This window comes from Vigna angularis, chromosome 4 (genome assembly GCF_016808095.1).
Source record: "Vigna angularis cultivar LongXiaoDou No.4 chromosome 4, ASM1680809v1, whole genome shotgun sequence".
Lineage (NCBI taxonomy): Eukaryota > Viridiplantae > Streptophyta > Magnoliopsida > Fabales > Fabaceae > Vigna > Vigna angularis.
Window position 1 is genome coordinate 33,097,372 of NC_068973.1, and position 60,948 is coordinate 33,158,319.

The following is a 60,948-nucleotide window of genomic DNA, read 5'->3' on the forward strand; positions in this document are numbered from 1 at the left end:
GTAGAGTAAATTAGGGGTCTTAGAAGTTGGGGAAGAGGTCTAGAACGAATTTCGGGGTGTTGAGTTGTCAAAATCTGCATAATTTAGCTTCCTCTGCAGACAAAAATTCGCTTAGCGCACAGGGGGGTGCGCTGAGCGAATTATGTGTGGCAGATTGAGTGTTTTTGATGTTTGTGGGGTTCCGGATGTCCGTTTTGGACGTTCTTTAGGTCGTTTTTGGGGGTTTTGACCCTTCCGGAGCCATTGGTGAGGGTCTCCAAGCTGTTTTAATTACTTAAGTATTGATAATTAAAAGTCTTAAAGAAATTTGTGTTAATAAGTGATGGTTTTGTGAAAGTATGTAATGTATGAGTTATTTTTATGACATGGTTGATGTTGTATGATGGTGTATGGGTTTGATATGAGACAATATAGTAATAATGCACTTGAATGACTATGAAATTTTATGTTTGATGAATCAAAGTGGTTTATGAGGTACATTATTGATCCAAGAGGAATATCATGTGATTTAAAGTGGTCGGATTGAATATGAAATTAAGATCTCTCGGTGGGATCAATTAGTGTATTGAATGAATGTGAGAGGCTTCCATATGGGGGTTTATCCCTAACACTCCAACGGTCTTTCATTCTCACTTAGAGAGGATTGACGCGTGTGGTGGGAGTAGTGGGAGGTTCTAGGGTAGGCGCTATCACTGAAGGTCTATTCCGCAGTAACGGACTAGCCTTGTGTATGGTCGGGTGGAACCCCTCGGCAATGGCTTTGCAAAGCAGTAGGGGTCATCACAAGTGCACAACCCGCCCCAGCTCTAGATACATTCTATGTCCGGACGTGTCTAGGAGTCTTAACATGATAGGATGCTTGCTTTAATGAGTTTTGTGAAATAAATATTTATGTTTATGATGACTTACATGTTTATGTGTGTATGGACGTTCTTGGAAATGCTAGATTGAATTGAAATTATTTGTATGTTTGTTTGAGACCTAGCTCACCCTTGCATTGTATGTGTTGCATGTGTTTGTCTTCTCCCTTGCGATGATCATCCAATCCTTTGGATGTGAGCAGTAGGTGATGATGTACCATTGGAGCAAGCTTTGGAGGTTGAAGAAGACCCAGCCCCTAGTACTTAGGCCTTCTACTAGCTCTTAGTTGATTAGCTTGTTATTTTGAAAAACTCCTAGCTTTTATTTTATATAGTTCGACACTTTTGGAAAACTTTTTAGGTCTCTTTAAAATTTCAATAGCCTTGTATTTTGGAGAACTTTGGAAACTTGTACTCAAGTTTGATTTCGTTTTAATTCCCTCTGTCTTTTGGATGACTGTATACATATTTAAATACTATTATCTTTATCTTTCAACTGCTTTTACATATTATAATAGCTGAATCCTATTATATTATATGTGTATATGATATTTTGAGATGTCACATAATATAATTTAAATAATGCATATTTGTAAACTAAATTTCAGCTATTGATTGGAAATAACTGTGTTTATTTTTTTCAAAGTGATTGATGAAACTCGTTTTATTAAGTATTATAACTTATACTATTTGGATGGTTTGGAGAATTATAAATTACGACACATTTTATCAAAGTGTTTTATTGTAAACTATTGTGCACAATATTAAATGATATAATTCTTTTATGAAGTATATGGAAAATTATATGCATAATTTTCTTATTCTAAAATATTTTTATATAACCATTAGAGTATGGAAAATACTTTTCATATACAAGTTTTTTTTGACAGTTTTTTTAGATTAATTAGAATAAAATGGTGCAACTTGGGAAAGTCTTAGTCTTACTATTTGTGTTAACTTTTTTTAGAGGTAATATGATATAATAAATTAATTGCTTATCTCGAGATTTTTTGTGTGTAAATTTTTTTATATACTAAAATCACCAGAGTTATTAGTGACAATTATTGTGATGTTGATTTTAAATGTGTTTGGTGAGATAGTGACGTTGTATTATTATCTAAGATTTTTTTCTATTTCTCAATTTGTTTCTTAGTTTTTGTAGAAGGAGGTGGTGAAAATGTTTGGAAATATGTAAAATAATGAACTTTAATTGTTCTTATAACTTTTTCTGGGAGAAAAATCGTTATGAAAATAGGTTTATTTATTTAGGATCAGAAAATAAAATTGATTATAATTGATATTATTGAATATAGTGAAAATTATATATGTAATTAATTTTTTTGTATTAAATATACACATAAAATATTTTATTTATAATAAAATATAAATAAATTAAATTCAAAATACAAATAAATTAATAAAAAATAAAGAAAAATAAAAATAATATATCTATATTATGACGTCTAGAATGCTCTTTGATTTTTTTTATTCTAATAATAGGTATAGACTTCGAATGTTAAAAGTTTTTTTTACACCTTTTTGAGCAAGTCCGCTTTGTATTTTTTTGGATGAGTTTGGTTTGGTCCACATATTTTTTTTTGTTTTATTTTTCAATAATATTTTTTCATATAATGATAAGTAATTGATGTGTTTCTGAATATCACATTACATAATGATATCTAAGATCAATTTAGAAAAAAAATGGAACTTTTTCTCAAATCTATCCATTAACTTTTCAGCTGAATACTAGAACCAGGTGTTAATTGGGAAGTCCTTTTATAGTATAATATATGCTCCAATTTTTAATCTAATTATGATTTAAGAGATAATTCATTTCTTTTGTAGTATTCATCTCTATTTTATATGGTTAGAGAAAACATGTTGATATATATTGATATGAATGTTAGGTCAACAAACTTGTAATGCAAAAAATATTAATTTGTTAACTAATGTATTCTAGTTCTTTAATGAAAAAGATTGCAGTGCTAATTACAAATAATGAGTTTGGTTAATTTGATCTCTCCACTGTTTAAATTAATACTTTCAAGTTTATTTTTTGTGCACAAGAAATAAAACAAAGAAGACGATGACAAATATAATGTAAAATAATATTAAATAAAAATAATATATAAATATTCTTTTCAATTTAATCAATATATTATATTTAATTTTGTTTTATATTAAAAGAATTTAAATTAGTTTCCTAATAGCTAGTTGATGCAATGACCTAATATTAATATTAGTGTTGTGAGTTCTAACCAGTTTATATGGGATTTGAGTCGGGTTAGATTTAAAAATTTTAATTTTTTTATGCAAGTTTTCAACTCGACTTACTTAGAACCTAGGATTGAATTTATGGTGAGCCGATAATTTAATTTAATTATTTATTATTTTTTGTTTCAATATTATTATTTAGCACTTTTTATTATATTATAGATGGTGATAAAAAAATGGATTGTGTGATATTTTTTTATTATTTTGAATTGTCTTTGGCTTTAACATCATTTTATTATCAAAATTTAATTAAATTTGAATTAAAAAAATTGTAATTTATTTTAAATCTTACAATGAACCAATGAGTCAACTCGTTTAATCCACCAACCCGTGATAAATCGGATCGAGTTCGAATTTTTTCAACTCGTTAATAAATGAATCGGATTGAGTTAACTTACTAAATAATCAACTTGTGATGGACTGAATCGGGTCAAACCGGATTACTACAACTCTACCTAATATATTGTAGAAACTCAAGTTTTTGAGACTCAGTAACAGTGACGTAGATTTAAGACAGATATGAAATATTTTACCAAATCATTTTGAAAGTTCGTTTGCGTATTTACTATTAAAATTAACTTATTCGATTTTCTTACTGTATTACTTTACTATTTTATGGTTGTTACCTAATTGTAATGATCTTATCTCAGCATACAACAAAACCACATTACCTTATCTAACTTATCTAAATGTATTAAGTAGGATTATGAATCATGCAATCCTTACACGTCTCCAAGCACCATTATCTTAAGATGTTTTTTTTACCTGTATAAGATAATTTGTTTCTAAATTATATATATATATATATATATATATAAAATATATTTTTAGTTTCTAAATTTAGATATAAAATTAAAATTTTGTATATCTCAAATTTTAATATATTTTAATATTAAAAAAATAAATAAATGAATGTTGTCGTTTTAACTTAATGACATGTGTTAAATGATTTTTTAATTTGACATTGTATTAAAATGTGTTAAATAATGTTAAATTTTAAATATTCTAAAACACAATTTAATACATAAAAAAACTTTGATGTAGTTTAGTTAAAAATACTGTATCTATTCATTTTTTTAAATTTAAGACTAAATTGTATTAAAATTTAAGGACTATAAATATATCAAGTTTTTACAGAAACAATACAACTTTTTAAAAAAATTTGAGATTGAGTAAGTCATGTCATGTTAAACAATTTCAAATCAAATATAACAAAATAGTTTGAAACTTTGGAATCATGTCAACACGATAATGTTTTATCCAATTTTTTTTTAAGTTACACAATTCTCATTGTTTTAAAAGTAAATTACCTCGTATTAGGGTATTAAAATGGGATAGGCTTGATGGGCTGACCCGTCAACCGGCCCAAAAAAAGGGAGTTACTCCCTCCATCACCACGGTTTTTAGTCTGCACCTCCCCAACATGTTTTTTATTTCAAAACTAACCTTAAGTAACTTTTTTTTTACTTTTATCTTATTTAATATAAATCCCTAATCCTATTCTCTCCCTTTTTTCCATTGCCGCCGCTGGCATACCTTACAACCCCACAAAGAACTTCTCTTTTCACTCTCTTCTTCTTACTCTTCTCTTTCCCTTTTATTTCTCATTTATTCTTCTCACTTTTATTTTCTACCTCCATTATTTCATTGCTTCTATTGTGTTGCGTCGTTGCTTTCATTGCGTTGTTCCTTCCATTTTATTTGCTGCTGATATGTTATATGTGCTGTGAAATGATATGTTGTTGTATGAAATGATGGAAGGAAACGAGAAGACCAAAACGGATATGAAAAATATGTTTGACCTTCACGGACATTGACATCCATTGAAGACAGAACGGATCTCAAATTTCCGTTAAGGTCTTTAACTATTTTTTAACCATAATAAATACATTTTTACTTAAGGACAATTAGGGAATGGAGTGGTGGAGGAAGAAGTTGGGGTGGTGTAGGGGGAAATTCTCCCAAAAAAGTGGGATTGGATTAGAGTTTTGAGTTCTTAAACCCAATCTTGTCTGGTCTGCCCATCTTGTTTTGTTAAAAAAAAGTTAGAGTATCATGTGCTTGTTGGCTACGTAGACAGACAGAGACTTTCTTAGTTTTCTCATTTCAATTTCATTTCTTACTCTTAGATGCTTAATTCACTTATCTCATATCTTGTCCCAAATCAACTTTTGTTTCTTCTGGTACTATTATCATTTTCCATCTCACATTCATTGAATGACACTCACTCCCACCACCGCGACGAATGAACCACTCCACAATGAGAGACACATGGTCTGTAAATCATGTTAACTTGTTGGGCCAGCCCATGAGTCAAGTCAGAACCATCCATGATTCCTTTTGTTTAAAAAAAATGGAAGATCATATACTTGTTGGCTAAACAGACAAATGCTCTCTCACTTTTCTCATTTCATTTTCATTTTTTATTCTTGGACACTCACTTTACTTATCTCATATCCTTTCCCAAATCAACTTTTTTTCTTCTCATATTGTCATTATTTTTCATCACACATTTATTCACTCACACCTACTCCCACCATCACCGTGAATGAACCACTTCACAATGTGAGCCACAACCACCAGTTAGACGCCAGACACAATACGAAGGAAAACAAAAGTCACCCGGAATTAAACGTGAGCTACCACCACAAACAAGTCGATTTATTTAACCCTCTATTTCATGTTTTTCTCATAATTTCAAGCAATTTTCCTTTTACAATTTTATCCTAATTTGAAGCATTTTGTCACAATTTGTGTCATAGCAATTCCATATTGTGTTGAGATATTTTTAATTTGTTGTTTTTGTCAGATTTTTTTATTTAATGTTTTTTGCGAACTGGAAATTTGTAATAGAAATTCTGATTACTATTTTTATTTATTACTAATTGTAATATGAATTTTGAATTGGATTTGTATTCATTTTGTGATAATGTTATTATGTTATCTATTAGGATTTGAATTCATTTTAATTTGGCTATGATTTAGTAAATTATTGTTCTGAATTTTCATTGATATAGATACTTATATCTTCAGCTAAGTTTTTCTCTTTTTAAATGCATTAGATGATGGTTGACAAGTCAAATTTTTGAATCTTTAATTTCAATTCAATTTAAACACTATATATACTACACTAGATCGTGAAGGAATTTGAGTCTGCACATACAACAAAGAAAATCTTAAATTGGACTTCAGCTATCAAATCACTAAAAAGAAAATTCAAACCAACCCGCCAATCCTCCTTATGCGGAACGGATTCTAAGTTTTAACCCGTTTTATGACAGACCTAATCCGTTTTCAACTTCTTATGAACTATAATCGCGACCCATAAAAAGGAAGGGTTCATCTGACACGATCCCAAGGTTAGAGTTTCGGAAAGTCTATGTCTCTCTGTACAGACCGACATCTATTTATTGGGAATGCACATGAATTGGAATCTAATGTTGTGGGTCCGAGTTTGGTATATAAACCGTGTTTAAAGGCACTTCTCAATCTCTGACCAAATTTGCCACACAATAAAGAAGGGGGTTACCATACCGATTACTTCTGCTGACTCCCAACACTTTTCTGGGTGAACAAGAAACTGGAAAAAAGAGCATTTCTAACCAATCGTATTCAAGCCATTAAAACAAAACTAATAATACATTATTATTTGGTTTTGTCTACGTATTTGTTTTCCTAGTTGATTGAGAAAATGTTTGAGACAGGAATGAAAGTTCAAGAAAAAGAAAATAATGATGATTGGAAAATTATTTGGTAAAAAAGAAAGTGAATTTTTTTTGTTAAAGTGTAAATCCTTAAAACCTTATTTTGTAAGATCCTTCACAAAGTTACTCAGAAAATGATGTTGACACAACAGTCAAACCTGGCTCTTCTCTCATTAAGATTTGAATCAGACGCTGAAGGTGTTTGGTTAAATGCCCAAGACAAGGGTGTCAGCGAGGTAGTCTTGAAAGGTGTGGAAGTTGATAGCGTTGGAAGTGTCAATAAAAGTGCCAATAAAATTGCATTCCATGTGGACAGATAATAGTGATTATGAGGGGAGAAGAAGGTCAATAACATATATGAAGAAGATAATAAGAATTAGTAACTTTGATTTGAAAAATAATTATTCTGGATACATTGTATCAATATTAATAATTTTAGTATTTTTTAATGTAAAGAGGTAATATTTCTTTACATTATATTCTATTACAAAGAAGAAAACTGAACTGCCAATAAAGGTTGGATAATATTTGAATGTCGTAAGTACATTACCCTATCTACTAAGGTTGGAGAATACAATTCAAAGTTGTTGGAAAAGTAACAAACCATAAATTAATGGTAAAAAACATATTAAAAATTAACTATCACATCGTTTAAAAATAAACATAAATAAATGAATATTGCTATTTTTTAAATATTTTTCATTACATGCATGAATTCTTTTATAGTAATTTTATAAATGAAGATATACTTCTTCTTAATTTCTACCAAGAATAGTTTGGTAATACAATTAATTTTCTGGTTTCTTTTTTCGTATTATAAATTTTCTATTCATCTCTTCTCAATAAAGAACCTTACTCTTACTTCACTTTCTTTTCTCTTCTCTTTCACTCCTACCCTAGTCCAATCAAACAAAAACGGATGTATAAGAACGAAATAATTAATTGACGTGCATATAATAAACTCGTGTAATAATAGTAAAAGCCAGAAAGTACGGTATAAATGATACAAAAATAATTGTAAAATTTTGCATTTGCGCTATTTGTGTTGCTGATTTATTTTCTCGCGAGATGTTTAAAGATAAATTAACAGTAAAAGCAAGGAGGGGAAAGAAACACAAAAGGAGCTTTTGGGGGTAGTTGTCAAAGCGGCGCCGCGATATCTCGCGCTTTAATTATCAGTATCGTTTGGCAAAGTTGCAAATTCCCACAAACTGAAAAGTAAACCCATTGACGTCGATTGAAAGTGGCCCAAGGTTTCTGGTTTAGCTCTCCCTGGGTCCTTTCCTCTCTCTTCTTCCCACCACTGCACCCAGCCCTCCCTCTCTCTCTCTCCTCGAGTTTTTCAACTACAACTACCGTTGCCTGTTAGGTTTCTCTTGTTGCTGGTTTAGCTCTCACGCGATCACGCGATCACGCAGGCGCTCGTTACTCTCTCCTTCACCTCCCGCACTGTACTCCGAATTTGATTGACTTGTGGACTCGATGGCTTCCAATTCCGATTTGGTGCGCGCCGTTGAGTCGTTCCTTGGCGTTTCTCTCGGAGATTCCGTTTCGGATTCGCTGCTTCTCATCGCTACCACCTCCGCCGCGGTCGTAATCGGTCTTCTCGTGGTTTTATGGAAGAAATCTTCGGATCGGAGCAAGGAGGTGAAGCCGGTGGTTTTGCCGAGGGGGTTATTGATGGAGGAGGAGGAGGAAGTTGACGTTTCCGCCGGCAAGACTAAGGTCACCATTTTCTTCGGTACTCAGACCGGTACTGCTGAAGGCTTTGCTAAGGTTATATTTCTCTTTTCATTGCTTTGTTTTTTATTTCAATCTGCTGGATCAAGGCGAATTGAATCGAATGTTATGGATCTTTAAAATAGAATAAGAATATTCTTCGTGTAAAGCATGATTGTGATTTTCTCGTGCTGCGAATTTAAGTTTGGTGAATGGAGTAGATATCGTAGTTTTGACTTGTGCGATGACTTGGTTAATCACAGGTTATGATAATGATGATATTTGTGGTGGCGCGGATTGTTTGGCTTGATTTTGGTTAGATGTGATTGTGTTCTTTTTGTTACTGAAAACGCCAAGGAGCGAGGAATGATGTGTTCTTGTTACATTTTAGTGTCAATTTGAAATTAGTTCGCCTTGATAGTTAAAAGGCGTGCCTACGGTGATGAGCTGACAGTGCTTCTTGCTGCATGTCGTGCCTTTCTATTTATTAATACCTGTGGAAAACCCTAAATCGTGCCGCAATTTTATGACGTTGGATGGCGTGAAGTTGTTAAAAGCTATGAATTTTGTGCATTGTAGTAATTAGTATGGGAATATTCTAACATGTCTTCATACCTCTTTCTTGGCTAGCTTTTCCTGTGACTGTAACAACATGTCTTCATAGGTGTCTTATTGTGAATATTCTAAATTAGCTTGGAAATGGTTGTAGATTTTGCAAGTATACTTTTGTAGAGATGATGCCTACTTCCTCTTTTCTATAATGCTTGAAATGATTACCCCTGGTACAACTGCAGCTTTAAATCTGAAGAAAGTTATGTGCCAGTTTTGTATGATTACTGCGTTTTTTATATTTATTTTTAATTACAGGCGCTGGCAGAGGAGATCAAGGCAAGGTATGAAAAAGCGGCTGTCAAAGTTGTTGACCTGGTATGTGGGATTGAAATGAAGTTTTGGCAATGCCTACACTCTGGTTATAGATATATGGGTCAAACATCTTATTTTAAATGTTTGATTTCTTACTAGGAGAGTTATAGAAAACTTTTGGTAAAATTTTACAGAAAGTTAAGAATTTCAATTTTAAAGTTTAAGTTTGGTTAATGTCTGATGTCTATTTAATTTGAACTAGGATGACTATGCAGCTGATGATGATCTATATGAGGAGAAGCTGAAGAAAGAGAGTCTTGTATTTTTCATGCTGGCAACGTAAGATTGATGTACATAAAAATGGTTGAAATGTATTTATGTATTTATTTATTGATTTATTGAAATGTGTGGTGAATATGATGCATTTTGACTTGACATGACAGTTATGGGGATGGAGAACCAACAGACAATGCTGCAAGATTCTACAAATGGTTTACTGAGGTTTGTATTTACATCACTTTTAAGTAAATCCTACATCTTAGACCTTGCTCTCTCCTTTGCATTTTCATTATTCATATGGCTTACTTAAAATGATTCTAAGTTTCATTGGACATTAATTTTAGGCGAAAGATGAGAGGGGAATCTGGCTTCAAAAACTCACCTATGGAGTTTTCGGCCTAGGTAACAGGCAATACGAACATTTTAATAAGGTATAATCAGATGATTTTATTTTTATTTAACAAAAAATTCATCATTTGATTCTAATGTGTTCTTTTGATACAGATAGGTAAAGTTGTGGATGAAGAACTTGCTGAACAAGGTGTGTAATTCCATCTCCTGTATTTTCGAAAGTATTAAATTGGTTATTTGCCTTGTCATGATTGCATAGAATCATTGTCGTTGATCAAAGCTAAGTTGCCTTATACATCTTTCATTTCTGTCATTTGTGCTTTTGGATTTTGTTTCCTTAATTTTGTCCTCCTTAGCTGCAAAGTTAATCTACTAGTGCTACTTTCTTTTTCTCTTTGCGTAGTGGAATGGTGCCTTACATTGTTAGATTCAATGTATTTGATAAGCCTTTCAAAAAGTCTAATGGGTGTATAATGTTTGAATCAAACTTTCAGAAAGTACTATAAGTCATTTATTAGGCAATCTTGTTACAATTTCTTGATTCTAAATATATGTAACATAGACTCCAGCCTGCACTGCTGGAATTATATTACTCTATTGTAATTTGTTTAAAATCTAGGAAAACACTGTCATTAAGTTATTTATTTCTGCAGATTTGTATTATTCCTTTGAAGTGAGATGTATATTAATAAAACCCCGTTCTAATAAAGTTCTGAAGTTTGTAAATTAGACTTGAGAATGGTATTAAAGTAGTTTTTTCATAGATATCTTCTTACATAGTTGTGTTCGCTGCAGGTGCAAAGCGTCTAGTTGCAGTTGGATTAGGTGACGATGATCAATCCATTGAAGATGATTTTTCTGCCTGGTAACGATAGTCCTCTGATTCTTCTCAGCCCTGCTATCTAGCTATTAATTATATTGTTGCTACACATAAAATTGTGAAAAATATGTCTACTACCTTTTGGGCATTTCAAACACCATGAGTTGTCTTGGGTTTACAGGAAAGAAAGTTTATGGTCTGAGTTGGATCAGTTGCTCAGAGATGAGGATGATGCTAATACTGTCTCTACCCCCTATACAGCTGCTATTCTTGAATACCGAGTGGTGATTCATGATCCCACTGCAACATCAACCTATGATAATCACTCAACCGTGGCAAATGGGAATACTGTGTTTGATATTCATCATCCTTGCAGGTGCTAGGAATTGTATATATCGATTATGTTTTTCTTACTATTTCAGTTTATTAAACAAACTTATTGTTTCCTTTCTTGAAGGGTGAATGTTGCTGTACAAAAGGAGCTTCACAAACCTGAGTCTGATCGTTCTTGCATACATTTGGAATTTGATATATCAGGGACGAGCATAACGTAAGTTAGATATACTTCCTGGTGAATAACCATATCATGTTTTCTTGGTAAATAAGAAAATGTAGAACAATTGCATCGGTCAATAATTATTAATTTGTTTTATATAGGCTTCAAATACGTTATGCTAGTAAATATTTTTATAGATCTTTAAACTTTTATCTAATTATTATTCAAAATAATCTAGTCCTGCTGGATTATATTATGTTATTGAGTTTTGGTATAAGGTTTTGGAAATATTAAATGTTTTTCTGATGGGTAAATAGAGATATAAAATAATGAAAGACTGTGAAATTGAGGGTGAGATTTCCTGATGAAATTATTGTTAATGATTTTAATCTGTGCAAATATGTCTGATGTGAAATGCATGAAGTTTCTCATAAATATTAGCTGAGTTATCATGAAATCTCTAGCATACTCCTCTCAAAACTCTCATTTGATTACATTTGTTGAAACCTACAAAATCACAAGGGAGGTTCATTAAATATGGAACGAGTTTCACATGATTTTGTTATTTCTAAGAAATTTCAGCCAATAGGGAAAAATGTGTTGGAAAGTGTGGTTGTCAACATTTCTCTTTATGGATGAGGTTTTCTCATGCCTAACTAGATGGCAAATTGAATATCCTGTTCCAATTACCTTATAGTAATCAATAAATCTGTTGATGGCGTTTACCTGATATTTCCCAGATATGATACTGGAGACCATGTGGGTGTTTATGCTGAGAACTGCAATGAAACTGTCGAAGAAACTGGGAAGTTGTTGGGTCAGAATTTGGATTTATTTTTTTCTCTTCACACAGACAAGGATGATGGCACTTCCCTAGGTGGTTCTCTCCTACCTCCCTTCCCTGGCCCTTGTTCACTGCGAACTGCATTGGCACGTTATGCTGATCTCTTGAACCCCCCACGAAAGGTTTTAATATTATCTTCACTTGTTATTTCTGTATCATATACTTGTATGGTTTACTGCTTATAAGAGTGTGATCCAATAGAAATTTGTACTTGTTTGGTTTAACTGCTTGTAAGAGTGTGATTCAATAGGGTTTTGTGCTTCTTTGGTTTTATGGCTTATAACACTGTGATTTGATGGGGATTTGTGCTTGTTTTATATAAATGAAAATAAAGAAATAATTTCACGTGCTTCTATTCCAGGCTGCTTTAGTTGCATTGGCTGCTTATGCCTCTGAACCCAGCGAAGCAGAAAGATTAAAGTTCCTTTCATCTCCTCAGGGAAAGGTAAAAATTCTGTACTCCTGTCTGACTTTTTTATTTTTTTTACAAACACAAAAATTTCTTTTTTCCCCTTCCTTTTCTAATGATGATTTTCAATTTTTGGTTTCTAGGATGAGTATTCCAAATGGGTGGTTGGAAGCCAGAGGAGTCTCGTTGAGGTGATGGCTGAGTTTCCATCAGCAAAACCTCCTCTTGGTGTGTTTTTTGCTGCAATAGCCCCTCGTTTACAGCCTCGTTATTATTCTATTTCATCCTCTCCAAGGTAGTTATCATATCTCATTTAAAGTATCAAATGGACCCTTATAAGATAATTGGTGAACAAATAATACTGTATTACTTGATTGTCCAGGTTTGCTCCTCAAAGGGTACATGTAACTTGTGCTTTGGTATATGGTCCAACTCCCACTGGTAGAATTCACAAAGGTGTATGTTCAACTTGGATGAAGGTACCAACATGCAATTTATACACTTCTTGTGCAATCACATGGTCCTCTTTTTTAACTTCTTGGACTCGCTGCTCTCAACTATTGTGTTTGTGATTCTCATTTCTTTCCTGAGGGGTGCATTACCTAATTATTTCATTTTGTTTCTAATATAAATCTCTTATGAATTATCAGAATGCTATTCCCTCAGAAAAAAGTCAAGACTGTAGCTCGGCTCCTATTTTTATTAGGCCATCAAATTTCAAGCTTCCAGTTGATCATTCAATACCTATTATTATGGTTGGACCTGGTACCGGTCTTGCACCTTTCAGGGGATTTTTACAGGTATGTGAATATGTTATGTATGTGTGTATTTTTACAATTATTATAAAAGTAAGCTTGCTGGAAAACAACTATATAGAATGAAGAAGGGATGGTGATTGAACCGTTGAATATAAAAAGAAACATAGGTATCAAATAAGGAAATATGTAATAATCAACTACGAGTATGAACTAAAATTCAAGGCACCTTATTCTTTATTTTGTTACAACTGGAAAGCTCTACTATTCTGTCTTTTTGATCACTTTTACTGTGTTGTGGAATTAACTAAAGTGATAAGCACTAAAAAATGAAATTATTTTAGTTTCTTCAAGATACATGGCTAAATTGCTTTCAAGTAGCTGAAGGTGAAAATCTGCTTTTAGCAAGAGGCAAGAAAGTCGTGCTTGTCAAATGAAACAAAAGTGGAAGCAGATTGTTTTTTCGGAATCCAAATTGTTCATTTCTTTTCGTAGTGCTCTTTTAAGGTTTTTTTTTTTTTTTAAAACAGAAATTTCACATCATTGGCAAACAGGTATCTAGTTTGTTGTAAAAATATAGTTTACCCTTGTTAAAATAAGAGAGAGACGTAGGTTGAATCCCTAATGTGTATAGAACACGTAGGGATATGCATTTATAAATAAGAAAATACAAAAAGATGGGCCTAAGCCCGTTACATCTAACAACCCTAAACCAAAAATTTAAAAGATGTCCAATCCATTTAAAAATTGAAAGTTCAGGTGACTGAGTTTTTACAGACATATACTTCTAAATTCTTACTTTATATTTGATTTACCAGGAAAGATATGCTCTCAAAGAGGATGGTGTTCAACTTGGCCCTGCATTACTCTTCTTCGGATGTAGAAATCGTCAAATGGTAAATTAATTTCTTTGTGCTTTTTAAATGGGTTTTCAGAACAATTTTTTATTTTCCAATTATGTTGTTTATATAGGATTTCATTTATGAGGATGAGCTAAAGAATTTTGTGGAACAAGGTTCTCTTTCAGAATTGATAGTTGCATTCTCTAGAGAGGGGGCTGAAAAGGAATATGTTCAACACAAGATGATGGACAAAGTAAGTGCGAATAGTAGCTTAGTAGGTATCAACTGCAACTGGACAAATTATTACCTGCATTAATTTTTATATGTGCAGGCTGCGCACCTGTGGAGTTTGATTTCTCAAGTAGGTTATCTTTACGTCTGTGGTGATGCCAAGGGCATGGCCAGAGATGTTCATCGAACTCTTCATTCCATTGTCCAGGAGCAGGTGCTGATTGTCCTTCATCATCCCTCCCTTTTACATAATACTTAAGCATTGATTTTCAAAGAACTTAGCCAAACTAGTATGAGAATTAAAGGAAGCTTTTCTATCTATTGCTTTTGTCTCTTCACCACGAACGGATGCCAATAATTATATTGCTAACCAGTGAGTATAATAATATATTTGTGATAGGAGAGGTGTGACTAATTTTAAGCCTTTTCGTTTTTGTATTCCAAACACAGAATTTGGTTGGGTTTTAGAAAAATTTGGTGCTAAATTAGCGTATTTGAATTTTTCATTGGAGCCAAAGCTATTTTTTACATTGACTTCGTTTTTTCTTTGTTCTGTTCTTTTCTTCTATTGGGTTTATTATAGTATTGCTCGGGTGTTTAGTACTTCAAATGTGGGGAATTTGAACATTCTTGTGTTTGTGAGGATGTGAACTTGTGTGCCTTGCTTGTGATTAAAAAACTTATAGTAAGTTCTCCTTACCACATCCAATGATAGAGATAAAATTATGGACTATTTTTTTTGTGCAATATTATTGAAGAAATTGGTTGACAAATAAATAGTGACGTTGCTAATTTTTTTTACAAAGGTTATTATTTGGAAAAAATATTGTTTAGCTTCTTTTAAAACGGGTTGACTCCACTACTTAATGCGTCAATTTTGTTTTTCAGTGCAATTTGGAGGAATTCTCTCTTCCAACCTGGAAGGGTTTTAAAATATCAATTTGGAAAATCGTTATCAACTTCATTCTAACCTTTATGAATGTGTGGATATCATTAGTTTTTTCCTTCTTTCCTATTTTTAGACTCTACTTTACATTTCACAACTTGAGTGGGTGTGAGAGAGCCATAATCGTATGCCGATTCTTGCATGCTTGGTTACGCTCTGTCTATATTTATGTTGTGTTTAGTGTATATGAAGGGACTCAACAATGTAAATTTTCATCTCTAAATTATTTCGATTTAAATCTTTTGCAGAGCTTTTATTTTATTTTATTTATAAGACTCATGCTAGGCATCACTATCATCCTTGGTATCTCAGTTAGGCTGACATTCCAAACACATCTATCATTTGTCATCACATAAAAATATCATTAAAAATAAAAAGAAAGATACAAAGGACTCATGGGGGATTTGCAGAGCTTTTATTTAACAATGCTATAGTTCTGATGATTTTTTTGTTTCACTAGCATATACACTACATACCTATGGAATGAAACTTTCTTAAAAACTTTGTTTCTGTATTGAATTACAGGAAAACGTGGACTCAACAAAAGCCGAAGCTATAGTGAAAAAACTCCAGATGGACGGACGTTACCTTAGAGATGTATGGTGATTTTTCTTGTTGTTCATCTGTTTTGACTGTGGTATCCTTGCTATTTGGTATGCTAAATTCAAGATTGGCTGAAGGATATTTTTGAGATTAGTAGCTGTCTTTACGGAAATTTAGGAACCGACAGTGGAGGCTTATCAGGTTTCCCTGAGAAGAAATGTTTTTCTGGACATTTGGCCTTTTCTTTTATTTTCAATTGTCTTTATATTATCTTATGATAGGTTGGATCCCTCTAAACTAGGATTAATTATAGGGGGCCTCTGATGGTTAGTCTCAGAAATCGGTCAACACATAGAGGTTACAGTGGATGATTATGTATCATTAAATGTAGAAATTGGTAACGAATAATTATTTTTTATTAATGAAACTTGTTTTTTTAATACAGAGGATATTATATTCTTGTGTTGAACACAATTTATTTAAATAGGCTGAATGTAATATATCAAAATCTTGATCTTACTGGTGCATAATATTCTAATAATGTTATAGGTTTGCTGGGTGTTGGGAAATTTCAAAAACTAAGACCGGATCTCTCAACATGTAGTTAAACTTTTAGGGTTTTTTAATACAAGGGATGATCCAATGGTTGGAGAATAATTTAAAGTCTCATAAGATTGAAAGATAATAAAAGTAGAAACTAACATTTTCCTTCTTTTTTCTAAATTTAAGCATTTGACGTGTAGTTATGTGAGATACATATAATTTCTGCATATAAATGAAAACAATTGGTCTTAAAAATTACGTTACAGTTTTAATTTTTCAATTAATAACGTTAAAACTTAATAGCATTTTTTCAAGGAGTTGCATTTCTTTAAACAAACTTTTACCTAGATCCGGAATTACTAGGTCATGCATTTACCTTTATGAATGGCGGTTATAAGTGTGTTCAAATTTAAGTAAGTGTACATGAAAAAGTTGTATTATCAATCAAATATCGATTACTTTTGTATAACTTTTAAATTATTGTAGGAATCATAAAAATTACTACTATTCAATCAATTAAATTATCAAATTTATTATAAAATAATTAAAATAAGTTTAAGAAACTTACTTCTTGTTTTAACTTTTCTTAATCTGATTATTAAAATTGAATTATTTATTATAACTGTTTATTTATGTATAGAATAATATCTAACAGTCTTATTTTGTTGTTGTGGTAAATACATGAGTCATATGTGTTCATTTTCTCTTAATGATAACAAAACAACAATAAAATTATACTGGTGAAAGTTCTTTTTTTATACTTTTATTGAAGATAGTTTCTGTTTATTTTTTAAGTGATATTTTATTATAAATAGTTATTTTAGTTAAAAAATGTTTAAATTTAAAAAATAGTAAAAATTGGTAAATGATCATAAAAGGTAAACTTAAAAGAAAAAAATGTGTACATAAAAAAGAAAATCGTCTCTATATAATACTAACATAAAGGTTGAAGTTAACTCTGTACATAATTTTTAAATATTTATAGTATTATATTTAATATATAATAATATAGAAGTTTGTAACTATGCATTAAATATATTTACTATTACTAAAAGTGATAAGAAATATATAATGAAGCTCATTTAATACGGATTATTATATCATACTTAATTATATATAACATTTAAGTTTTAACCATATACCTAAAATCAGTTTCTTATAAAATAATAATTTTAAAAATTTGATTTTAAAATACGGTATTTTTATTCTTTTTACTGAGTTACTTCTCATTTATTCTTAAAATAAAAATGATTAACATCATCTCACAATTTTAATTGTTGTCATGTAAGGAGTATGTGTAACACACATTGTTCCCAGTTTTTTGTGTGTGTCTTGTAACATCCCAAAAATATAGCTTTAAACTATATTTAAGGGTCCTTACATTTACAATAAAATAGAACAGTTACTAGTAAAATAAAGTTAGTTTACAATTATTCTGAAATAACTATAAATTTAAAAACTTTATGGAAAAACCTATATTGATACTATTACAAGTACAAACTGAACGTTCATACAAGCATCGTATTAGACCAAACGGTCTTAAACTATTACATAAATAGGTACAAGACCGAACGGTTTTACTCTAATAGAAACCATCCTCTTCTGCCAGCGCCTGTTCCAGAATACCTTCTGCACACTCTGCTCACACCCACAGGATGATCATTGCAAGGGCAAAACGATCGAACGGACAACATAACAAGACAAGAAAATAAGGGTAAACTAGTGTAATTTAATTAATCATAATATTATAGACAATCATATTAAATCAAGCATTTAAATAATCATAATCCAACATTTCAGGCAAAAAAAAAAAAAACGAACATATCATGCATGCAAACACCGACCACTTGACTTGACCATCCGGATTGTATGAATATGTAGCTTGAGGCCGTTCTTGCACCAGGTGATGTAGTAACTGGAAACCCCTCAGCTGCCACCCGAGGTTAGTCCGTCATACCTCACCCAGATCCCCTCTGGACTAGGACCTCCTGCCATTCTCACCACATGACTTACCCATCTCTACTTGAAAACTGGTAATCATTAGAATTTCAGGATGAACGCCGTGAATTTCACCATATTCATACTTTACCACCACCTTGATAACCAATCACTGAGACATTCCTCCTTGGAATTCTCTTTCACATTACATGAAACATATACCTTATTTGAATAACAATATAATTTCTCATACCCAATAGATCCATACAACTATCTCAAGCAATCAGAATCAAATAGTGAAATTAGCATTTAAAGACTAAATAATCATTCACAGAAGAAGACCGAACGGTTACAACACAATCCCTGAATATGACCGAATGAAAACTCACTAACTGCGACAAAATCGAACACTTAGAGCTTAGACCGAATACTTATAATTTAAACTGAACACTTAGTGTAAGACCGAGCGGTCTTTCACTGTCCATAGAACAAGACTGAACGGTCCATACTAGGTAAGACTGAGGAAATGACTGAACACTATTAAGAACCGACCACTAGGGAAAGACCAAACGCGAATACGAGTACGAGCGTCAAGACAATTACCCACCTAAAACCGAACACTCTAGACTTAGACAGGATACTCTAGTAGGACTGAACACTAAAGCATGACCGAACACTATTAACAGGTAAGGCCCATTAGAGGTCGAACACAGTTAAGACCGAACACCAATACCATACCGAGTACTAGTGCAAGATCGTTTGGTCATTAACTGAAAACTCCACAGAAGCAGAACTCAGTTAAGACCGAACACAAAAGCCACACCTAATACGAACGGTCATGAATTGGTAAGACTCTAAAGAGACCGAAACCAGTTAATGACAAAGTACCTGAATATGACCGAACGACCAATCAGCGCACGACCGCGCGGTCAACAGCGCATGTTCCACATTCTGCATAATTCTGGAGAAATATCTGCAGAATTATGAAAAACTCCTAACTTTACCAAAACTGAATATTTTTCCCAACTTCTAATTCCCCATACTTGAATCATATACCAATTTACATTATTCCAAGGATGTCTAAACCTTTATAAACACTTTTTAAAGAGTCTGTTACCAAATTCATGATCCAAAACTGCATAATCATCATACTAAGGACTCAAATTCAATTCTACTGGTTTTTGGCACAGTTTGGTTGACTTAGGGATTCTAACAAGTCCTAAATAACTCATCTAAGGTTTCCCCAATGACCAATTGAACTCCTAACCCCAATTCCCCATTTTTGCTACTCCACTTCCTTAAACACACTCAATAACAACACCAACAACTCAAAACAGAATAGTTCAACAAGGTCACAGGTTATATTATCTCATACCACTATACAATTCACACATTCACTCAATTACATACCCAAGCAAACTTCCAAACAACATTATACAACAGTACATCTCCACAACACATCAACCAATTAAATTAACTAGCTTCCCTTACCTCTTAGCCGAAACCGAACAACTCAACAACTTCAAAAATTTTGCTCTCAACACCAAAACCTTATAAGAATACCTATAGATTACCGATTAGTGATAAGAGACCACCCAAAGAACCAAAATGAAGTTAGAAAGAGAAAAGGAAAGCTGCTGAACACATGCAAACAGAGATGTTCTTGCATGTGCCAGAATTTGAAGAAACCAACAGAAATCAAGGAAATCGAAACTTACCAGCTCTAACCACAAAAATGATCGGTGAAAAGGAAAACTCTAGACATCAGGATTGCTTAGGTACAACCATTTTGTTGAAAAGATAAACTTATATGAATAAATTTTAGAAAAAAGGAGGAGAAAGAAGAGAGTAGGAGTTTTGGAGAGATAACTGTATCCAAAAATGAGACAAAGCTTTTGAATTTTCAATTTATATAATAGTATTATTTTAATATTAAATTACTCGATCCCATTATTTGCATACACTTATCTACTCCAATGTTTAATATACAAAATATTAATAAACTTAAAGAAAAGATTATAGGATTCAGTTTAAATATTATACATTTTTAAAATTTGAATATAAAAATAATACTAAAACAGTAACTAGCAAGGATAAAATTTGAAATAGAGATGTGTATGCCACATTTTTTTCATCAACTTTATATATTGTTATAGATTATTATTATTATTATCTCTATAAAATTAATCATAAATAATTTAATAATTTTATTCTAAATAACTTTTATATATTTTTAGGTCATTTTTTAGTTAAAAAATTAATAAAATTTTAAAATTGGTTAACTTGAAAAAATAATTAAACTTAAAAAATTCATTTAAAGTTTAAAATTAGTAACATAATTATTTACTTAAAAAATATATATATAAAAAGATAAAATTGAAAAACAAACGTAGACAAAAAAAAAAAAGAAAATTTCTCTCTCTCTCTCTCTATTATATTAAAATAGTGTTTAATTATTTCAATTTCTTTATGTTTTAATAACCATCCATATTAATTATTGAAAAGAAAATCTTAATTTATTACTCTCATCTTTAAAGTCTTCCTGACTTGACTGGCTGACTAACTTAATATATATATATATATATATATATATATATATATATATATATATATATATATATATATATATATATATATATATTAAAATTACTAATTTATCATTATATAAATACAAATTATTGGATTAAGTTAATGACAAATATTGAAAGGTAAACACTTTAAAATATTAATTATCAATTGACTTTACTATTTTTTATGATTTTAATATGTGGGGATTTCATTTATAATGAAAACTGAATATGTCCAATATGAGTTAGAATAAACATGTTAAAACATGCCAAATAAAGAAAGAAGGTTTTCATTTTTGGATAATATTAAGTAATGCCAATTTAGTATTGTAAAAACTTGAAACTGTAGATTTGATAATAGAGTTTGTATATAAAATTAAAAAATATTTAATAGTCATGTTAACATTTTAAAATCACATATTTTTCTAATCATAACGATTTATACATATTTATATAATATTTCCATATTCCGTGTTAAGATTTCAATGATAATTTACATTTATTAAAGAACACAAATTTCTTTTAATTTTTAAAATTAATTTTGGCTTTAGTATTTTAAAACTATATTTTTTTTAAAATTTTGATAAATGTATTTGATCAATTAAAAATATGATTAGATTTGTTTGCTTGAAACTTATTTTCAAACCAACGAGAGTCATAAAACTCACACGAGAAATATAGTGCAACGTTTTTATGAATAAATTTTCTCTCGAACATAAAATGTGTGTGTTTTTTTTATTAATTTTCATATACCATTAAATAGATTATTCAGTAAGTATTAAAAAAGTTAAAAAATTGAAAATAGTAACAATTTTGAAAGGATTGTTTTCATTTTCATTTAATCTAAAATGTAAATAACCAAAATTATTATTTTGAAATATTAAAGATAAAAATGAATCTTAACAAATACTTATCAACAACTTAAGAACCTTATTAAAGAGTAACAAATAACATTTTTAATGTAATAATATATTTTTATTAATTCCCATCTAAGTCTGTTTTCCATAACATACATAGTATTATATACCTATTATTATTATTATTATTAATGAATAAGATTAATTTTGTTTTTGTATACCATCTCAATAAAGTACTCAGACAAGCTGGGAAATAATTAGTTTTCGTCAAAGAATATTGCTAATAAGTAATAATTGAAGCATTTTTTATAGTAAATTTTTGCTAATATCCTTCCATAAATAAAGTAACACCAATGATTTTGTATTCTTGTTTTGTCTTCTTTTCCACCTCTTAATTTCTTACTATCTGTCTCCATGATTCCAGTCAAGAAGGGAATAATCTCTATAAGTATTCAATCAGTCGACACAGTTTCTCAATCTCCATTTTTTCTCAACACACTTCTTCTTCTTCCGTCAATCTCTCTGCAATTCCCTTCTGTTTCATCTATTTGTTGTTAGGGATTTTTTTTCTTTCTCTCTTTTTGTTTTTTTTTCCTGCTCCGACTAAGACACGGCAATGTCGGAGAAGAAGACCAGAGTGTCTTTTACGGAAAAAGATGCTGTCGCGCTGATGCAGAGGTATCTATTTATTTATTTAAGGTTGTTTATAATTTTGTTTGTAATTTTGTGTTGCGACTTCAAAGAGTTCAAACGATTTGGGCTTTTTGTGCAGGTACGACCCAACTACAGTGTTTATCTTACTTCAAGAAGTTGCGCATTACGCTAAGCCAAAGATTGATTGGAGCGAGTTGGTGAAGAAAAGCGCAACTGGGATTTCTAATGTTAGGGAATATCAAATGCTGTGGCGGCATTTGGCCTACCGGCATTCTTTGCCGGAAAATTTTGAAGTTGGGGCTGAACCTCTGGTCAGTACAATACTCTTGAAATTTCTTTGATATGCTAATTTGTTAAGGTGAAATATCTTTTGCAAATTAGTTTTAGGGTACGTTTGAAATAACTTGTTTACAACTTATTGGAACTTATCTTACAACATAGACCAGCTTCGGTTGATATGGATGGCGAGTGGTGAGTTGGGGAGAGACCACGAGGCTTAACCAAAGTGCTTGAGTTGGACTCAACCTGGTTGGGATGTCCACCTATTTGGTGTCTGTCAAACCCTAAGGGAGATTAGTGTGCGTGTGTGTGTGTGTGTTTGACGAGGAGATACTTCTTGGCAATGAAAAGAAAAGCCTTGCCACATAGACTTTTTGTAGAATGGATGGTTTGGTAGAGCTTATAAAATGTCCATGATAACTCTTGAAAATAGCTTTAGTTTCTATGAAAACAGTTAACTGTTCTCCCTCTTTTAAGTATAGAAACAACTTATACGTAAGTGCGTACATGATAAATATTTAGGAACTTTCTAAAAGAACCAAGATAAGAATGTAAATTGAATTAATCTTCTCCCCGTAGCATATTTCTTATGCATGAGTTAATTTTAACCTGTGAAAAACTCATCTCATTTTGTCTTCTATGTTTATCCAAATATAGTTCTATTCAATAAGCCCTTAATGAAGCTAAGCTATTTTCCCAAACAAGTATCCAGATGTATATCCCAAATTGTACTGAGATGTATATCCATCTCAGTACATTTTTATGCATTTATTCATGGATACTTTGCTGGTCATTTATTTGGATATTTCAAAAAAGTTTTTGGTCATGTGTCAGCATCGAAATTCCTTATGACTGTTTTATGGTTATTTTAGCACACTGATGATTCTAGTTGGTGCTAAGAATGAAGTTTGGTTACTTCATAATATACAAGTGCAAGATCATTGTGTTTATGATTTTGAAGTCCTGAATGCAACCAAGTTTTATAGGGTTTCTTACTTTTGGCCTTATAGACGTGTGTCCAAATTCATATAGCCAATATTAGAGTACATGAAAAATTAAGGTAGAAGGTACTGGCTTAATTTTAATTCATAAATATTACCATTAGTTCCTTTATGGATCAAATTGACAAACATTTAATCAGATGACTGATAATGACTAAATAGTCACTCAACTAATGATTATATTAGTGGAGTATCCTTTACTATTCAAATTTCTATCCCAGATTAGTTTTTCACAACATGCTGTATTACCATTTTTCACTGGATTTTTCTTAGGTTTTTGGATTAGTGTTAGATATGTTCATACTTATTTGGAGTCTCATTTCCAGGATGATGACAGTGACTTAGAGTGTGAGCTAGAAGAATTACCTCATGTTAGTGTGGAATCTGCATCAGAGGCGGCTGCATGTGTGAAGGTACATGTCCTTGCCCTAGTTATTACACATTTTATCTCAGTATCTTATGCTTTGGATAGTTGTATAATTATTGTTTGTTAAATAGATTTATCAACAACATATTAACACATGGATCTTGTGCCTTATGCCACTGGGTAAGGATATGGCTAGAATCACAAGTGTAAATTTTACTAATTTCATTCTGATTGTAGGGGAGTTTCTACTTAGAATATAACAAAAAGAATTTTATGAGATTAGTAAATACATGATTGCAAGTTAGCTTGGCTTTACTTGACGAGTCACTATAAGAATAATAATATTGTGGTTGTGAATGGTTGGCAGTAAAGTGCCACTAATACCAGCAAATAAGTGTGGTAAAGTGAGAATGAATATACAAAAAAAAACACGTGATTAGGAATGGAATGTATATGAGAGGAAGTTGACGTAGGACCTACAAAGAAGATGATAGAAACTCCCCAAAGGTGGTTAGGTCATGTGAGAAGACCAGTGGAGTCTGCATTGAGAAAACTAGAACTAGTTAAAGCGTTTTTGACTAAAATTTGATTGGGGAAGACCTAAAAATCTATTGGAGGGAAACAATAAAAAGCCTTTAAATTTTATTGAAAATTTGATATTTGGTAGAATTCAATGATGTTGATTGATCTAAGTCGACAATACCATGTAGTGAAGAATAATTGAGTTCTCTTTACAGTTCCATTGTTTAAACTTTAAATTGTGTTTTTTCTTGATATTCAATTTTGAACGGTCTGTTTTTGGGAATTGTTTATTCATCAGGTAATGATTGCTTCTCGCACACTCAGTGACTCTGCCCCTAGTAGCTCAACAATCGAGGCTCCATTGACTATAAATGTTCCAGTTTGCCATTCATCTGCAACACTTATTGAAAGTTCACAACCCTCTAATTTGATGCAAGGGACAAACATTGTTTTTCCAGTCACTGTTCAGAGACAAACATTGCCAACACACCCTGTACCACCAACAGATGGTATTGAATCTAAGGGATTAGTTGGTGGTAATTTGGCGTCCAAAAGAAAACGGAAAACATGGTCAGAGGAAGAGGACATACAACTACGAGCTGCTGTTCAGAGATGGGGCGAAGGGAATTGGGCAACCATGGCAAAAGGAGACAACTTTCCTATTAAGAGAAGTCCTACACAGTTAGCACAGGTGGTTTTCAAATCTTAAAACTTTATAAACCTGTTCTCTTAGTAATTATGTGAATATTTCATTGGAAGTTCGTATAAGACAGACCAAGATTCATTGTATGAATGATATCATTACATTTGAAAATTGGTCTTATTTTTTCGTAAAATCCAAAATTAACAGCTTAAAGTTATTGTTGGATTCTTGGGATTTTAGGGCGGTGCTTGTGCTTGTTCTGTGACGGGTTCATTAAAAGTTCATCCTCTATTGTGGACTATTTCAAAACACTCAATTTATTAAACCGTAAATATTTATTAAAAATAATTTTTTTACATTAGCTAGTTGAAATCCCACATCGACAAAAAAATATAACCAATATTGTCCTTATAAGGCTTGGGTAACTCTCATATTGCAAGCTAGTTTTATGGAGCTAAGTTTTAATCCCAATTTTAATATTGTATTAAAACCATCTTAGATGTGTTGTTGAACTGCCCCCATTTATCTGCGCTGCAGTTTTGGGTTTGAGGGATTTGTTGAGATTCCACATCGAGTGGAGATATATCATATATGATCAATGCTGTCCCTTTTAGGCTTAGGCAGTCCTCACATTATTAGTTAGTTTTTGGGATTGAGTTATGTCCTAAGCTTAAGTTCTGATTTCTTATCAATGTCTGTCTTAAATCCATTAATGGGTCACCCATATCTGTACACACAAAAGATGTCAATTCCCAGGCATAAGGGATGTTGTTATTGGAGCACTTGCATATTTCCACACTCTAGATGTTTAATCAGGTATGTGAGAGAATGTTTGATTGTAGTATAATACTTATGGAACTGAGTCTATTTTTATTTGCTGTCCTCTATTCAGGTAACATGTCTTTTATGACCTTGTTTTCCTAGGTTCAAATCCCATTAATGAATTTTTTCATGTCCAACTCTATCAAGAACTTCTCATTTGTGATATTTTTAGTCGTGATGGATGAATCTATGCATCATTTTGTTTACTGATTATTTTTGTGAATATTAGTGTCATTGATAACTCATCCAGTCCCTTTCACCTTTACTGTTTATTTGCTTTATATTCTATATATCAGGATGGGTTATCCTAAAACTTGCTGAAATGGACCATTTTACTTTGTATCTTTTTTAATACTCATGTGATTTAAACACCGTACCATTTTACCCTTTTTGTTATTTACTTTTTGTTTTATTTAATTCTCATGGGTTAATCTACAATTGTTTGCAGAGGTGGAGCATTTTACGAAAGAAAGATGGCACTGTCAATTCTGGAACCATATCAACCAGCTCACAATATACTACTGCTGAACAACTGGCAACCCGACACTCTTTATCTTTAGCCCTTGATATGCCATTCAAAAAGTTAACTGCTCCTGGAGTGTCAGATCCTGGTAATTGTACTGGACCTTTTTCTGTTTATTTTTATTTATCTTCATATTAATTAAGTTCGGATTTTCTATGTTTGTCCATTGATTTTGCTCCATTTTACCTCCTATTTTCTCCATCCATTTGTTTGGATGTGAGAAGTAGGGAGGAAAGAAATAAGAGAGAAGAGAAAAAGTGTGTTTGGTATTTTAAGTTGTTTGGGTTAGAGAATAAGAAGAAACAAATTAACTGCTCTTTCTCCCTTTATTTGGTTAGATCGAAAGGAAAGAATAAAGAAAATATGCTCATATCAAATAACATTTTTACCTTTACGCTAAACATAAAATCAAAATTATGACATTTTGGTCTTTATATCAAATTCTCCCCTCTTCTCACCTTTTTCTCTGTAAATTGGAGCTCGATTTCTTTGCTATCTGCACAACGTTTTTCTTTTTTTTCTTCGTCTCTTTCTTTGTCTCTTCACTGTTCCAAATGTGATAACATTTTCTTGGGAAGTGTCTTCTGTTCCTAACCCAGTTCTTCCTCTCCTAAATCATTGGTTCCAAACAAATTGTAAATCCTGAACTGAATCTCAAAGTTCTACAACTCTCAAATCAATTTTAGGTGATTCTCAAATTTATTTAGGATGACTCTCATTGATGATTGTGGACATTTTTAGTGCCTAATCAAAGAAACACTAGTTAATTATGCGCTTTCCGTGGGACTGATTATAGTTCCCGGTTTCATGTTGTCTACTGTGATTATGAATATTATTTGCAAGTGTGGTTTGAAATGTTCATGATCTTTCAGATGAATGGTAAGATGCAAATGTGATTTGAAATGTTTGTTTTATAACCTAAAAGACCACGAATTTAATTAATGTATTGCCTGTGTCACTTCTCCCCCTAAAAGTATTTCTATTTTTAGATTATCTAACACTATTTAATACAACGAAGCAATTTTGTAATATAAAAGTACAAATTCAGAGTGACATTGAATTAGTGCATTGCTATCAATCACCATTTTGTTGGTGGACTTCTTACATTTCATGGCAGGAGTGGGATAGCCAAATAGCTTGAGTATGACTTTGTTGGCGTACAAATTCACCAATTCAATGGATATGTGTCTTGCCTTCTATAATTTTATTATACTTTCAATGGTCATCGCAGGCTTCCCGTGTTTATAAATATAATATCTCTACGCCATCAATGCTATCTTCCTTCTAGCATAGTGAGAGATTTAGAGTTAGGAAGTTGTTGATATATGCTAGTTTGTTGGGCTGAGATAGAGAGGAATTAAGGCAAATTGTCTATAAATAAGAGGGAAGGTTGAAGAGGGGATTGTCTTGTCATATAGGGTTTAGGACGCATAGACACTCAAAGTTCTGCTAGTCAGGCATTATATGCAGGAGAACTCCCTTGTTCTTTTCTTTCTAACTAGTACCAGTACTGGTTTTTGAAGATGATTCCAACATTTGATGGAAAAGAGGCTTATTGGTGGTTTGAGCAATGATTTTGAAGCAAATAGTGCATATGAAGAAGAGAAAATATCAAAGCCAGTGAAAGCTCTTCCATAGGTCATGCTCTCAGCCTGGTGGCTAACTTGGAGATGGCACTATGTGAGGGCAGCCTGGTGGACATTTGTGAAACTGCTGATCAAAATATACTAACTGAAGTATGATTTTGGTCATAAGAACTGGGAGCAAAGATAACGAATCTTGGGTGGAAGAAAGCATAACAGGATAAATGTTTGGAGAGAACTTGTTAGGGTATAAGGGAGAGGTAATGAGAAGGAGAAGAAAGGTAGGAGGGAAGTGACGCCGTACGGTATTGACTGTAAAGGCCGAACGGTGGACAAGGGGAATGGTCAGACCAAACGGTGGATAAGGGGGAGCTACCAGGCCGAACGGTGGGAGGCAGGGAGCGACCAAGCCGAACGGTAGAAAGAAGAGAGCAAGCTGACCGAACAGTAGAAAGGAGGGAGCAGGAGGGCCGAACGGTTGGGGGCAGAGGGGAAGCATCCTAGCTGACACAACAGTTAGGATGAGCGGGAAATTAATTAGAGTATAAGGTCGTATCTCAGGATATTATTACGTATAAGTTAAATATAACATATAAGGATAAAGATATTCGTATCAAATAATTATAATAAATAGGATTATTCGTATCAGATAATTATAATAAATAGGAGTAATTTCTATTATTCATTACCTTTTCGGGAGGGAATTAATTAGTATTAATAAAGGGGAAGCCTAGGGTAGAAGGTATGCTTTTGAGAATTGAGTTTTGTAAAGGAGGTTATGCTCCAGGATAATTGACGGAGGTTATGCTCCCAATTAATTGACTGAAGGACGTTATGCTTCCAGTTATTATTTACTTGTGTTTACCCAGTTATTACCCGCAATAAAAGAGATTCTTTCATCCATTATCATTCGTTTATTGTTCCATTACGTGTGTGAGAGTGTGAAAGGTTGTATTTGGCTAATTTACGTACTTAGGTACGCAACAGAACTAGCAAGAAAAAAGTATATAAGAATGTTACAAGAATTAGGAGAAAGTAGAAATCCGGCAAAGACAACTCATTGCCATTCTGGACCAAAAATCTGAAAATAGAAGCAAAAATGAAGTTCTTGGGATAAAGAATCATGGTGGCAGAAATGAGTCTGATGGGTTGTTTTGGGGTTGCTAAGAGGATTGGGAGAAGACCTATGGTTGACACAGAGGAAAACAAGGAGCATCATGTTGGGAAAAACATCCCTTAATGAACCACACACAGAAACAAATCTAGATATCAAGTAGAATCAGGCGGTGCAGGAAAAACATTCAGGAAACAAAAGAAACTGAGAACAACCACAACCACCTTTTTGCTAATGGCAAGAACAAAATTTTCTATCAATCCTGTGAGAAGTGTTGTGAATCTGCAGAAAAGAGATGACTGAGAATAAGAGAAACATTTATAAAGAATATGGAGGAAGAAACTGATGGCCAAATAGCCAGATGGAGAAGCAACATGAAAGGAAAACAGAGGAAAATATGCAGGTTGCCACTGTGATGACCACCTTTTGGGTTGCAGATGGAAAAACAGGTAATAAAATGGAAGTGAGGATTGAGAAGGAAACCAATCCAATGGGTGGAACGATGGGGAGTAGAAAATGTTTGCGGTCCTAGAAGTCAGCAAACCACAACCGCTGGAACTTCTAGACTTGGTTTCTCCAAAGGAGACGGATGTTTTATTTAGTAGTTGATACAATCCTCTATAGGATTCAATCCAAAAAACTCAAGGATAATCATGGAAATGACCCATTATAGTTTCAATCATCAAGAAAAGAAACAAGAAACAATAGTTGAAATGGAAAAACATGGAAAGATTAGTGTTTGACTTAACTAAAAAACAATGTTGATGTTGATGAAGGAAATCTTGACTAACAATGACAGAAAAATAACGTAACATTGAAATTTTAGTGTCTTTTAAAATTTACTTCTTTAACAACATATTTTGTCTTTAAGCTTTTCAAATTTCCCTATTCAAGCACTATATTTTATTTAGAATGTTCAAGGAATATATTGAGAATATTCTAGAACACTTTCAGTGAAAAATTGTAACCCCAATGTATTTTTAAATGAAATTTTCACAAAAATAAGTTTTGTATGGTCTAAACTATTCTCTTCAATCTCTAATTTGTTTTGATAATTCTTTCCATTCTCACATTAGTAGTTCTCCTTGTTTTATTAAGTTTATTACTTGCACATCACTTGTAAGACTGATCAATCTTCTAATAATTTTATTTTTAGTTTATTGTTCTAGTAATGTTATTTTTCAATCTTATGCAAGGTATTTGAATAACCTATTTTTATATGGTTGCAGTTAAGACATCCACATCAGTTAAAAATCAAGTGCAGATTAGAAATACTGTGGAGAAGGTTGCCACTAGTTTTGTACCACCTCAACAGCCATCTCGGCAAGCTTCTTTGTTGGGATCTGATTCTCATTCTCATGTAAAACCCAAACTAGTAGACGAAAAACTAATCTCGAAGGGTAATATAATTTCAAATCCTGTGTTAAAATCTACCACAGCTGCTCCTGGGACACGAATTGATTCACCTTCAAATACTATATCACATGTTAAAATTGCTCCAGTAAAACACAACGTAGACACCAAGCCTGCAGTAAGCTCTTTGACAAAACCATCCGTTTCTACCAATATGCCTTCTGATCCAAAGGTTCATTTACATTATAAATTGCAAATCTCTTGCATTATGCAATAGTTTGACAAATTAAAAATTCACTCACTTTATTTATATTGTTTCAACAGAACAAACCGACTACTTCTTTGGCTGATAAAGTTCCATTGGAGCAAGATGCTAATTCCACTAAAGATGATCCCAGCTCCAGACCGAAAGATCAAACACCAAAAAACGAAGCTCCTAAAGTTACTATTGACAGCCAGGTCAATAGCAACTTAGAGAAGGGAAGATTAGATATAGGTCAAGCGAAGATTGTGCCTGTTAGTAGTGGGGAGGAAAGTTTGAAAGATAAAGCAAGTCCAGTCACGGATGAAAAACAACCAAGTGTTACTAAAGCAAATGCAGCGGTGTCCGAAAACCAAGGAAGTGTTAAGAATGCTACTGAGAATAGCAACCTTGACAAAGGAAACCTAACTTCTAATCAAGACAAGAAAACTTCAATCAATGAAAGTTCAAACAATCAAAACATAAATGACAAACATGTAAATTTGCCAGTACAAGATGAAGGCAGCCAAAGTGCCAAGGTGGTAAAACTGATGGAGAATGTTGAGTGATTAATTTGTGAAAATGAGTAGTTTTTTTTAGATTGAATTCTAAAGTTTTGATGAAATTTAAGTTATTTTAGGAATTTGTACCACATTAGTATACTGTAATATTTTTTAAGAAAAAATTGCTTAGTGGTAAATATATGTTGACGACCTGCAAATTTTCATGATTTTCTAAATGCTTCCTACAAGATATAGTTTTGTAATCACTTTAGATTTAATTTTTAAATTTCAAATAAGAGATTGATGGTACATCTCAATAAAGTATATTATTTTTCAGAATTTTTGTAATGCTTTGCAAAATAAGACTGGAGCTATTAGATTGGGAATAAGAAGTTTTTTCGTTCAACTATTGTAAAAGTTGGGTGTATATATATATATAAACATCTACAAGTAATTTGTTTTTTAAGAGGGTTGTTTTCAAACTTTTCTAACTTAATTTTTAAAATATTTATGAGGCAACAGACTTTTGTTATGTAACTAACTTCGTATTCAAATAAATGTTTATTTTTCTTAAAGAATAACTAAGATATGTACTTCTTAATGAAGTGAGGTATATAAACAAAACTTTAGAAAGATTGAGTTATTTTTTTTTTAGAGAATTCACCAAGAGATGTAGTCACTTTAAAAAAGTTAATGTGGGTTTATACACACATGATTCTGGATATCCTTTCATGCTTGTAAACTATTGTGAGTATATAGATGGAGATACCTCACTTCATTAAGAACTACCAGATTTGCTTGAATAGTTTAGGATTATCCTCATGAACACTCTCTCTTAATCTGTTTAGTGAATGCATTTTCATACTCATGCAACATGCATTTTCTGTATAATGGAGATAAGAACTACCACAAAAAATGCTTAAGCTAAAACAAAAGGATCTAGAATATAGGGACATAAAATATTTATGCATAATCTAAAACAGAAGAAGAACCTTGAATTTCACTTTATCTCAAATAAGAATGAGTATAATATAATATAATACAATTGCAAATCTAGAAAAATCACAATTTATCCTGAAGATACCATTCGTTTCAAGAACCAAAACAAATAATTACATTTGATCAGCAAAAAACAGAAGCCTTGGGCGAAAAATCACTTGTTAGTGGAAGAATCAGTTTGAGGCCATACACTGATCTTCTCCTTCTCATACTTAACAAAGATAGCTCCAACGGCAGCCACAAAATAGATCTGAATCAGAATAATCGCCGGCGAGTGGTAGTTGATAACGCCCTTCCCCGTCGCCAGCTCCACCAGCAACAGCGCTGTCAAGCCGAGAATTGCAATGCGACCGTTCAACCGCTCGCTGTACTGGCTGAACCCTAGCTCCACCTTCACGCCCTCAGAAACCGGCTCCTTCAGCGCCACGGGCGGCAGGAACACGCCCGACCCGGATCCGGAGCTTCCTTTCTTCGACTTTCGATTCTTTCGGAGCTCCGCTTTCTTTCCTGTGCCGCTGCGGTACCGGAGGCGAAGCTGGCTGATGCGGCTGTCAAAGTCGTCGTCGGAGGCATCAGGTTCAGGCTCGGAGGGCTCCGAACCGGAGGGAGGGGTTTCAGGTTCGGTGGCTCGGAGAACGAAGAGGCGCCGGGGATTGGGTTTGGAAGAGGTAAGTGAAAATGGCAGTGAGAGTTTTACATAAGGTGATGCTAACATCGCCATTTTTTCTTCTTTCCCTTCTTTCTGTGTTTCTTTCAGATAACATTGTTTTTTCTTTTTTTATTATTTTATGTGGTGCTCTCTTACTTCATTTCTCAACCATAAAATCAACAGAGAAATGTGTATTTTAATTATTTTTACACTGAACTCTGAAATATTATTTCTTTTCCAAGACTTTTGGGATTTTTTTTTTCTCTGAAGTTATTTGGGGTCATTTCAATTTTCTTTTTTTAAATAACTCATTTTTTGATGAAAAATATGCTATTCTACCAATTTAATTTAGAAGATAAATACCATAAAAAAGCTTAAGATACATCATAATCAAGTGATTGTAATTTTTATATTAAATAAAATTCAATTTTATGGGCAGTGATATTTTTATAATTCATAGTCAGAAACCTTTTTCCTTGTAATAAGAATTAAACTCAAAAGTCCCATATTAATAGTGGGTTTGTCTTTCCTTGTCTCTAAATCTGATTTAGTGATAATTTAAAATCAACTCTATATTTTTTTTCCTTGTAATAAAACATTTTGTGAGAAAAAGTAGGACTTCCTTTTTAAGGTTCTCTCATTCATTAGATTTTTTAGTCGAATTCTCTTTTTATTTGAAAATATAGTGAATGTTATTGTCACTTTATTTGGATGTAGAGAGTGTTATTTTTTTTGTTATTTATTCTTGGATTATTTTCTATTCAATGAGATTGTATTGTAGTGTAGTTATAGTTGTGGTTATTTTTTCTCATCTTTTAATTCAGTTGAATTAATGTATTGTTATTTTGATGGTTGAAATTTGAAGTTTGATTAACTCAAAGAGTATATAAAGAATGTTTATTTAACAAGGATTCCAATAGTTAGAAAGTAAGAATTGTTAATCTGGAAGAAGACTCTTTTTTCATTTATCAACATGTATTAAATACAACATAGATAACAAACTAAGGTAAAAATACTGCACCACATATTCACAATTCAAAACATAAAACAGAACCAAACAACTTTAACAAACTTCTAGCTAAGACTAATTCAAACATAAATAACAATAGCAACCAGCTACAGGAATTTAAATTTATAAAACACCTACTGAGGCACAACTTTGGCTTATGATATATTTGCATCACCTTTTTTACTTATATTTATGCAGTATCATGCATGGGAGGGTTCCTAGTTTTTTGTTTCTTTCTCCTTAGTTGCAACTGATGCTTTGTGTAATATGGTTGTACCTATATTTGATTAATGATTTTTATCTTTGACCAAAAAAGATACCAAAGATATATATCTAAAAACCTTTACAAAAAAACTAATCCAAAAAGGAAAACTTCAAAACCATGATGACAGACTAACTATACAGAAAGTGGAGTTGCCGAAACACTTGAATAGAAGATTATGAAAGTTGGTCTAGTCAAGGTCATCATCATCAATTGCTAGATCACTGTATTGTCTTTGCCCTGCTGGACTCTCACATTCAATGACTTGTTGCCTTTGTTTCTTTAACTTGACACCAAACAGAAAAGACTTCAAGGGTATTCTAGCTCGACTTGTGGATTGTTTTGTAATTTGGTCTTGATTGTTAACCCCTATTTCTTTACTCAGTTCTTGTAGCATCTTATCAACTTGGCCTTTCAATCCCTTCACAAAAACGACACCTGCTTGCAGTTGACTACAAACCTTCTTGTTCTCTTGCTTCATGTTGAGAACCTCACCTTGAAACTTTGCAGCCTGATACCCACTAAGTTCTGCCATATTGGATGCACAATTTGGATTTGCTGCTCTTGCTATTTCATCTTGTAAGGTGCACAATGATGGGTGCCTACGTTGTAACTCTTCATGCAAAACCTCATTGTGATCCAACCATAGTAATAACTCAGTTCTTATCTCTCTCAGGTGTTTAATTATTGCTTTTATGTCAGAGTGCATGATATTTAAGTTCTCGTGGGACATATTGTCGTCCCTTATGCTTCTAAGCTCACATTTTAAGTCCTCTATGGAATCATGGAACTTCTGTGTCTGGTGCACTGAAGTGCTGAACCTCAACCAGAACTCAAGGTTCTCCTCTAGCAATATATTAATGGCTGAACGAAATTTCTTCTCCAAGATTGAAAGTGAACGGCTCCTGTTATGCTGGCTAGATGTCACCTTCACTAGTATGCCAATCTTTGTTTTTTTATCAACACATTGTTGGTGGTGATCTGCATCAGAAGTACTACCTGCACCTGCACCTGCACCTGTGTTTGAAGTTGGATTTTCTGTGTCCTGTGTCTCTGTTTCATGAGGTGCAATTCCAAGAAGTGCTTCTTGTGGTGTGTGGTTATAATCTGGGAGAGTGATGCGAGGACTTTCTTCTGGACTTGTTTCAGAGCAGGTCAGCTTCTGCTGTAAAATGTTGATCTCTTTTTCCTTAGTTTCAAGAGTATCCTTCAACTCCCTTATCTGTTAGTATAGATATAAATTCTCAGGATTGCAGGAAATGCGTACCATATAAACACAACTTCTAAAAGTAAAATGTCGACACTAACCATTGCACCTATTATTTTAACTTGTCATTAAACAATTTCAGAGTAGTTTATGCCTAAAATTCTGACACGAAAATTAAGAAAATTTTGATATGCTAACAATTATTCTTTGGGTTAACTATATGAACTTAGTCCCTAAACTTTTATGCGAAATTGAAATTGGTGCTTGTTCAAAACTTGGATACATTTTGGTTCTCAAATTTAAAAATGAATGTATATAGTCATTTCAATCTAATTACGTTAAATTTTTCTGACGTGTCAAATGCTATTTATTTCATGCTAGTATTTTAGTTGTTTAGAACGTTTGACATGTTTCTGCTTTAATGTCTACTGAAAATGCATTTGACACGTAAAAAAAAGAATCAACGTAATTGGGTTAAAAGGATTACATCCATTTATTTTTAAAATTTGGAGACCGAAATGTATCAAAATTTCGAACATAGACGGATTCTAATTCAGGTCAAAGTTCAATGACGAAAAATGTATTTAACCCCTATTATTTGGAGGACACTTAGGAGGACACCTGCTGCACAAATTCAAAAATGAAAAAAAAAATATTAAATGAAAGGTAGAGCTTTTAGAATCTTAATGTATTAAATGTTGCACTTCTCATCATACACATATATTTTTATTTTTTAATGAAGTTTCTTTAAGCTACATGTAAGAGAGATCCGTAAAATTGTACAAAGCTTAACCAGATTTTTGTTTCTGATATATAACTTATTTTGTATGAGGATTAAGTAAATCTATACATCAAATTTGTTAAAAAAAGGTATTGCTTCTTCAATTTGGCTTTACATTGTTAACATTGAAGTTCACTATAAACTCAGATATTTATCTAAGCATTCATTAATTTTTCTTAGCTCTTAGACACACACACACATATATATATTGAATGATATTTACCTGAAGTGCGAACTCCAAAATGTTGTCCTGATTTTTCTTCTCCGCATCATTGAGTTTGCCCTTTACATCCTCGTAGTTCCTTAAAACTGAATTGAATTCCGATAGAATCTTTTCTCTGTCCTCTAATCCACTTGCAAATATCTGACTCCACTTAGTTTGATCCTTCTCACCAGTTACCTGATCGAGTGATTCAGTGTCAAGATTACTCTTTGACCCAGAAAAATCATCCTTATTCAGCGGAATTAACTCTGGAATGTCTTCAATCATTAAATCAATAGATTTATTCCAATTGTACTCGTTATCTTCATTTCTAACATCACCAAGATTCACACTGTAGTCTTCCTTTTTCTCCTTTGTAGTCTTAAGATCCTTCTTGGTTTCTGTGTTATCATCACTTAGTTTTTCAGGCTCCTCTTTTAGTTCTACATCTGATGCACTTCTGTTTTTGTAAAGTACCAAGTTCTCTCCCTCCTCATCTGGCTTCACATTATTTATTTTTCCTGAAAGATATTCAAGCTCAAAATTAGCCCTAGTAAAGAGTCTTTGGAGGCTGTTGCCTCGCCTTTTAACTCTTTGATTGAGAGTTTTAGCTCTCCTCAACTTTTCTTCAACTTCTTCCAGCTTCTTTTTGGTTTCTTCTGAATCTTCTATCAGCATTTCTTCATCCTCTTCCAAGACGAGTGTAATTTTCTTAAGTTCTTCTGCTTCTGATCTCAGTCTCTTAACTAAGCCAGTCTGAGAAGAGACTGCAGTTTCCAGCGTAACAACCTTATTTACAAGGTCATCAATCTTGTCAGCCATTTCTGCCAAAGTGAGGGAACTACCTGAATCTTTCTCAAGCTTTTCACTGATTTCACACTCATGCATTTCTTTTTCCAAGCTAAACACATCTTCTTCCTCTGTGCTTTTTCGGTCTAGTTCACTTTTATCTACAGAAAAAAATCCATCTCTGAGGATTTTAAGCTTGCCTTGAGCTTCCTTAATCATTTGATACGATTCTTTAGCCTCTTCAGATGATTGTGCCATTGCCTCTTGCAACATAAGCAGGGTTTCTTTGCATGAATTTAGAGCAGTTGCTTCCATCAAAGCTCGTGCATCATTATCTTCTATGATATTATTAATGCCAAACTCATCTTCAAAATTGCAAACTCTTCTCTGCATATTTGTAATCCTGTCTTCAATTTCCCAATACTTTTCATAGGAATGCTCATACAAGCTCCTTACAAATTCTTTCTCAGTCTGCAGTGCCAAAATTTCTTTCTGAAGCTTGTCAACTTCTTCTAGTGCTTCAGCCGTACTCAGACCTGAAGTAGGACTAATGGGAGGAGATTTTGCAGAGCTAGGAATCCTCCTTACTGGACATCGTTTTCTAAAATCGTTCGGTATATATGGAGGTTTAGGAATGTCCTTTTTTGGTGTTTGATTGATGGGGTTTTGAGATGATGATGATGATGACTTTGTTCCACGGAAACTTTCTTCACCATCATTCTCATCTATTCCATAATGGATTTGTTCTGGGAAAACAGTGGCAATGGTGCGGTTGGCACTTTGAAGTTCCTTTGATATACGATCATATCTCTGTGCCAATGCTCTATATGCTCGAAAGACTTCTTCTACATAACCTACCAGCTGTGGCCTCTTCCTATAGTACATTTCTGCCCTTTGGGAAAATGACTCTCCTTCATTATGAATGATGTTGAGCGTTTCGGCCACCACATGCTCCATATCTGTTGAGTTTTTGTATGCATATTGGCAAAGTTAGTTTTTTAACTCAAAGTAATGCTATGAGAAATGTGGGTTGGAGTTGTGAGAGTTATGTGATTATCATCTGTGTTTTTCTGCTTCTTGTTCTTCATGTCATCAATGTATTTATGAATCAGGCCATTGTAGTGTTATCCTTTGTTTCACATTATAAACATTTTTCTTCATTTTTCTAACCAGAAAATGGTGAATACAGAAATGGGGCAAGTTTTTATATGTGGAAAGAAATGCATCATGTTTAAGCAAGTAGACAACCTTGCCATCTTAGGACAAAGAGAGAAATCTGCATCAATTCTAAATGATTAAGGTTTGTGAAATCCAGAGAAATGAAAATGTGAATATATCAATAGGGACCTACTGATATGTTTTTGATTGAATTGATGTGAGATAAAAGCATGAAACTATATAATACTAACAGAGATATATACCTTGGAGACTTTGTTCCAGCCATTTTGATTGTTTTGTCCTGATGTGGCTTGCCCACCACCATGAATATGCACTGGTTGCGGCTCTATGCAACATTTTTGTTTTGTGTAACGATCAAACACATTTAATCCATTGAGATTAGACCTTGATGATGAAGATAAACGAAACCAACAAGGTGGTTCAAATATTAACAAGTTAAGGAACACAGAATGTCTAATTAGAATAACTGCAAATTTTATTAATGATGTTGGCTGTTAAAGAATTTTAGATAAGAGAGAAACAATACATGAAAACGAGGATACTTCTCCACAATCATTGGTGTCTAATGTATTGGAGAGCTTTGTTACAGGGCTTTTAAGTAGGTACTTTAGTCTTTTTAGGGAGAAAGTATATATTTTTTAAAATTAAAAAGCATAATTTCAAAAGGAGTTATAAATTATGATTTATTTTCTGTAACATTTAATCAAAATCACCCTTTAGTTTTCTCAATAAATAGTTTTATCAAAAACATATCTAAGAACCAGCATTTAACATAGTTTTTCTCTTGATTACATTTTTTCCTTCACTAATAATTAGATTGACGATATGGTGAATAATAAACAAGGAGTTTATAAAATAAATATTAATATGTATAAAAAAAACTAACATAAATAGTTGAAGTATTTGTTTCAAACGTTTTTAAAATATAAAAAAAAACGTTAAAAGTCACATTATTCTTCTGAAAAATGGAGAATACATAAAAAAAATTACATGCTTAGTTAACATACGAGTAAAGTAAAAAGAAGATAATTAAATTGATAGAAGATAATGGAGAATACATAAAAAAATAACATGCTTAGTTAACATACGAGTAAAGTAAAAAGAATATAATTAAATTGATAGAAGATAATGTCTAAAAAATTGGATAAAAAACATATTTATGTCGTGAGATTAAACCAAGGACGAAGAGATATGAAAAAGAAGAAGAATCTACTTTATAATATTATTCCAAATTAGGAATCTAAAAATATAAAAGTATAAGACATAATAAAATATAATAATAAAATAAAACAAGATTAAATAATTAAAGTTTTTGTTATGTATATTTGAAGAAATGAAAAATAACACAATAATTCTATATTATTTCTAATATGATTTCGTGTGATCATAAAATATTGAATTATGGGTAGTTTAAATAATATTTAAAAATATATAATAAATTAACATGTCATAAATATTTTCTGTATGACCATATTTATTTAACGGTACAATTAAATAATATAATTAAAACTCAAATAAAATTATGGCATTCACAGTCAGTCATCACAATAACCCAACCAAAGTGGGTGCTTTTGTATCATCAATTTCTTTGGAGTTTAAAGTTTGATTATAATAATTTAGAATAATAGTAAAAATTAATTACAAGTGTGATGGTTGTGTGTGGGTGGGCCAACCAAGCGTCATGGAGCATTGGTTTGAATTGCTTTTTTGTTAGGACGAATAAAACAGCATGAAAAAGATGTAAAGAAATATTCTCGAAGAAGCTCACGCAGGCAGAATCTTTTACACTTGCAAAACCCTGAAATCTGACGTTCTGCCATGGTTTTCACAGCCACGCTGTGTTCAAGCTTCACTTCAGCACCTTCTTCCTCCTCTCGCTACTCATTCTCCGCAACTCCCTCCTACTGTGCATTTCCCCCACGCAGGATCGCGACGCCAAGAATGGGACCGTCTCCGGCTCAAGCCCAGGCCCAGGCCCAGTCCAAGGAGGCCAAGCTCTGGGGCGGGAGGTTCAAGGAAGGTGTAACCGACGCCGTGGAGAGGTTCACGGAGTCGATCTCCTTCGATAAGCAGCTCTACAAGCAAGACATAAAGGGAAGCAGAGCGCATGCGTCGATGCTCGCTCACCAGGTCAGTCACGAAATCTTTCACTCTTCGAATCCAACGCTCAGCGAAACACTCACTGTTCTTTGTTTAGGGTTTGATAAGCGCGAGCGACAGAGACTCTATTCTCGAAGGTTTGGAGGAAATAGAGAAGCTCATTGAGAATGGAGAGTTCAATTGGAGAGCTGACAGAGAGGACGTGCACATGAACATCGAGGCTGCGCTCACCGACATGATCGGTGAGCCTGCGAAGAAGCTCCACACCGCTCGGAGTAGGAACGATCAGGTTTTGACTGACTTTCGCCTGTGGTGCCGCGACGCTATCGACGGGATCCTCGTGAGCATGAAGCAGCTTCAGGTGTCGCTGCTGACCCTGGCTTTGAGGAACGAGGGTCTCATTGTTCCTGGTTACACTCACTTGCAGCGCGCGCAGCCCGTTTTGCTGCAACATCTTCTCTTGGCTTATGTTGAGGAGGTTTGATCGTAGTTTAGGCCTTGTTTGTTTACTGCTTTTGGAAGAGTGATTATTTTATTTTCTAATATTTGTTAGTTCACTAAGCATATATTTGAACATTTGAAGGTGTTTGTATCCTGAGCACTTGAGTGAAAGAGGATAAGACGAAATAGAGGAAAAGGAGGATGGGAAAAATCTCCTGATTGTTTCTGTTTTTTTTTTTTTATTGTCTTACTTGTTTCCGAAATGATTTTCAAGACTTGATAGGTTTTAATGAGAAATTGATGTTTAGTATTGTGGAGTTTCTTTAGAAAACAGTGTTGTTAATCAACTTTAAAATCTCATGTTAATAATAGAAGAGTAGAGGAGTTCGACAACTGAATGGTGTTGTTATTTATGTCAGCACTGTGTATATGATGTGTTTATCGTTGTTATTATTTTGAAAATGTATGTTCTATCTGATTTATTCACTCACTTAATTAAGGAGGTGATCTGGATTTTGGGTATAGTTTTAGAACTATTATTTATTATGCAGATTGAGCGTGATGCTGGGCGCTTGGTAGATTGTAGAGCTAGGATGAATTTCTGCCCCTTAGGGGCTTGTGCATTGGCTGGTACAGGGCTTCCCATAGATCGATTCATGACTTCAGAAGCTTTAGGATTTACGGCTCCCTTGAGGAATAGGTATTTCACTTCATTTTATTTTATGTGAAGTCAATCTATGTAATTATGACTAGCATGTAATTGGTGTCAAGTTTTTATATGCATCCCTTTGCAGGATATGCTAACTGATTTTATATTATGTTAAATAGTATAGATGCAGTTTCGGACCGAGATTTTGTACTGGAGTTTCTTTCTGCAAATGCCATCACAGCTGTGCATCTTTCTCGGCTTGGTGAGGAGTGGGTACTGTGGGCTTCCGAGGAATTTGGATTTATCACACCAAGCGACTCTGTTTCAACTGGAAGTAGTATTATGCCTCAGAAAAAGAATCCAGATCCCATGGAACTTGTTCGTGGGAAGTCTGCCAGAGTCATAGGGGACCTGGTTACCCTTCTCACATTGTGCAAAGGTCTTCCTCATGCTTACAACCGTGATTTGCAGGTAGCTAAAAAGTTAAAAAAAAAAAGTGTAACTTTTCTTGAATTGCATGTTTTCTTTCATGGTTTGTTCTTTAGTTCATTTGTTTTATTTCTGCATTTTTTTGTTGTCTGGGATTCACTAAAAAAGGTTCCTTTGTGGAAGTAGGAAGACAAAGAACCAGTATTTGACAGCGTGAAAACTATTTTGGGGATGCTTGAGGTATCAGCTGAATTTGCTCTCAATATTTCCTTCAATCGGGAAAGAATACAAAAGGCATTACCTGCTGGTCATCTTGATGCAACCACACTTGCCGATTATCTTGTTAATAAGGTCAGTCTCATTTACTGTTTTGCCTTCTGAGTTAACTATCTGTCTGCTATACAAATTTGTGTTACTGAAAAGCAAGATAATTCATCTGGTGTAATCTTTATTCCCCCTCCGCAGGGTCCTTTGCTTCAGCAGAAAATAGAATCAAGCACACTCCCCCATCCCCAAAATACATCAAACGAAGGAAATAAATGTTTACAAATTTTACATCTTATCTTGTTTCAAATACTAATTCAATAAACTACTTTGTGAAACGCTTTTCATGTCATTGTTACATGCTCCACTATTACCAGTCTATCCAGTTTTCAGGATTAGATGTCTAAACAACGAGGGGTACTGTGTGTGTGTGTATGGGTACTTCTCCCCTAAAAAGGGGACTCATGCATAGGGGTCATAGTGCATCTGTTCTAACCATGGCTGCTTTTATGTTCCAACTGTATCATTTTTATTAGTCGTGCAAGCCTCATTCTTTCTTTTTCTTTCACATTTCAGGGTGTGCCATTTAGAACGTCTCATGATATCGCTGGAAAATCTGTTGCTTTATGTACACTTAAGAACTGCCAACTGCTGGACTTAAGTCTTGATGAGCTCAGAAGTATAAATCCAGTTTTTGAAGAGGACGTGTATGATTTTCTTGGAGTAGAAAATGCGATCCAGAAATTTGTCTCTTACGGCTCAACCGGGTCAGCATGCGTTGCGAGCCAAATTGACTATTGGATGAAAAAACTTGAAATGAAGTGAAAGACTTGATTGCCATGATATTCTCATCATGCCATGGAAAGCCAATCCCAAAAACTTGGAATAATTGCTCCTGCCAAAGGTCCTAACGCGTAATTCTGGAATCCACCAAGATGATACCTTTGAGTATTTGAAGTGTGTAGAGCATTAGGTTTTATATGCAAATTAGTCAGGTTTTCTGAATATTTCAGAATCAAAATGTCACACCTTCTAATAGTATCTTATATTTTATGGCTTTTAATGAAATAAAGTCATCTTCAGCCACCAGACGTCGCATGAATACCATTAACATCAAATAAAAACATGAATTTTTGAAAGTTTGCGATTATTATTATTGTTCTTGTTATTTTTATAAAAAGTTATTATTATTATCATATCATAATTTGCTTTTATTTCAGTGTTATTTTTATGCTGTGTTTTATTCTTAAAGCGAAATTATCTCATAATTTTTTATTTTACATTATTTTGCATCTTTTTTTTCTAACGGTCTATAATTTTACATTATTTCTCATTTGTCTTTATTCCTCCATTTCCCTTCTCTAATAAAAACACGGTAATAATATAAGCACTAATGAACCAAATCAAAATGTAAAATGCCTATAAAAAAATGTGATACAAGTTAATCAAGAAATCAGGGAGCACCTGGTTAGTAAACCAAATTAGGTGCCTCCGACACTCCTGTCAAAAGGAATTTGGTCATTACACTCGCGGTTTCATACAATAATAGAAAAGCAAACAATGAATGTAAGGAAAACCTTAAAAATACGAGCTATATGACACCACTCCTTTTAATTTCCATGAGATCTCTAACGAAACCACGTTATTATGGAGTTAATAAGGAAATTAACAACCTAACCGCACTCGTCAATTCAGCATTGGCATGTTTGCAGCTGCTAAAAGTTTTCTTTCCCAACGACAAATTTTGCTTATCGGGTGGGATTTCTTAAACGACGAAATCCAGGTGCATCAGTAATGGATACGGCCATTTCATTTGACTGGCCAGAATTATTCTCTGTATCTGGTTTTGCCATCTTGTCAAACCTAGTTGGACCATTTTCCTGCGTTTCAATTTTGTATGTTTCAGTACTGCTACTATGTTCTGGAGGGGAAAACACTGGGTCCTTGGTGACTAGCTGAATTACTGGTTTTCCCCCTCTCTTTTTCTTTCCTTGCTTTTGATCATCCAATCTCACCTGTAATCACATTGTCCAATGGCATAGTAAGCTAATTAGAAAACTGTTGCATATATAAATGTAAAATATGAAAATCTGAGGCAGGTCAACAAACTGGATATTAAATGCAAAGAGCTTCAGATGTAGAATACCATGGAGTTCTGAATGTCACGTAATGGCTTCTTTATGGGCACCGGGTTGTCCTGGCAACTAGCTGGTTTCTGAACAAGTGCACTTTGGAGTAGTTTAGCACATTCAGAAGCAATCACACTTCCATCTTCGTCCACAGAACATTCTGTGTTATTTGATTTTAGTGGTTCGTTTCCTGCTAATTGGTTTGATTCCCTATTTGTGCACTTAAAACGTGTGCAGCCACACGATGCTCCACAGCTCCCACCGCTAGATCGGCATTTACATTTGCTAGTCTTGCACAAAGACTTCTTACTGCATGAGCAACAGAGCCCTCCTGCTGTTCTGTCCGTCTTAACACTATTTTCACTTGCACTGCTCATTTCAGGTGTACCCATTTTTATCTTGTCATTAGTCTCTTCAGAGAGATGAGACAGAACCAGATCCCCCTGATCAGATGTTCAGAGTAAGAAATTTACAATGTATTTAATATTTTTTTTCAAATGTCCATACTAAAATTTTTGTTTTAACTTCGCATCATCTTATTTGATGTCAATGACTCACCTGCTTCTTATCCTTGACATCAATCTTTTCCTTCCGCGATTGTAATTCTCTAAGTAGACAATCAAGGCTGTTCATTTGCTCTTTCAGATCTTGGATGTCATGAACTTTATCCAGGCTGTCACACTCTTCCTCCTGTAACTCAAGCCTTGAAGTAACAAAAAATTCAAACAAAATATTAAATTAGGGGGACTATATGGTAACGCAAGCTGGTAGAATTCAAGTCTTCAACGTTGCAAAAGAAAATTGAGTAACGGTTGTCACCCGAGTTTTTCCTGCCTAAGCATCTCAATTTCTTCCTTCAGCTGTACAATTTCTCCAGCCATCCTGACAACGTCAAATATTTAGAATTGGGGCTCTTTATGTGCATTTCACAAAAATTATACTGACAGGAATACTCTTGCAAGCAAACTATGGTGAGACATAACCAAATTATACAATTTTGTTAACATCAATCCGAAATCTTTTGAATGATCTTAAACAAAAGAAGCTATTCAGTTCCATACTCTTCATGCAGATATTAATAAAACACCCAGTAAATACTAGCTTACTCAGAAAAATGAGACATGAAAAAGATTTTTCACAAATCATATGTAATCAGAAAACTGATGAATTATTATATGACTGACTCAAAAAAGGAAGTAGCAGCATAGAATTAGGAACGTTTAGTACGGATATTTCTCCTCCATCCTGAATTAAACAAGGATTCGATGCTAAAAATGAACTACATGGATGCTAGCATTAGAGTCATATCATACTAAAGGCATGTAAAATCTGAAACACTTGTGCTAGCTTCCATATAGTTAAACAAGTTTTTTCACTACTCAACTTCTGCAAGCTACTGTCGCTCACACTTGTTGTCTTGTAAAATTCCTACCATATACAATACGAATTATAGAAAAAAGAAACATACATAAATACACGCCATTACAATACTAGCTTTCAAACAGTGTTTAGTAATCAATTTTGCGAGATTGGTAGTAAATTTCATCCTTCCTAAATTTAAATAAATACTAGTGAGAAAAGTCAATGAAATATGAAATGAACAACAGAGTTAAACAGTTGAAAGACATGTGAAAACGGGCCATAAGAAAAAAAAAAACAATAGAGAAATGACAAAGGACTTACTTTTCCACTTTGGATTCATATTGTGAACATAACTTGTGTAACTTATTTGTGACATCAAGTTCTTCTTCGGCATCCTGCACCAGCCACATTTTGATGATATTTTAGTATGTTGAGCTAACTAATAAATTAGATCACTGCTACAAAACAGTTATCAAACCCATTCAATATACATTTTCAAAGGAAGAAACCACTGATTAAGTTCAATCAATAAAAAATAACATTCTGCAGCAGACCATAAATCTATACTACAAATTTGAAGAGAAAAAAAAGGATGGACAATATCATATTGGATAAAATCTACAAAACGGGTCACGAACCTCAATAATGGAGCAAATAAAGACATTATAATACAGGATCTATTAAGCAAGATTGATGAGCCTTAGGAAATGCGTGGGAGGTAAAATGTGTTACAATTCGGCACAACATATGAACCATACAGCACCCAGTGAAATACAGAGACAAGGACCCACAAACAAGTTTCAGGAAAACTAATAAAGTGCCTGCCGTAAGGAGTTTGTAAGGAAATAAGCAGGAGTTTGTAACATGTCATCAGTCAGAAAAACTTAACCACACAGCCCTCATCAACAGGACCAATGAACAAGTGATTTTAAAATTACCTGAATAAGTTGACCATTTCTACTTCTAGCACCTACATGAAAACCGACAATAAAAGAGGTCATAAATGCGATGGGGCCAACACCAATCAAATAAAAGCGAAAGAGGTATTCAGGTCTTCTAACCAGTTGATTTGTGTGAAATAGCTTTTCGAGTTGCTATCACGTCTTTTAAAATTTTAGTAGCAGCAAAAGCTTCCTCTGTCTTCCGCTGTAATACCTGAGAAGAAGATATGGAGAGAAAAGTGATTACCGTAAGAAAAACAATGGGCATATAGCAACGACCAAAATAAATAAAAAGTCATAAAAACACTGAGGAATATACAAATAACCAACCATTTTAAGCCTCTCATTTGAATCCAGCAAACTTTGGGTCTTGATTTCGTTTCTCCTTCCTTCTTTCTTAAGCTAATCATACATGAACAAATATTTCATGAGATAAAAAGGCTAACGGGAAGGAAAATACTAAATGCAACAGCTATATCTGTGACCAATTGCTATGTTAACAAATATGTATCCCCATCAATCAATTAAAAGAAAAAGAACACCTATTTTTTTATCAATGAAATCGTAAATCATTCAAAATTTTAGACGCAAGAGAATGTAACTGAAATCTGAATAGATACCTGAAGAATCTCTTTTTCAAGTAGAGCCTTGCATAATCTAAATTGCACAGACTCTAATTTGATCTTACATTGCAGTTGAACCTGTACGCAAACACAAGTTGATTTGATATCCAAAGCAAAAAGAGGGATGAATAAGAACGAAAGCAACACTTCATAAAAGAATTCATCCACAAAAAGAAATGACACCTTTTGAGCCTTCAAACCTTGAATCTCAAATTGCAACTGCTTAGTTGATTCATCGACCTTTTTCCTATGAGTTGAAAACTGGGACCGAGTACCCAGTTTCATCTTCAATCCAGAAACCTAAAACAGCAGGATATTGGGAAAAAAAAACACATATCAAGCCACATCAACAAAACAATTCCATTCTACCACACGCAAAAAAATAAAATTTACCTGATCTTCTAGCAAGTTCAGCTTCTGAAGATACTCCTTCTTAAGCTTTTCAACTCCATTCTTCGAAGCCGACGAATCACTCCCCAGTTGTTGTTGCCTTAGTTCAGCAATCTCAATCTTCCAAAAAAGAGCACGCCAATAAGCAACAGTAACATCCACTCAACATCACAACATACAGCAATAATAACTCGTCAAATAACCTATTCATTAAAATCTTCTCAGATCAACAACATTCTCAATCACCACAAAATTTGTCAATCAATTGAAGAATTAACTTCCTAAAACTCAGAAACATTTCAGAGACAGATGATTCCATTTCAAAATTGAGAACCATAAACCTATTCCGATACAAACGCAAACACTGATTCTAAACTCAATCAACGAGTTAAGAACATAACAAGCAATTTTATCGGTACTAAAGAGGTGACAAACCTGATATGCTTTATTTTCTGTTTCGAGGCTGCGAATCCTCTCCTCGTAGATTTGCTTTTCGTTCGGCTCCGAAGATGAGGTTGGACTCGTTTGCTTAGATCGGCGACTTGTCTTCTTCATTATACTCTTTCGAAGTCGAAGGAAGCAATGAGAAGCGGAAAATGAGAAGCGAAAAAATGAAGGTTGGAATTGAACCTCAACCTTCTTCTTCTATGGGATGAAAGGATACATTTGCGTCTATTATAATTGTAACGTTAACTTGCCCAAGTAAAGGACCAATAGTCATGTGCCACGAAAACAAAACAATTGAAGATTTCCGGAGGGAAGTTTGATTCAAATTTTCTTTGTACAAAATGTCTCGTATTATTAGTATTAAATACTGTTTAAAATTTAAGAAATAAAATTAGCAAAACTAACCAAACACATTTTATAAGTGTACTTTGATACTATTCTAAATCTTTTATTCTACATCTACTAATAATATTTGATACATAAGGTCTTAACGATTCATATAATATACATACATGATTGATGTTATTATTGAACATATATCTCAATATTATACCTATATGTAAATATGATATTTTTTTAACATAGTTTACTACTTATTTTACTCGTATTAATATAAATTATTTAAGTAATTATTTTATCTTTTTATTTATTTCTTTGTAGTTATTTTTTAAGAATATATTTTTTATAAAGTTAATAACATTTTGTTTCAATAATAATTAGAATAATCATCTTTTATATTATTTTTTTTATAATCACAATGTAAGAGTGGAACCTGCATGTGTTTCCCCTAATAATTTATAATTAGGTTTTTTAATTCAAATAGATATCAACTGTAAATTTAACCACATGACCATTCAAGAAATAAAATGTTTCTCGAATATTTATCTAAAATTATATTAGTTACAATTTCGACATTTTGAATGACCAATATTAATTATAGTTTGTTTCTATGTATGCATTTAGGTCTGACCTTATTTCTGACCGAAATGATATTTTGGCTTCTTTTAAAAAAATATTTTTTAAACCTTGAAAATATAAAATAAAAGTATGCGTCTCTAAAAGTAATTTTAATGTTAAGTGTCATAATTTGTTATAAAAATTATAGTTTATGTACGTCTTTTAATTAAAAAAATGTTATTTTTATCATTTAACAATATAATTATTTTTTTCACCAAATGAATTATCCATATATTAAGACAAAAAGATAATTCAATTTAAATTGCAAAAAATTTAACATAGACTAATTTATCGTATGGATTAAGAGAAAAAAAATCCAATTTAATTTAAATTACAAAAATTAAATTAGTGTAATTTATTTCTGAGGACCTTCTATAGGAAAATTCTTAATAACCCGATATTGAAATCAATTTTAAAAGTAATTAATCTAATTTAAATTTAAATTTTAAAATTTGTAATGTGATTAATTTCATCTTTTATATCAATCCATCGATAATCCTTATCAACTAAATATTTACATTAGTTTTTTTTGTTAGAAACTACATTAAAATTATACAATAAAATTTACTTAAGTTTTAAGTGTCAGATTATGTATCCAAGCACACCAATAACCAATTAGCAATAAACCATATAATTAATTGAACAATCCTCACTACTTCATAGAACATAAAGTGAAAACATAGATAATAATATAAATAAAATGTATTTGATCTTTCACCTACAGATCATCTTAATTTTCTTTGCTAATGAGAATGAACAGAAAGAAACAGGAATAGTTCTACTTGTTTACATATAGTTTCCATATTTATAATTTGTATGCAAGGTTATTATTTCATGACATACATGTTGATAACGATAAATATAATTAAATATATCACTTTAATAAAACTTTGACTAATAATATAATGTCTCTAACACATTTAATTATTTCTTTTATATATATCACTTTACATGAAGATGACCGATTTTTTTCCTAACATAGCACAGGTTTCATTTATATTTACGAGAATAGCATACTATGCTTTATAATTACCTAGATAACACACTTTTTTTCTTAGGTGAGAATTCGATTTCTGGAAAACCGAATTCTAAGTTAGATTTTTTTTTATATAAACTGAAAAGGGAAATTGAATTCTGAGTTATATATATATATATATATATATATATATATATATATATATATATATATATATATATATATATATATATATATATATATATATATATATGTATATTTATAATTTTAGGTCAAAATTTTATGTTTTAATATTTTTTTAAATAACTTTTTTTAAGCATTTATAGGAAAGTACCTAAATGACCTTCCTACTCAATAATTGAATGGTGTAATGTATTTATTGGTGCACTAAACACCACCCATGAGCATTAAACTCACTCACCCATACAAAATAAGAAACATGAAACAATAACTTGAAAGTAAACTCATTTAGAAAGCTTAGAAAAACATTTTTTTTAGAAATTAGCTGCATCTTGTACAGTGGTCTAAAAATTATGAGTTAGTAGTCATTTGAGTCTAGATTCTAACAAACCAAGAATCAATTCATTTGGAGTTCGGTGGAGAAAGTTAAGAGCAAAACAACCAACAAAGGTCAAAAAAACAAACTTGGGGAGTGTTGTTCATCCAGTTGGTGAGTGTAGTTGAAGTTTCTGTACAAATGACCATTTTTCCTCTCGTAATCGATTACAAGATAATCGATTACAAGACCCCTGTAATCAATTATCGGGGAAGAAAATGGCCATCAATGCTTATGGAGCTCATCTAACTTATATGAAAGCACCTAAATGACCTTTTTACTCAACAATTCAATGGCCTAACGTGTTCATTGATGCATTAAAAACCACCCATGAGCATTAAACTCACTCACCCATGACCATTGAATTCCCTCACCCATCTCAAATAAGAAACATGAAACAATAACTTGAAAGTCAACTCATTTAGGAAGCTTATAAAAATGGTTTTTTTAGAAATTAGTTGCATTTTGTACAGTGGTCTAAAAATTATGAGTTAGTAGTCATTTGAAAGCTCTTTGAGTCTAGATTCCAACAAAACAAGAATAAACTCATTTGGAGTTTGGTGGAGAAAGTTAAGAGCAAAACAACCAGCAAAGGTCAGAAAAACAAACTTGGGGAGTGTTGTTCATCCAATTGGTGAGTGTAGTTGAAGTTTCTGTACAAATGATTATTTTTCCTCTTGTAATCGATTACAGGACTCTTGTAATCGATTACCAGAGGAAAAATGGTCATTTGTACAGAAAATTGAACTATACTCCCCAACTGGAACAACAACACTCCCCATGATGGGTTTTGGTTTGTTTTGGTCAATTTTTTCATTTTTTGACAGAAGACACAATAATTAACTTTAATAGAGGACGAAGTGATTGACATTAGTGAATGAAACATTTTCTTTAATTTTAACATAATTGTCTTACATAAGAAATTCTAAGATACGGTTGGCATTATGACTACATCGAACATTAAAAGTAGTAATTAATTAATCATTCTCCATAATGGGATGTCGACCCTTTAATGCCAGGATTGTGAGGACAATGAATTCTTGTGTGGTCTGGGGTTTGACAGTATGAGCAATTTCGTGGGTGTGCTCGTTCCCTGGTGTCCATTTTAGTCCTAATTCTGGATGATTTTGGTCGAGCCTTTGCATTCCTTTTTGTGCTTGGATGAGGCCAAATTTTTGTGCCTTGGTATGATGGCCAATATTCTTCATGTCATAGCTCCCCAAACATATTATTATACACTTTCATGATGACATCCAACCTATAGTAGGGACTGATGTAAATGTTAAAGTCGTGATGAGCATGTTTGCAAGCTGCTAAGACATGTGAACACAGTAAATGAATCTTTTGAAACTTGCCACAATCACACCATTGTTCATCCAATATGACAACAAATTTTCCTACAGGTCGTATTTCTCTTGGGTTTACCATCTCCTCAACTCTAAATCTTGTTGTATTTCTATCAAATTCAACAACCCTGTAGGAGTTTGATTTCGAATCAGCATCCTGTAGGACCTTCATGGCATTTTCAGAATAGACATGACCAACACTTATCATTGCACTTATCTGTTTTCCTCTTTGTGTGAAAAAGGAGTTGCATCTTGTGTATGTGGCTAATACTATGGAGGAGATTGGTAAATTTCTTGTATTCTTCAGGACTGAGTTAATTGCTTCGGCTAGATTTGTTGTTAGGTGACCCCATCTTTTACCTTCATCATACACAAGTGTGAATTGTTGTCTTGGAATTTGATCAATTCAAGCTGCTGCTTCGGGATTGTTTTCCCTAATGATATTGTAGTAATAGTTACATCGCGGCTCAATCATTGCGTATGCTGCAAAAATATTTAAGAAAATAGTAATAATTACAAATAACGAAGAATAATAAAGACGAAATTTAATTGGTTAAAATTTTTTAAAAAGTAGTTACCCATGTTGACAAGGTCCTTCTTCAAACTTGTATCCCTGAATCTTCGAGTGAAATTTTGTGCAATGTGTCGAATGCAATACACATGCACACATTGTCCTTCTGTGCACCCACTGGTTGGTCTGTTGAATGCTACAATAATGGAGTTATGACGATCCGAAATTAAACACAAGTTTTGTTGATGTGTTACATGTCTCCTAAGGTTTTTTAGAAAAAACAACCAAGCATCTGCTGTTTCACCCTCAACTATAGCAAAAGCAATGGGGAGTATGTTGTTTCTCCCATCTTGTGCCACAACCACCAGAAGAGTCCCCTTATATCTTCCGTACAGGAATGTTCCGTCCACTTGCACCAACGATTTGCAATATGGGAATCCATCAACACAAGGTTTGAAGGTCCAGAAAAGTCTTTTGAAATATTGTTGGTTTTGGCGGATCTTCTGGCCATCATTAATTGGTTGTGTTTTCAATTTCTACACAAAGCCGGGAAGAAAAGTTTTCATGGCATGTAGTAGGCATGGCAATTTGTTGAACGATTCTTCCCATAGAGGTCTTGGTGGAAGAAATAACGGTTGCAATTAGTGTGGATGGGTCAGATTCGACCATCTCACGTATGTGATGGGAAATGATTTGTGATCCCAGCCTGTTGTGATCTTGTGTGATGAGTTGTGTGGCACATGTGTGTGCACCATCAATTTTTCTGATTTCCCAGACTTGATCTCGTGTACGAAGGATGGCTTGACAGTTCCATGGACATTGTTGATGTACACATTGCACCATCAACCTTGTTGTGTTAGAATGTGTCGTTTCGTATGTGCAATGGTTTTGTATGTGAAATATGTTTAGAGCATCAATGACTTGTTCCTTGGTTTGGAACCTCATTCCCTGAGTCAATGTTCCAGGTTGATGGTCGAAAGTTTCATGCAAAACCGAATGGTGATCATATGCATGAGGATATTGTTGTAGATGTGAGGGAAATTCTTCATAGGATTGAAAGTGTTGAGGTGGGTTGTATGGAATAGATGTAAAAGGTTGTTGTTGTTGTTGTATGGAGGGGATATCTAAGTTTTGTTGTTCATCATGATCGTGTTGGCTTAGGATTTCATCCTCATCCTCACTAAATGAATCTAATGACGATGAAGGTAAGCCTAATATTTCATTTTCTTGCAAAGTATGAGGGGATGAGGGTTTTGTGTTTTGATGTGGGAGTTATTGGAAAAGTTGTGAAGTGGATGGACCGGTTAATAGTTCATTGTATGATTGTATGTCATTTTTCCATTCCCTTAAACAAGTGTTGTTAAGGTCGAAAGAGTGATGTGTAAGTTGGGTAGGTGACAGTGGTTCATCTTGGTTAGATTGTGTTCCAAAAATCGGTACGGAAGATGGAATAGTTGTAGTATAGGTGGAACAAAGTTGTATGCATGTTCCCAAAAACCGAATTCTCACCTAAGAAAAAATAGTGTGCTATCTAGGTAATTATAAAGCATAGTATATTATTCTTGTAAATATAAATGAAATATGTGCTATGTCAGAAAAAAAATCGAAGATGACCTGCACTCGTTTATTTTCAATCGGTCTTCACTTTAACTCAATGAGATCAATATAATAACCTTAATATACATAGTGTAATTTCTTAGCAATAAATCATATATTTATAAAACTTAAAATGTCCAAAAGATAATGTGGGCATATATAAAACACAAAATATATAAAAGTGACTAAATTAAAGATTCTTCAAACAACAACACACTCGTATGAATAATATACTTATGAAAGACCTTGGATAGAAACTCCTTAGTAAGAGAATTCACAATCATGAAGTTTGTCCCTAAGTGTTTTATGGAAATTTGTTCACTCTGTACGCTTTCTTTAACAACCAGGAACTTTATGTCAATGTGTTTTGACTTGCTCGAGCCCCTATTGTTGTTAAAATACAATATAGTTGATTTGTTGTTACAATATAACTTAAGTGGTCTTTCAATTCCTTTCGTGATGCACAGTCATGTGACAAAGTTCCTTATTCATATTGATTTATTTGATGTCTCGTAGCACGCACAAAATCTGCAACCATAGTGGATGAAGTCGTAAAGTTTTACTTCACATTACACCAAGAAATTGCATCACTAGCTAGCATGAAAATATAACCTGAAGTAGATCTCAATTTGTCTTGGCATCCTGCAAAATCTGAGACCTAGTGATCTTTAACTAGTTTGACCTCTTGTATGTAAGCATATGACAATTTATTCTTTTTAAGTACGACATAACTTTTTTTACTGTTTTCCAATGATCCATTCCTTGGTTGTTTAAATATCGACCTAATACCCCAACTATATATGTCATATCCTAAATTTTCAATTTTTCTTTTAAGCATTAATTGAGACTGAACTTGTCTCCCTTACCAACTAAAGTATCTCTTAATTTACAATTTTACATGTCAAACCTTTTAAGATCCTTTTTGACATATGTGATAATCCTATAATACCACCGTGATATCAATCTTGGTGTATCTAAATTCTTAATACAAAGGAGACATCACCAAGATCTTTCATTTCAAAATTTCTAGATAGAATTTTCTTAGTTTCGTGCAACATGCCTATATTGTTGGTGGCAAAAAGCATGTCATCAACATACAAGAGCAGGAAAATATACTTGTTCTCATTGAATTTGTGATACACACAATCATCAACAACATTCCTCTTGAATACAAATCAAAGAACCACTTGATAAAATTTGTGATACCATTGATGAGATGTCTGTTTTATCCCATAAATAGATTTTGTCAGTTTGCAAACCATATTCTTTAGGTCTCCTAACACAGTTTTTTTGTTGCACCATATAAATCATCTCGTTAATGTTGTCATTGAGAAACACTGTCATGACATCCATATGATGAAGCTCCAAATCATAATGTGCAACAATAGTCATAGTTGTCCTAAAAGATTCTTTCGATGAAACTGAAGATAAAGTCTCTTTAAAGTTAATTCCTTCCTTTTAAGTATAGTTAATCACCACAAGACGAGCCTTATACCTTTTCATATTATCTTTAGAATCCTTTTTGGTCTTAAATATCCATTTACAACCAATAGGTTTTACACCTATTAGTAATGGGACAAGTTCTAAAACCTTATTGTCTTGCATGGACATATACTCTTCATGCATTACTTCAATCCATTTTTTTGAATTACGATCTTACATAGTTTGAAAGAAGTTGTCTAGGTCATTTTTCATCATACCACTATTTTCCTCATTTTCTCCTTACACTCATGAAGCACACATTCTTGAGAATCTTGAGTTTGTTCTTATAGGGGTTCTAAACTTAGAAGTGTTGAACTTGCTTCATCAAAAGCAACTATATAATCAAATATGGAATTGTCATCAATTTTTCCTTGATGAGAGATTCTAACCTTATTCTTCCCTCCAAATTCAATATCCTCAAAGAATGTGGCAACTCCCATTTCAAAAATTGCCTTTAATACAAGATCATAGAACTTATAACCATTGGATCTTTCATAATACCAATAAAGTATTGCTCAGTATTTGGGAGTCAAATTTCATTTCATTTAGCTTATAAGGTCTTGCTTCAGTTGAACATTCCCTACGTAAGTGTTTTAGACTAGGCTTTCACCCAACCAAAAGCTCAAGAGGTGTTGTGGCAAATGCCTCAGTTAGCACTCTATTTTAAAATGGAAGTTGTAGGCTTAAGTGTTTTTCCTCAGAGTGATTTTGATAAGGTGGAATGACAAATCATAATCCTTATCATATCCTAAAGAGTCTGATTTCGCCTTTCAACCACACCATTTCATGCTTGGTTAACTTGGCATGTTATATTGTGGGATTATTCCACATTCTTCTAGGTACTTGTCAAAAGGCCATGGACATTGTTTACCTGATCCGTTATATATGTCATAGTATTCACCACCACGATTAGACCTGAAATTTTTAATCCTTTTGTTGAGTTAATTCTCAACTTCAACCTTAAAGGACTTGAATATGCTCAAAGATTAAGATTTTTCATGTATAAGATATAAGTATGCATATCTAGATTAATCATCGATGAATGATATTAAATATTATTGACCATTTCATGAAAATTTAGGGAATGGTTCACAAATATTTGTGTGTATTAGTTTTAAGAAGCTTATAGTTATATAAGCACCTAATCTTGTTATTTTGTAACAAACTTGTAAAGTGTGAAGCTTAGGTTCATTTCCTTCATAAAATTTTAGGTGCTACAAAGTAGGAAATATAATAACATTTTAGAAGTACTGAATGTTAAAGAGAATTGCAATATTCATGAGTGAATACAAGCGAGATTAAAAAATTATTGATGTTAGTGGTAAAAAAGAAAATTATAGTAATTGAATTGAAATTAACAAATTTTAATTTTGCATCTAAATTTAGAAATTAAAAACATATTATCAATGTCTCTTCAATATTTGTATTTGTTAATTTATTTGTTATAGATGACACCGGTATCTCCAACTACAAAATTCAAAAATACACATTAAAGTTGTCTAATTTATGTACTTCTACGATCAAAGTTTCTGCAATGACGAGCGTACACATAAGATATCTTATATATTTTTAGTACATAGGGCATTATGTAATTTATGTTTAGGTAATGTGAGGTTAATAAGAGGATTAGTTACATTATTTAGAACCATGCTTTCCATACTTCTTTGTTATTTTATTTTACAGCTCTTATTAATATAGACTAAATTAAAAGCAAACAATATTCCTGATAAAAACAAATGCATAACGTAATCATGATGACACAAAACTAGAACGCGTTGCTTGAGAGTTTTTCGTTAAAAACCAAAAAAAATTCCTATCTTAAATTTCCAAGTTAAAAAGATTAACTCTCCCAAAAGACTATATGACCTTGTTGGTGTATGAGAACTGAAAAAGAATATGAACACACATACAACACCCTCTTTTTTAATTCACCTTTCTCGCAATGACTGAAATTCTCGAATCCCGTATAAATTCCATAAAATCCGAAACAGGTACAAAATTGTTAACTTATTTTCACCACAGTTCATGATTTAGACGTATATTAAAATGGATACAAAGAAAAAAATGAAGAGTTGTAAGAATAAAAGATTAAACAGCTTCCTTTTTCTTAATTCAGATTCTCTGGATGATGTTAAGCACTTCATCAAATCTGAAAGAAGAAAAGAAAATAAACTAAGAAGGTGAAAATAAACTAAGAAGGTAAAAATAATCATGAAGTTTTAAGATACCAACCAAGGTTATCAAATTCAAGAGTTTACATAAATTCGTGAGAATTGAGTAAACTCGACTCGTAAACTTATAAGAATTTACTTCAGATGAAAAAATATTATATAAATAATATCTTAATTCAAATAAATCTACAAAATTATATAACTTTAAATAAATAAAATTTATAGATATATTATTCATAAAAATAAATATTGCAAAATATAAATACTTGAATTATTGTCATTAATTTTGATATGTTTCATTAAAGAGGTGATGCGATGACATAACTATGGAGAGAATAGAAAAACGCGAGAGATAGTGACAATCAAGTTATGAAACCCTAAATCCCAAATGACCTCGTTTTTTTTTTCCTCCTTTCAAGTTTGCAGAATCGTTCCAAACTCATGATTCTACACAATCTTACCGATTTCACAGTCGGTTTTACCGAGTTTTACGCAGAAAAAAGTTTACTTCCAAGTTAACTCGAAAGTCATGTCTGAAAACATAAACTCGAATTTACAAAACCATGTCTGGAAACATAAACTCGAATTTACGAGTTAACTCGAGAGTTTGATAACCATGATACCAACTAAAAAGTGTAAACTTGATAACTTGTTTTCAACGTAGAAATTATATATTACAATAGACAATCGGTGTTAAGGCCTGTTAAGGGTCAGTCTAATACTCTATTAACTTTCGGGCTGATTAAATCTCTTTTGATAAACTCATCCCCAAATAAATTCTATACGCATTGTACACACAGGTTAAATTGCAATATGCAATGTATATCAGACAACAATGTTCCTAAAAAACAAATTTAGGACATGCATTGGCATCAATTACGACATTCTTCAAAAATTTGGTCAGTCATAACAATGCGTACGAAATTAACATAAACTGTGTCTTGCCAAAGCCCCTCTTAAGAACAGACAACAAACATCCTTGACCTGAACCGACACAAAAACATAACCCTGCTTGAAGAAAAACAATTAATTAAAAAAAAAAGGGTACATGTCCACGGGCCATGGAATTCATTGAACCATCTTGGTGATCTGTTATTCCTTAACTGGGATCAGACTTGTCCAGCGCTGCAACCAAATGTATATAGTTCAGTTCAGCACAGAGGGAATAACAGTAGATAATTAAGACACTTAAAAAGTACAATAGAGGGAACAGAAATTACCGTTGTAATTGAGTAGCTTCTCAATGAGATCAACATGGGTCATGAGCATGCGCCTACAACAATAACGAACTAGTCCCAATGCATCCAACGCATCTCTGCAATCCATCATTACGTTAAATGTTAGTACAGCAATATTACAACTAACGTGAATCAAGTTCATACACAGTAGTAACATCTATAATCATCCCTAAAGAACAAGAACTGTGGATTAATCTTTAAAAAGACTATGAATGAAAGATAGGAGATAGGGCACGAACCCTTCACTGTAATCTGCCTGCAGAAGGTCCAAATAGGTGTCCCATTTGTTTCCAATTACCTAAATCGGAGAAAAGGGACAAAAGTAAGGATTAGCAAAACAAAACCCTAAACCCTAAAATCGCAAAAAGATCCTAAATGTTTAATTAATTTCGATTGAGCACGAGACAAGTAGAATGAAAAAAGGAAGAAATATAATACCTTTCCACAGGTGAAGCAACGAACTGGGATGATCATCTTCCTCTGATATCGAAGCTCCCACACCCTTCTTTTAAAGGTTTTCAATTCTCACGCGAAACTAACAAAACAGTGTTTTAAGCTTTCGTGAGTATGTGGGCTGTTCCATGATTCCAGCCCATTCATATTTGGGCTCCTTTGTTCAACCGCTTATTAACTATAAAAAAATGGCTTGTGCTTCCTGCACCCATCATTACCAAATACACCTCATACTAATAAAAAATATTAAAATCCTCCTCACAGTACCATATCAGTGTTTCCGTTACCACTTTTGTAGAGAAAGAAAAAAAAAAGAAGAATGTTGCAAAGTAAAGAAAAAAAAGAAATAGATAAAGCCTTAAAGAAAAAAGATTATTCAAGAAAATTCTTTCGAAAATTTATTTTATGTATTCCAAAAAACAATTTCTGAAAACTCTATTGTGAACAACTTACTTTAAAAAGTATTGTTTACATTCTAAAAATCTTGTTTCAAATACCTTTATATTTTTCAAAAATCTTATTGTGGAATTACCTAAAAGTTCTGGGAAAGATGATATGAAAACCACTTTTATAAAAAAATAAAATAGTTATTTTAAAAATTAAAGGAATGGGTAAAGAAACAGAGATACAGGAAAAAAAAACTAACAAATACACACACACACATATATATATATATATATATATATATATATATATATATATATATATATATATATATATATATATATATATATATATATATTGTCACAGATTATATTTCTACTTTATCCTTATTCGTAACGTTTTATTTTCTAACCTATGTTTGTAGCATGTATAACTTATAACATATATTAATCTTTAAATCCAATAATTCGTTACTTAAATCCCTATCAAAAGCTATAGCCCATTCAGTGCAAGGGATAAAATGAGAGCAAATTATATCTTAAGGATTATTTTAATTTTATTAATTTCTGATAGAAAAATAATAATCATAGAGAATTCTAAGGAATTATTTATTCTTTATTGGAGCCACGTACTAATGGTATTATCGGTAAATAAATCAATAGTTAGTATTTAATAATGAAAGTAATTGCCTTAAATCGATTATTCGTCCATAGTAATTACTAAATAACGCAATGATCAGATCATCCTAGTTATGTCTAACTTTATTATTATAATGAAAATTATATATTAAAATAAATAAATAAAATCCTTTAAAATGATTAATGTTTTATTAATAGATTTTAAAATAAATTAATTATAAACTCTATAAATAAAAGTTAGATCTTCATTTTTCAGTTTATTTTAAAAATTTATAAAATTTTGTTATTTATATGTTTTATAACTCTAAATAAATTTTTTATTGTCGGATTTTTGTATGAAG

General features: G+C 32.6%; 7 protein-coding genes and 1 long non-coding RNA gene across 8 annotated transcripts in view; 4 read left to right on the top strand and 4 right to left on the bottom strand.

The window, feature by feature from the left end:
• Positions 1-1,314, top strand: part of LOC108331383 (uncharacterized) — a 2,287-nt gene extending 973 nt beyond the window's left edge. Inside the window, exon 3 of the long non-coding RNA XR_001832377.2 lies at positions 1,064-1,314. This is a non-coding gene — a long non-coding RNA (uncharacterized LOC108331383). The remainder of the gene's footprint in view (positions 1-1,063) is intronic.
• A 6,728-nt stretch (positions 1,315-8,042) lies between these two features.
• Positions 8,043-16,381, top strand: LOC108331676 (NADPH--cytochrome P450 reductase). The gene is made up of 18 exons (XM_017566542.2): positions 8,043-8,614; positions 9,425-9,484; positions 9,684-9,760; positions 9,865-9,922; positions 10,045-10,131; positions 10,205-10,241; positions 10,847-10,916; positions 11,053-11,247; positions 11,329-11,421; positions 12,108-12,333; positions 12,573-12,656; positions 12,764-12,915; positions 13,003-13,099; positions 13,271-13,420; positions 14,194-14,271; positions 14,348-14,470; positions 14,549-14,662; positions 15,920-16,381. The coding sequence occupies exons 1-18, from the start codon at positions 8,321-8,323 to the stop codon at positions 15,998-16,000; spliced, it is 2,076 nt and encodes a 691-aa protein (XP_017422031.1). The 5' UTR covers positions 8,043-8,320; the 3' UTR covers positions 16,001-16,381.
• Positions 16,382-22,207: 5,826 nt separating this feature from the next.
• LOC108329969 (uncharacterized) lies at positions 22,208-31,768 on the top strand. The gene is made up of 7 exons (XM_017564389.2): positions 22,208-22,520; positions 22,615-22,807; positions 24,103-24,189; positions 24,964-25,356; positions 26,579-26,741; positions 30,580-30,935; positions 31,028-31,768. Exons 1-7 carry the CDS (start codon positions 22,459-22,461, stop codon positions 31,511-31,513), a joined length of 1,740 nt encoding a protein of 579 aa, XP_017419878.1. The 5' UTR covers positions 22,208-22,458; the 3' UTR covers positions 31,514-31,768.
• Positions 31,769-32,422: 654 nt separating this feature from the next.
• On the bottom strand, positions 32,423-33,326 carry LOC108331799 (uncharacterized). Its single transcript, XM_017566735.2, has one exon. The coding sequence runs from the start codon at positions 33,165-33,167 to the stop codon at positions 32,601-32,603; it is 567 nt and encodes a 188-aa protein (XP_017422224.1). The 5' UTR covers positions 33,168-33,326; the 3' UTR covers positions 32,423-32,600.
• An 859-nt stretch (positions 33,327-34,185) lies between these two features.
• LOC108331797 (protein NETWORKED 2A) lies at positions 34,186-38,335 on the bottom strand (the record flags this gene model as incomplete). The annotated part of the gene is made up of 2 exons (XM_017566733.2): positions 34,186-35,588; positions 36,578-38,335. Coding segments are annotated over 2 exons (2,790 nt in total), but the record flags the coding sequence as incomplete, so codon positions are not given.
• Positions 38,336-40,244: 1,909 nt separating this feature from the next.
• On the top strand, positions 40,245-43,546 carry LOC108331798 (argininosuccinate lyase, chloroplastic). The gene is made up of 6 exons (XM_017566734.2): positions 40,245-40,654; positions 40,722-41,102; positions 41,617-41,765; positions 41,894-42,185; positions 42,330-42,494; positions 42,984-43,546. Exons 1-6 carry the CDS (start codon positions 40,343-40,345, stop codon positions 43,230-43,232), a joined length of 1,548 nt encoding a protein of 515 aa, XP_017422223.2. The 5' UTR covers positions 40,245-40,342; the 3' UTR covers positions 43,233-43,546.
• Positions 43,547-43,798: 252 nt separating this feature from the next.
• On the bottom strand, positions 43,799-48,517 carry LOC108330944 (kinesin-like protein KIN-4C). Its single transcript, XM_017565544.2, has 12 exons — positions 48,288-48,517; positions 47,856-47,972; positions 47,646-47,762; positions 47,460-47,540; positions 47,170-47,241; positions 46,960-47,053; positions 46,837-46,868; positions 46,220-46,293; positions 45,356-45,418; positions 45,095-45,239; positions 44,554-44,979; positions 43,799-44,422 (listed from the first exon to the last, which is right to left on the bottom strand). The coding sequence occupies exons 1-12, from the start codon at positions 48,405-48,407 to the stop codon at positions 44,156-44,158; spliced, it is 1,608 nt and encodes a 535-aa protein (XP_017421033.1). The 5' UTR covers positions 48,408-48,517; the 3' UTR covers positions 43,799-44,155.
• Positions 48,518-58,695: 10,178 nt separating this feature from the next.
• Positions 58,696-59,706, bottom strand: LOC108331127 (DNA-directed RNA polymerase subunit 10-like protein). Its single transcript, XM_017565758.2, has 4 exons — positions 59,571-59,706; positions 59,372-59,430; positions 59,115-59,209; positions 58,696-59,019 (listed from the first exon to the last, which is right to left on the bottom strand). The coding sequence occupies exons 1-4, from the start codon at positions 59,604-59,606 to the stop codon at positions 58,994-58,996; spliced, it is 216 nt and encodes a 71-aa protein (XP_017421247.1). The 5' UTR covers positions 59,607-59,706; the 3' UTR covers positions 58,696-58,993.
• Between the last annotated feature and the right edge of the window lie 1,242 nt (positions 59,707-60,948).

Coding starts and splice junctions, on each gene's coding strand:
- LOC108331798 (XM_017566734.2), top strand. CDS start 40,343: ATGGTTTTCACAGCCACGCTGTGTTCAAGCTTCACTTCAGCACCTTCT. Junction 41,103..41,616: donor TCTTGGCTTATGTTGAGGAG/GTTTGATCGTAG, acceptor TTTATTATGCAG/ATTGAGCGTGATGCTGGGCG. Junction 41,766..41,893: donor ACGGCTCCCTTGAGGAATAG/GTATTTCACTTC, acceptor TATGTTAAATAG/TATAGATGCAGTTTCGGACC.
- LOC108330944 (XM_017565544.2), bottom strand. CDS start 48,407: ATGAAGAAGACAAGTCGCCGATCTAAGCAAACGAGTCCAACCTCATCT. Junction 47,541..47,645: donor AAGGTTTGAAGGCTCAAAAG/GTGTCATTTCTT, acceptor GTTTGCGTACAG/GTTCAACTGCAATGTAAGAT. Junction 45,240..45,355: donor CTTAGGCAGGAAAAACTCGG/GTGACAACCGTT, acceptor TGTTACTTCAAG/GCTTGAGTTACAGGAGGAAG.
- LOC108329969 (XM_017564389.2), top strand. CDS start 22,459: ATGTCGGAGAAGAAGACCAGAGTGTCTTTTACGGAAAAAGATGCTGTC. Junction 25,357..26,578: donor GTCCTACACAGTTAGCACAG/GTGGTTTTCAAA, acceptor AATTGTTTGCAG/AGGTGGAGCATTTTACGAAA. Junction 26,742..30,579: donor TCCTGGAGTGTCAGATCCTG/GTAATTGTACTG, acceptor ATATGGTTGCAG/TTAAGACATCCACATCAGTT.
- LOC108331676 (XM_017566542.2), top strand. CDS start 8,321: ATGGCTTCCAATTCCGATTTGGTGCGCGCCGTTGAGTCGTTCCTTGGC. Junction 9,485..9,683: donor CTGTCAAAGTTGTTGACCTG/GTATGTGGGATT, acceptor AATTTGAACTAG/GATGACTATGCAGCTGATGA. Junction 12,916..13,002: donor TCTATTTCATCCTCTCCAAG/GTAGTTATCATA, acceptor TTGATTGTCCAG/GTTTGCTCCTCAAAGGGTAC.
- LOC108331799 (XM_017566735.2), bottom strand. CDS start 33,167: ATGGCGATGTTAGCATCACCTTATGTAAAACTCTCACTGCCATTTTCA.
- LOC108331127 (XM_017565758.2), bottom strand. CDS start 59,606: ATGATCATCCCAGTTCGTTGCTTCACCTGTGGAAAG. Junction 59,431..59,570: donor GTTGCTTCACCTGTGGAAAG/GTATTATATTTC, acceptor TCTCCGATTTAG/GTAATTGGAAACAAATGGGA. Junction 59,210..59,371: donor CAGGCAGATTACAGTGAAGG/GTTCGTGCCCTA, acceptor GATGGATTGCAG/AGATGCGTTGGATGCATTGG.